The sequence below is a fragment of the Salvelinus sp. IW2-2015 genome, linkage group LG8, assembly GCF_002910315.2.
Source record: "Salvelinus sp. IW2-2015 linkage group LG8, ASM291031v2, whole genome shotgun sequence".
Lineage (NCBI taxonomy): Eukaryota > Metazoa > Chordata > Actinopteri > Salmoniformes > Salmonidae > Salvelinus > Salvelinus sp. IW2-2015.
In genome coordinates, this window is record NC_036848.1 from 33305982 (window position 1) to 33378070 (window position 72089).

The window sequence follows — 72089 nt, forward strand, 5'->3', positions numbered from 1 at the left end:
ACGGTTGGGATGGTGTTCTTCGGCTTGCAGCCTCCCCCTTTTTCCTCCAAACATAACGATGGGCATTATGGCCAAACAGTTATATTTTTCTATCATCAGACCATTTCTCCAAAAAGTGCGATCTTTGTCTCCATGTGCAGTTGCAAACCGTAGTCTGGCTTTTTTATGGTGGTTTTGGAGCAGTGGCTTCTTCCTTGCTGAGCGGCCTTTCAGGTTATGTCGATATAGGACTCGTTTTACTGTGGATATAGATACTTTTGTACCTGTTTCCTCCAGCATCTTCACAAGGTCCTTTGCTGTTGTTCTGGGATTGATTTGCACTTTTCGCATCAAAGTACATTCATCTCTAGGAGACAGAACATGTCTACTTCCTGAGCGGTATGACGGCTGCATGGTCCCATGTTGTTTATACTTACATACTATTGTTTGAACAGATGAACGTGGTACCTTCAGGCATTTGGAAATTGCTCCCAAGGATGAACCGAACTTGTGGAGGTCTACAATTTTTTTTCTGAGGTCTTGGCTGATTTCTTTTGATTTAACCATGATGTCAAGCAAAGAGGCACTGAGTTTGAAGGTAGGCCTTGAAATACATCCACAGGTACACCTCCAATTGACTCAAATGATGTCAATTAGCCCATCAGAAGCTTCTAAAGTCAGAAAATCGTTTTCTGGAATTGTCCAAGCTGTTTAAAGTCACAGTCAACTTAGTGTATGTAAACTTCTGACCCACTGGAATTGCTATACAGTGAATTATAAGTGAAATAATCTGTCTGTAAACAATTGTTGGAAAATTTACTTGTGTCATGCACAAAGTAAATGTCCTAACCGACTTGCCAAAACTATAGTTTGTTAACAAGAAATTTGTGGAGTGGTTGAAAAACAAGTTTTAATGACTCCAACCTAAGTGTATGTAAACTTCCGACTTCAACTGTAGGTAGAGTTATTAAAGTGACTATGCATAGATGATGACAACAGAGAGTAGCAGCGGTGTAAAACAGGGGGGGGGAGATGCAAATAGTCTGGGTAGTAATTTGATTAGGTGTTCAGGAGTCTCATGGCTTGGGGGTAGAAGCTGTTTAGAAGCCTCTTGAACCTAGACTTGGTGTTCCGGTACCACTTGCCGTGCGGTAGCAGAGAGAACAGTCTATGACTAGGGTGGCTGGAGTCTTTGACAATTTTTAGGGCCTTCCTCTGACACCGCCTGGTATAGAGGGCCTAGATGGCATGAAGCTTGGCCACAGTGATGTACTGGGCCGTTTGCACTACCCTCTGTAGTGCCTTGCGGTTGGAGGCCTTGCAGTTGCCATACCAGGCAGTGATGCAACCAGTCAGGATGCTCTCGATGGTGCAGCTGTAGAACCTTTTGAGGATCTGAGGACCCATGGGAAATCTCTTCAGTCTCCTGAGGGGGAATAGGTTTTGTCGTGCCCTCTTCACGACTGTCTTGGGGTGCTTGGACCATGTTAGTTTGTTTATGGACACCAAGGAACTTGAAGCTCTCAACCTGCTCCACCGTCGGTAGTCATTTAGGCAGGTTACCTTAGTGTTCTTGGGCACAGGCACTATGGTGGTCTGCTTGAAACATGTTGGTATTACAGACTCAGACAGGGAGAGGTTGAAAATGTCAGGGAAGACACTTGCCAGTTGGTCAGCGCATGCTAGCAGTACACGTCCTGGTAATCCGTTTGGGCCTGCAATCTTGTGAATGTTGACCTGTTTAAAGGTCTTACTCACATAGGCTGCGGAGAGTGTGATCACACGGTCTTCCAGAACAGCTGGTGCTCTCACGCATGCTTCAGTATTATTTGCCTCGAAGCGAGCATAGCGGGATTTCTTATAAGCTTCCGGGTTAGAGTCCTGCTGTCACAACTCCCACCGAAGGTGGCTCCCCTGCATGTTCGGGCGGTGCTCGGCGGTCGTCGTTGCCGGTCTACTAGCCGCCACCGATCTCTTTCTCCTTTTCTGTTAGTTTAGTCTTATTAGTTGCACCTGTTCCTTTTTGTGTTTCTTGATTTTGGTCTATTTAAGCCTGTTAGGCCCGCTTAGGTTTGTGCAGGATTATTTTGTGTTCTCTGTCGATTGTGGATGTGTTTTGTTCTCTGGATCGTTTGCCCTGTGTTCTGGGTTGGTCAGTGTGTATGCGCTCTGTGTTTGGCGTGACCGTTTTTTCCGGAGAATTAAATTATACAAATCATTGAACCCTCTGCTCTCTGCGCCTGACTCCTACCTTACACTCCTAGTAACCCGTGACACCTGCTCCTTGAAAGCGGCAGCTCTAGCCTTTAGCTCAGTGCGGATGTTGCCTGTAATCCATGGCTTCTGGTTGGGGTATGTACATACAATCATGGTGGGTACGACGTCATCAATGCACTTATTGATGAAGCCGGTGACTGATGTGGTGTAGTCTTCAATGCCATCGGAGGAATCCCGGAACATATTCCAGTCTGCAAAACAAAACAGTCCTGTAGCTTAGCATCTGACCACTTTTTTATTGATCTAGTCACTGATGCTTCCTGCTTTAATTTTCGCTTGTAAGCAGAAATCAGGAGGATAGAATTATGTTCAGATTTGCCAAATGGAGGGCGAGGGAGAGCTTTGTATGCGTTTCTGTGTGTGGAGTAAAGGTGGTCCAGAGTTTTTTTCCCTCTAGTTGCACATTTAACATGCTAATAGAAATTTGGTAAAACGGATTTAAGTTTCCCTGCATTAACGTCCCCGGCTTCGAGGAGCGCCGCCTCTGGGTGACAGTTTTCTTGTTTGCTTATTTTTTATTTATTTATTTTTATTTTACTTATGGCGGAATACAACTCATTCAACGCTGTCTTCRTGCCAGCCTCTGACTGTGGTGGTATGTAAACAGCTATGAAAAATACAGATGACAACTCTCTAGGTAGGTAGTGTCAGTTGGGTTGAATCTGAAATCAAAATATCTAAATAGGAACTCTTACCTAAAGCTGTTTTGCTGAAAAACAAAAGCTATTATTATGCCACAAGAGGGCGAGAGAGGAAAAGGCACATGGAGTACAGAGAGTGCCAGTGCTTCGCAGAAGCAGACAGTGAGGGCCGTAAAGGGAAAGGGGGATACCAGTAGGCCAGAGGTCAGGTGAGGCTAAATACAACAGTAAAAGAGGTGGAAGCCAACAGAGACAAGACAGATTACACCAGATAATATCCATAGGTTTACCCAACAGGGCATTCTGTCTTCTTTTTCTCATCTTCTTCACCTCATTACCACAGATTTGATTGGATTTGGTTGGTGAAAGCAATATGGTTGAGACCTTCAAATCCTTTGACCAATCAGAGGCCATTAAGGAAATGGAACAAGGAACTGAAGTCTGAAGAGTATTGAGGTACTGCATCTGTACTCGAGTTAGCTAACACAATGTTCTCGTTCTCTCTCTCTCTCTCTCTCTCTCTCTCTCTCTCTTCTCTCTCTCTCTCTCTCCTCACACACACATAAACAATCACACACACACATAGACAATCACACACACACACCCACACACCATAGAAATCACACACACACACACACCACACACACACACACACACACACACACACACACACACACACCACACACACACACACACACACACACACACACACACACACACACACACACACACACACACACACACACACACACACACACACACACACACACACACACAGAGAGAGAGAGAGAGACACACTCAAGAAAATGGTGGCGGCTCAGGCCTTGCTTGCGAGGAGTAACCATAAGACATTCCAGAGCTGGTTGTGAGCAGATGCCTGTTGATGCTAAGCGTCCAATGAGACGGCAGCAGGGAACGTCCTTAAAGACCACAGCTGCTTTGCCATTTTCGGTCAAAGCACATGCCAATATATCCCTGCAAGAGCCCAACGCCCTGCTGCACACACTGGCCTGCTGCACACACTGGCCTGCTCTGATCGGTTGATGTCTGATGTCAGATGAGGATTTAATGTGGAGAGGATTGATATCAATGCTGATAGTCGGAACAGTAGCAGCAGTAGCTGTGTTGAGGGAGATGAAACGGTCTACAGCCACTTTCCCCTATAAATGCTGCTAACTCGATTCATTGAAAGAGGCATAGGTGGAAGATACTGAGGGCAGAGATGTTTGTAAAGTTACGTGACACGAGGTTATGATGACTATCATGTTTCTCAGAACCTCTCAGATAGATAACAAGTCTTACATGATCTGTATACCATGGTCTTCCGAAAGGTGCAGTGTGTTATGCATCGTCTTTCAAAACAAGGCTCACTGAATTAGTTGCTGCCGTTACTATCATTTAGGCACGCAGATGTGCCTTCAATGAGGAAAAGAATGAGAGGAGGTCTCATAAGGAGAAGAGAGTCGCTGCAGAGAGGAGAGGAAGTAAAGAGTGCGGCTAGACATGGAAATAAGTGAGTGCACGCTGACTGATGGGGTGCAAAGGATATCTTCAGTTTAAACACGCGGAGTGCCTTTTTACCGCCAGTATTACGTAGATGCAGAGCACACACACGCACCGCACGGCACGCACGCACGCACGCAACCACACACACACACACACACACACACACACACACACACCACACACACACACAAGACCACAGCACACAAAATAGAGTGAGGGTATGTTTTTTCCCAGACCACACCTTCAGTGGGATTATTTCTTCCCTACATGCCTTGAGGAAGCGTGGTCTGCCAAGTCTCTCCTTATTTACTGAACAGCTCCTTTTTTGGTGCTGCATTCAAATCTGCTGCACACTGTTACTGTTGCCGAGTGGGAGGCAGATCAGTGGTTTTCCTTCGATGTGTAAAGCTGACCTCCAATTTGAGCGATTTCACGCTGACAGACAGTGATAAACACCAGCCATGCTAGTATTGCAAAGGTCATGTATTGGTAAAGGGCCACTTTGTAGAGATGTGCAAGTCTGACTAGTTAAACAATATTGGGAGAGCTGTGTACTGTTGAATCATTTTGCCTTTGTGTTACAATGAATGAAAAGTCTTATAATGTGGTACATTTGGCCATCTTGCTGTACAACATCTTGTTGCTAATTCCAAGTGTTAAAAGTATGAACCAAAGGAATACCAGCATCAGCTAGCGTCAGCCTATGATGGAGTGTGGGCTACAACCAACTGCATTTATTTTTGACAGCAGATCTAACATTCCAAGCATTTTTTCCATGAAACAGTTTAGCTTCTGTACTACTGAACATGACGAATCCTTTAATACAACAGCACTGAGAATTCCCTGGAACAAAATCAGTCAAATATCATCCTCGTGACTTTGCAGAACATGAGAATGAATTGAGAATGTTATTTCAAGATTTATGGCAGAGAAAGAAAAATATATACTTTTTAAACTTCAATGAAAAATATAGATTTTGCTGTAGCTTTAAAGCTGTTGATCACTGGGTGACAACTACATTATTTTGCACAGTCTGATGAGTCCTGACCATTTGAACTGTTTCAGAGGGATTGCTGTACCATTTGCATCTAATGACAATTCATATTCACTGACAATAGCCTTTCACAGTACATTTAGTTAGCTCAACCACAAACCCAATAGCCCTCCAGTCATGCTGATAATATTCTTACTCTCTCACTTCCTTATTCCCTCTCTCTCCCCTTCTCTCCACCCCCTTTCACCTCCCTCTCTCCCCTACTGTCTCTCATCCTGATATGGCTTTGTGCTGGCCATTGTCAGTACGTTGTTGTAGCGTAGCATACCTCATCAGACAAGCAGAGAGCCCAGAGAGCCTGGGACCTGAGACAACACCCGGCCAATCCGTCTGAAGATGAGCTCATGGGTTTACAGTATGGGATCCCACCAGCGCCAGGGTAGATGATGATTACCGTCCCATCCCCAACTTATGACCAGCGGCACCTCATATAGTTCAATAATAACGGCATCGATTTAGCTTCAACTTAAAGGGGCACTTAAGCTTTTGGCTATAGAATGAAATGGCCCTAAAGTGCTTTTTGACCAGGGGAGAACTGTTCATCTGACCCCCTGACTGTTAGAGCAGAGGGATGTAGCCTTTGTAATACTAAGAGCCAGCGACTCAACATGCCACTTTCTGTGGGTCTCAGCGCTGTGGCAATGGGCAGTTGGTGACAGGTTCTTTCAGCACCATTAGTAAAGCCTCAACTTCACTTTTCCTCGCTATGGTCTCAAGGTCTACCTACCCAAGCCGCCGCTCACAAACGGGAGCACATTTGGTAACACTCACTTTATCTGGATTGTTCCAAGTAGATGGTTTGTAGATGTTCCGTAGATGTTCAATAACTGTCAACAACATTTAAACTAACTATCTACTAACCCTAACCCTAACATTAACCCTTATCCTAACCCTAAACAGTAACCGTAGCAACCAGTTGCTTATCAACAAATAGTTTAGTGTTAGTATGACCATCTGAAGATCAACTATATGAGATTATCCAAATAAAGTGTGACCACTCTCCTTTCAGWGTGGGTTATTACGGACAGTTACAAGTTGGGTTGGAAGATCATTCCAGAGAAGCACTGAGAAAAAGTGTGTAGAATAACAATCTGACTGTCACGGCTGTTGAAGGAAGAGGACCAAGGTACAGCGTGGTCAGCGTACATTTTCTCTTTATTATTGGAAATGCCGACAAAAACAATAAACACTACAAAACATACCGTGAAGCTAAAGGCTATGTGCCATAAACAAAGTCAACTTCCCACAAAGACAGGTGGGAAAAAGGGCTACCTAAGTATGGTTCTCAATCAGACACAACGGTAGACAGCTGTCCCTGATTGAGAACCCTACCCGGTCAAAACATAGAAATACAAATAATAGAACATAGAATACCCACCCCAACTCACACCCTGACCAAACCAAAACAGAGACATAAAAAGGATCTCTAAGGTCAGGGCGTGACACTGACATTTTGAAAGGTCAGGATATTCCATAGTTATACAATTTAACAGACCTCTACCTCAACTGACAAGAAATAATATTTCTTCACACTGATCGAATATTTCATCATCTAACTGATGCCAATTCAAACAGCACCTATAGGCTGTATTTGTGACCTAACCCGTTTCACTCTTCCGTGTCACTCAGTCTGTGTGTGTATGAGGGCCCTGTGTGTCACAGGGGGCAGTCCTATGAGCTCTGTGCTGTGTGTTTATGTTCCAGGATGGTGAGATCTCCTGCCTTTCACAGAAAAAAGGCCCCTGGAATGCTCTGAATGATGGAACTGGGGCCCTCCACTAAAGCACTAGGATTGGACTGTTTTTCCCCGGCCATCCCTATAAGGCTCTGGCTGAGTGAGGCAGACAGGGAGAGTGCAGCCCCGGCTCCATGTTTGGGAAGTGGGAGGGGGAAGTGGAGGATAGGGTCTGGGAGCTACATAAACTCTCCCCAGGCCAGTGAGGGGGCACACCATCCTTGAGAGGCATACCCCGGCCAAGCACTGTCAGGGTAAGTAGGCCACCACCTCACCTCTCCTTTCCCCCTCTCTCTTCCCTGCTCTTCTCAGCCCCTCTCTGTCCTCTCTCCTCCCTGCTCCTCTCCTAATCATCTTCTTTCCTCTTCTCACCACTTCTTTCCTCCTCTTCTCTGCTCTCCTACCCTCTCCTCCTCTCCTGCCCGCCAGTCTGCCTGACTGCCTCAAGTCGACACCTGCAAAATTGTTAGCTGCTAATCTGCTAGTCTGAGTCAACTGCAGGGGTCAGCACCTTACAGCACAGACGGCTGCTCAATTTAAACCAAGCTCATTAGCCTTGAAGAGCTTTGGCTAATCTCACAGGTGTATGTTAATGCAAGACAGGGCTTTTGAAGTCTCACAACTAAGTCACTGTGGTCTGTTGTGGGTATTAAGTGTCACGGCTCTTGGAAGAGATCTTAAGTCTTATGCTGTTGTGGTTCATTTAGGATTTGTGGTTGAAGAACCAAGTGTTGCTGCTTGAAAGAGTGTGGTAGAATACCACAGTTGTATATGCTCAATTTGCAATGTCTTGTTGCAACTATGGTATAGGCTAAGATACCTGTTATCAATTATGACTTGTTTTTTCAGTTAGTTGATCATTAGACAGCTGGGTCAGTGCCATAACGCAAGAGAAACATTTCTCTCAAAGGCTGCCTCAAAGTCTTGTAACATCTCTTGGGGACAGTCGGGCTCATAGATTGTCTCATTGAGTGTTAAGTCTCTTGGGAACTCAGTCAGTTTGGAAAGTTTGAACGTTTTGGAAAACGCTGTCTACAGTTTTGAAATGTGAAAAGCTTTTGAAATTTGCAAATGAGATGGTGACTGGTTGCATATAGGGGCCTCTGTTATGTTCTGCAAATGATGGGAGTCTTGAAGAGTTCAACGCCGGCCAACTTTCAGCAGTGAACTCCACCATAGCTGCTCATGGTACCCTCTGCTGGAAAGCTTTGGAAATCCTTTATTCCAAAGGTTTATGACTAAATATGGTTCTCCTTGATTCTGCTGCCCTCTCTCTCTCCCTCCCATCCCTGTCGTGTTTCTCTCCTTTCTATTTTTTTGACGATTGTAGACAGGCAGGACCAGAGAGAAAGGGAGTGAAGGAGAAAGGTTTTCAAAGTCCAGTCCAAAGACAGACATGATGTCGCATCAATTCCTAATTAGGAAGTTTTCCCAGGGTGCTGAATTCATTCATTACAGACGGAAGTACAACCCTAATCCTAACTCAGGAGGGTTGTAGGGCAACTCCTATGGGGAGTTTTGGTCTTAATCATGAATGTTCTGCTATTAATGTTACATTTTTACAGTATTATAACATTGTATAACAATGTGCTTCATAGGCTTTTGGAAAAATGTATTTATATTGTACTCCAAGCACATGCCAACTTTCCAAATAGACTTTTTCACTTTTAATAGGAATAGCCTACATCCCTTTTTCACATTTTGGTACGCACTAGTGGATTTACCTGAGCCATGTATTCCTGCATGAATTGATGTCAATAATTGCCACACCAGACTTTTGTTATGGTTTACGGTTTTCATGAATTCACCTCAGAAGGGTGTGGTCACATTACTTTAGAGGGATAGACTTACTCACACATAAAACACACACACACACACACACACACACACACACACACACAACACACACACACACCACACACACACACACACACACACACACACACACACACACACACACACACACACACACACACACACACACACACACACACACACACACACACACATAATCTACCAATCTGTAGATGTTAACTTACTCTTCTGTTTGGTGCCCCTGCAGTGATTGTCTCCAGTCGGAGTAAGGAAGGTAAAGCAAAGAATTGACAATGTGTGACGACGAAGAGAGCACCGCCCTTGTGTGTGACAATGGGTCCGGTCTGTGCAAGGCAGGCTTCGCCGGGGACGACGCCCCCAGAGCAGTATTCCCCTCCATCGTAGGCCGTCCCAGACATCAGGTGAGCCGCCATTTGTCCATCAAAAGAGCGGCTGGATGTAACCGACTTCTGATTGGGCGATGGGAAATCATCCCCTTTTTGACCGTAGTCTTTCATGGTCCTTGTTATATTCTTAATTTCAAAGCATTTTTATTTAAATGTTTACCTTTTTTTTTTACCCATCATGGTTTAAGTCTCCACACAGCAAAGTCTATTTGTTGAATTTCAGTGCTAGCAATGGCATCCACTTTACAGTGTGGTGAGTGTGTTTCTGAGCAGCAGGTTTCTCTCCCCAGGGTGTGATGGTGGGCATGGGACAGAAAGACAGTTATGTGGGTGACGAGGCGCAGAGCAAAAGAGGTATCCTAACCCTGAAGTACCCCATCGAGCACGGCATCATCACAAACTGGGATGACATGGAAAAAGTAAGCCTACCACACCCTACTACACACAATACAACAATGACACACACTCATAAAACACACATGACTTAGACGACCGTAAAAAAAAATCACATTGGAAAACAGGAACATGGAACATGGAATTTGATGTACGTTCATTTTCCATCATGTCACCCAAAAATAGCCCCTCAGCCAACACAACTCCCCGRGTGGCACTTTGGGATCCATCCAGTGGCATTTAGATCCAGGATCTATTCTCAGAACTATGGCATGATCATTGGTTAGATAAAGATGAAGTTGGCAAAAGAGATGTTATGCTAATGGCGCCCCCCATCCTCCACCATGGCAGTCTTGTCATGTAATTTAGCTATGACTCATCCCCGGTGACTAAGAGACAAACATGTCAACCAATTATCTCAGGGCACATGCTGTCATCCCCTCAACAGATGGTGTTATTCACTTAGAATCGTAAATTTCTCTCAAAATCGACCTCAATGTTTTTGTGTGGGATTTCAACAAGGGCCTCAATCGAACCCCTTTTTTTTCACCAGGTTGTGGTGAGGCTGTTGTTTGATTGGTTTGTGTGTTTTGTGTTGATTGGCAGATTTGGCATCACTCTTTCTACAATGAGCTCCGTGTGGCCCCAGAGGAGCACCCCACCCTGCTGACAGAGGCCCCCCTTAACCCCAAAGCCAACAGGGAGAAGATGACCCAGGTGATGACCCTCATACACTACAGCTGGGACTTGGTCCAATGTATATCTCCTACCTAGCCTTTTAAGGCTCTGTAATGCTCTTGATATATACAGAAGAAATGTGTTACACGAGGCTATGACCTTTGATCAGTGGCATGAGACTGATATGCTCACTGTCAAAATGTTAGTGTGAAAAAATAACACTGTAACCTAAACAAATGGTCCTGTTCTAGATTATGTTTGAGACCTTCAACGTTCCAGCCATGTATGTAGCTATCCAGGCTGTTCTGTCCCTTTACGCCTCTGGTCGCACAACAGGTCAGTCTAACACACCAGTCAAAACCAGCCTCATTTTACACTGACCATTCAGTTCCACTGGGTCTTAACCTTGTGTCCTCCCAAAAACGGTGTCCTCCTAAACCTCCACAGGTATTGTCCTTGACTCTGGTGATGGTGTCACCCACAACGTCCCCATCTATGAGGGTTATGCCCTGCCCCACGCCATCATGCGTCTGGACCTGGCTGGCCGCGATCTCACTGACTACCTCATGAAGATCCTGACCGAGAGGGGCTACTCATTCGTCACCACCGGTCAGTAGGAACTCTAGGATGGGCAAATCTCTGATGACACTATATTCTCTCATACTGTACAGTATATGACTTTTAAGCAGAGGCCTACGCGGATACAGAAGTGCTGTTCTGCCAAACTACCAATCAATCCTTGACCTAATCTCCCCCTTATTCTCCTATCTCTAGCTGAGAGAGAAATTGTCCGCGATATCAAGGAAAAGTTGTGCTACGTGGCCCTGGACTTTGAGAATGAGATGGCCACTGCTGCCTCCTCCGCCTCTCTGGAGAAGAGCTATGAGCTGCCCGACGGTCAGGTCATCACCATCGGCAATGAGAGATTCCGCTGCCCCGAGACCCTCTTCCAGCCCTCCTTCATYGGTAATCCCACTCTGTTTTTTTGTATCCCTTTTTCACTCTCTCCATCTGCCGTTCTCTCTACAGTTTGATACAAGGATCTATCTCTGTCTCTTGTGACTCTGTGTGATTTCCTCTGGTTTCTCCCCAGGCATGGAGTCCGCTGGTATCCATGAAACCACTTACAACAGCATCATGAAGTGTGACATTGACATCCGTAAGGACCTGTACGCCAACAACGTCCTGTCAGGAGGTACTACCATGTACCCTGGCATCGCAGACAGAATGCAGAAGGAGATCACAGCTCTGGCCCCCAGCACCATGAAGATCAAGGTGTGTAGAAGATACTAACATCCAGAGTTAACTTACAAGTCACTGTGTGAGATGTTATACAGGGACTTTACCTTGTTCGGTATAGTATTCATCCTAATTTAAAGGTCTATTTTTGCCATTCACAGCCAGTAATGATATTGGTCCATTTCAACGCAATTATCCTTTTGACCTCTTTACTTTGAATATAAATCTTTGTCTTGATAAATGTTTCATGATTTCATGCAAGTTGTTCAGACTCAATCTGAAGCTAAATATCATTGATTTTGTCTTACTAAGCTTTATTGTACTGTACCTTATTCACTGCACATATGTGATTTGCTCATTCTGTGTATTACATGACATCTTCTGTGTTACCAGATCATCGCCCCACCTGAGAGGAAGTACTCCGTCTGGATCGGTGGCTCCATCCTGGCCTCCCTCTCCACCTTCCAGCAGATGTGGATCAGCAAGCAGGAGTACGACGAGGCCGGCCCTTCCATTGTGCATCGCAAGTGCTTCTAAACAAGGCCCAGACCCACCCACCCCAGCCCACTCCCTCCCTCCAGCCCCAATTTCTGCTCTCGTTCTTTTGCCTGTAAACTGTGAATGTGTCCCCTATTTACCCTCCCGTGTTTCTATCTTTGCACTGCCCACCCCTGAGTGAATGTTATGTTATTGGTTGGTTATGTTTTTTTGTTGTTGAATGAATAAAGCTTGAATGTGCAGCTGATATAAAACTTTGGGGCCGTTCCTGGGCGAGTGTATATAGATTCCAGCAGTGGCGATAGAATGAAGTAGAAGAGGCTGAATCTGTTCCACAGAGCTAGCATTCTCCCTCTTTTGTTCACTTTGTTCAGTATTTCATCCCTGGATGTGGTCTCTCGCATGGCTCAGATCACTGCTGAAAGCTTCAACCATCTGTTTGTAAAGATCCATGTGAACATGAATGAACACCCAAGGAAGGAATAAAGCTCTCATACAAGGGTCTCTGGCTCATACATTTCTATTACAAGTGTTTCTAATATAATTACTATAACTACTGCTGCATCTAGCCACATTTTCAGTTACTCTTCTTTTTATACAAAAGACACCAGAATCTATGCGTCACTGCTACCCTACATTCTACGAAAATRAACTACAACAGAATACCTGTTGGTAAAAAAACAATTTCCTGGTTCCTCCTTTCAGGAGATTGCCTTTGTTAATTCTCAAACAAAATAATTACACTGACATACTTCATGCCATGGATTGCAGAGGAACTGGATTTCTGGTCCTGTCTTGATAACCTGTTTTCACTCATTCCTTTCCCTTGATGACATGGTTCTGTTCATTTGGGAAAAAACGCAGAACAACTACATTTGACAACACATGAAGTGCAGTTAAAACAACAACTTGGACAAGGAGATAACGCAGTGTGTATTTTATTACCAAAATGGCAGTGGAAAAGTGTGGTAGAGTCACAGCATTGACTGGTTGTCTTTCACATTGCCAAACATAAAGCCACTACAACATAACATGTTTGTGCAGCACCACTGGGACAGTTAATCACACTGCAGCAATAGTTCAACACCACATTGTACAACTGATAATGCCATTATCAGCACTGCTGTGAGGGCGTGTACAGAGTAAAAAAATACATGCCCGCTTCTGCCAAAGGTGAAAAAAGGACAGCTCCATTTTCTACAGCGAGGGGTGGTTAAAGGATAGCCCTGTCCCAGATCTGTTTATGCTGTTTCGCTAACTTCCATGGCCATTGTCAAGCCAAACACTGATGAGTTGGCAAGACGGCACAAACAGGTCTGAGACCAGGCTAGTTAACTGCTTCATGGGGGTGGAAAGTGAACTTATACCTGAGCTCTGTGTAGTCAAGGACCTTGGGATGGCAAAAATATAATCCTCTTATAAGGCGTCTAATGCGTCTTTACTTATACAGTGCCTTCAGAAAGTATTCATACTCCTTGACTTATTCCACATTTTGGTGTTACAGCCTGAATTTAAAATGTATTAAATATATTTTTTTCTCTCACCCTTCTACACACAATACCCCATAATGACAAAGTGAAAACATGTTTTTAGAAATGTAGCAAATGTATTCAAAAACAAATACAGAAATATCAAATTTACATAATTATTCACACCCCTTTGCTATGACACTCCAAATTGAGCTCAGGTGCATCCAATTTCTTTTGATCATCCTTGAGATGTCACTACAACTAGATTGGAGTCCACCTGTGGCCAATTCAATTGTTTGGAGATTATGTATATATAGTATAGAAGGTCTCACAGTTGACAGTGCATGTCAGAGCAGAAACTATACCATGAAGTCCAAGGAACTGTCCATAGATCTCTGAGATAGAATTGTGATAAGGCATATATGGGGAAGGGTATAAAACAATTTCTAGAGTGTTGAAATCATTGGGAAAAATCATTGGGAAATCATCTCCATCATTGGGAAATTGCAAACATATGGAACTACCAAATTGAGCAACCGGGCAAGAAGGACCTTGGTTAGGGAGAGGATTATGAACCCAATGACCACTCTGACAGAAATATAAAGTTCTTGGCTGAGATGTCAGAACCTGCCAGAAGGACAACAGTCTCTACAGCACTTCACCAATCTGGGCTTTATAGGAGAGTGGCCCGATGGAAGCCACTCCTGAGAAAAAGGCACATGACAGCACACATGGGGCTTCATTTATAAACTTTATATGCACAAAAAAATCCCAAAAATGCCAGTTTTCACGCTAAGGTTGGCAATTCWAATTTTTTTTCTCCAAAAACTTGATGTGAGAATGTGCTTATCCTCTCGCAAACTTTAGACCATGCGTATGCACAATTTCTAGTGGTCGAGGTATTGTATGGCAAGAAGGCAAAAGTAGACTAGCCTTGTGCAGGAAAATATGACAGTCTTATTCATAAGAACAACAAAATCGGGTAGCTAAATATACAATTACCAGATGCTATCACTTGCCGTTAGAGAGAAAAGCAAAAATCGATTTGTTTTATTTTTTGTATTCTAAAACGTTGAATACGGTAATGTCAAATTCATCAAGTAGACAATATTTAAATTCATAAACAAAATATATATATATATCATAACCATTGCAGAGTAAATTCCTCAGATTTTTTGGCCATGATGAATTCATATTCCCGAAGTAGCCATACAACAAATTACCGTGCGCAGCTCTCATTTAATTAGGCTTACCACCAGTATTAGATATGCTATAATTTCCGAAAGTGAGCGCGCTTTATAACATACAATAGAATTCAACAGGTGAACAGACAATTKATATTTTTGCTTTRAGGTGTATAGGCTACCACTGTAAGTAGGCCTATAGTATGAAAATAGTAATAATAATTCCCCCCACAAACCTAGTGCACTGCGCGTTTACTAGTGCTGTATTAGCAGACCAATACAGCCTTCTGTAGGACGGGCATTCCAATACTTCCAAAGTATACAGAAAATAACTTAGTTATTGTCACCATAAAAGGTGAATGATTGGTGTTTTTCAGGCAGTTATAATGTTCCTTCATGTGCACCGTTTTACTTCAGGTCTGATTTATAACGGGAAACATGCGTATATATGGAATGTGGCAAGTTTKTAATTCTAAATATTTTTGTGTGTGTGCCCTTTTCAGAAATGGTGCATGCAGATATTCTGTGTAAAATTTACAAGCCAGTTATGAGGCCCTTGGAGTGTTCAAAAATGCACGTGAACGACTCAGAGCGTAAGGCAAAAGATTTTGTGGTCTGATGAGACAAACTTGGCCTGAATGCAAAGCGCTATGTCTGGAGAAAACCAGGCACAGCTCATCACCCGTCTAACACCATCACTACCGTGAAGCATGGTGGGGGCAGCATCATGCTATGGGGGTGCTTTGCAGCGGCATGGACTGGGAGACTGGTAAGGATAGAGGGAACAATGAATGGAGCCAAATACAGGAAAATCTTTGATGAAAACCTGCTTCAGAGTGCAAACAACCTTAGACTGGTGTGAAGATTTACGTTCCAACAGGACAATGACACCAAGCATACAGCCAAAGCAACGTTTGAATGGCTTCAGAACAAGAATGTGAAAGTCCTTGAGTGGCCCAGCCAAAGCCCAGACTTGAATCCCATTGAAAATGTGTGGAAAGACTTGTGGAAAGATTGCTTTTCAATGCCGCTCCAAAACAAATTTAACAGAGCTGGAGAAAATCTGCAAGGAAGAATGGGAGAAAATCCCCAAATCTAGATGTGCAAAGGTGATACAGACATACCCAAGACAACACAAAGCTGTAATCGCGATACAAATCGCGATACAAAGTATTGACTCAGCTCTGTGAATACTTATGTAAATTAGATTTTTTTTTTTTWATCAATACCGTCGCAATTTTTTTCCCGTTTTCACTTTGTCATTATGGGGTATTGTTTATAGATGGGTGACACAAAAATCTATTGAATCCATTTTGAATTCAGGCTGTAACAACAATATTTTGAAGAAGTCAAGGGGTATGAAAACTTTCTTAAGTCACTAATTCTTTGAGCACTTCGGTTTGTTCCTCCCCGCACAAGACATTCCACCTCGATGAGTTACCCTTTTCTTTTAGGTCAACACTTCAAGATAAATCAAGACTCACAAATAATGCAAAAATGTCAAGGCTAAAATCCAACTGGCCAAATGTAATCTATTATAACTAAGACTAAAAATACAACATGAAACTTCCTAAACCACATAGAGCCATCACAATTCAATCAGTCCATTTTATATTGCGTTTAAAAAAAAGGTTTGTTCATTTGTTGAATCTCTGCGTATGGTAACCAATTGTGTAAATACTGTATAATTGTGTCTCTCCAGTCTTGTCTGTTGTATCCTGTACCGAGAAAGTTAAGGGTAAGGATACCGTCACGGGAGACTATCATTCATGTATTCATTCATGTATTCATAACACACACACTTGCTCCCACACACACTTTATTCTCAGCCAGTTGTTCTCACACTGAAACACCTAAGGCCATTTACAGTAAGCCTGCGTGCTAAAATAGTTCTCTCTGGAGAATTTCACATCAAATCTGACAAGCAGAAAGACTCTGCCTCAAAAACTCCCCTCTGCCAAAATTGTCAAGCCAAGCTATCAAAAAGCCCCCACCCACAAAAAAAAAAAMCATACTTAAAGTGGATAAAGAGTTGATAAAACAACACCATAAGAACAATTCCATAGCTCACATCATTGTGTTGCAAAGCAGTTTCAATTCACAGTAGCTCATCTCAAAAAAATAAATAAATAAATACAAAAGCCTTCATTGTAAACAAAGGTAAAAATGGGGCGGCAGGTAGCCTAAGTGGTTAGAGCGTTGGGCCAGTAACCGAAAGGTTGCTAGATCRAATCCCCGAGATGACAAGGTAAAAAGCTGTCATTCTGCCCCTGAACAAGGCAGTTAACCCACTGTTCCCCGGTAGGCCGTCATTGTCAATAAGAATATTTTCTTAACTGACTTGCCTAGTTAAATAAAGGTTAAATAAAAAAATAAATAGGAGTTCCAGTTTGTGATGGTGAGGGTTGTTGGTGTCTTGTCTTCCCCTCGCTGTCACCGGAGGTCCAGCACTGTTGTTTTCGAGTCCTTTATAACAACATGCCTACAGATCTGAAAATAGAAAAGGCCTTGTTTAATTCTCAGGTTAACTGACAACAACAGTGGAGAAGCACAACCATGAATAGAGGGACATATTTTTTATTTGACCTTTATTTAACTAGGCAAGTCAGTTAAGAACAAATTCTTATTTACAATGACAGCCTACCGGGGAACAGTGGGTTAACTGCCTTGTTCAGGGGCAGAATGACAGATTTTTACCTTGTCAGCTCGGGGATTCGACATGAACACACACACACACACACACAATAATACACACAAGCTCTATTTGTGACTGTGCTGAATAAGAGGGAGGCTGCGGAGGCAGTGAGGCCTCTCTGTCTGCTGGGAGGATGTCTGTGTGTATTACTTACGCTAAAGAGCGGCGGGTCCTTGGAGTGTGGGTGAAAGCCCTTCAGTCTGCAGCCAGCGACCTCCCCCATCCCAGAGCTGGTGAGTCTGAACACTCCCGTACTGCAACACACAGACCACAGACACAGGACTTGTCTATATACAGTAGGGCTCATGGCCAAAGGAAGTCATGACATTCATCTGGTAAGGCCTACATTAGGTTAGTCATCTGAGTTCTGAACTTATGCCTGAGGCTTATTCAGTGAGGTAGAACATTTAGAGCTGTGTAGAATTAGACAGAGATGTTAAGTATAGAACTGACACAACCCATTCTTCCACATCACAGAGAATCCTCATGTCGGTTCTACATCACGCATTTCCGGTAACATTGCTCCCTACTGAATAAACTATTTGATACCACCCACATTGCATGGATTGGTTTTCTTTAGCGTTAGCATCAGCATCAGCAGGCTTACTCCTTCTAGCAGACAGGGACTCACTCGTTGTGTTTGGGCGAGCAGACGATGGCGATGGCTTCAGGCAGCATGAGCTGGTAGGAGCCGTGTGTATGCAGGTCAACACTGGACAGGAAGGCCGTCTGGGTGGGGTGGGTCTGAGGGCAGAGGAGAGCAACAGAAGAGTTGGTTGGAGATAATGGAACTGTGTCAGAAATATGTTAGGTGTTATATCTGATATTTGCAGATTATGTTTATTCCCCAAAATCAGTGGAACTAGATTTCAGTCTGACCCTCCGCTGTATAACTCCCATGTTAGAAGTTATTAGACCTGGGCTCCAGGGGCTGCAGCCCTGAACGTTTTTGGTCAAGTCCCAAACCTTTTGATGGTCAAAGAATTTCGAAATTGCAGGCTGTAAGTCTGATATAAGTTTCCATAAACGGCGCATCACTTACACGCTAGGCAAGTGCTCAGTTTTGTGACTGTCATGGTTTTATCATTAATTTAGTGAAAAACGTGTGTCTGTAGCCCAAACCATTCAAAAAGATACAATCCGTTTTACCGGAGGTACAGTATCTTGKTTTTTTTTTCTATTATGAATTCGCGGGAAGTATTGGATAAATAAAATGTCCCGGGCAGCTTTAAAACTAGGTTACTCGCAGGCCACTTACTAGCCTATTTGTTTTATAACAAACAAGCTGTTCAGTCATGTTACCTTTTAACTAACAACCTTGTAACTGAACACGCACACATTTGGATTAAGATGGCACATGGAAAATAAGAGATTGTGAACCCAAAAGTAAATGTTTTATTTGAGTGGGAAAAAATTCATAGACATAATTTGGGTAGAGTGTAGCCCTTGGTACATTTAGGCTATACTTTGTTGTCTTCAGGAGATTTTCTGTTTAATTTCTTTCTTCCACATCAGCTGATATAATTCAGTGGGACAATTTCTGTTCCTTATGATTGGCTATCTCTTACAGAAAAACCACATGATTTCACATGTGCTATCCCACGGCAAGCGGTACCAGAGCGCCAAGTCTAGGACCAAAAGGCTCTTTATCAGCTTCTAGCCCCAAGCCATAAGGCTGCTGAACAATTAACCAAATGGCCACTGGATTATTTACATTGACCCCCCCCATTTGTTTTTTACACTGCTGCTACTCGCTGTTTAWTATCTATGCATGGTCACTTCACCCCTACCTACATGTACAACTTACCTCGACTAACCTGTACCCCCGCACATTGACTCTGTACCAATACCCCCTGTATATAGCCTCGTTATTGTTRTTTTAGTGTTACTTTTATTATTTTTTACTTTAGTTTATTTGGTAAATATTTTCTTAACTCTTTCTTGAACTGCACTGCTGGTAAGTAAGCATTTCACTGTAAGGTCTACACATGTTGTATTCGGCACATGTGAGAAATAAAGTTTGATTTGATTTGGAAAAATCACATGATTTCACATGTGAAGATGTGTTTTTGGAACCCTTCACATGTGATTTAATTTAATCAAATTGCTTTACATGTTGTCACGTTATCACATTAACYTCACATGAAAACATGTTTTTTTCCATAAGGGATCATTTTATTTTCTACAATGTAGAAAATAGTAAAAATAAAGAAAAAACCTTGAATGAGTAGGTGTGTCCAAACTTTTGACTGGTACTCTATTATTCGTGTATTTTAGAAAATCTCTCAATGTTTATCTCAAAGTGTACCAGATTGATGCATTTAGGCTGTTGAAATAAAAAAATGTCTTCTTCCGGGGGAGGATGCCCCCTCTGGTTTTGGGCTAAGCTCCCAATGTCCTCAACTCCTAGAAACATCCCTGRCACAGACTCAGAAGGCAGGTCTATGATTAATTTTGACATCTGAACCAATGGACCTGGTTTCTATGGTGATATTTGATTATGCAAATTAAAGGGTGGGGGTGGGTAAGTGTGCGCGCACATGGTTCTGTGTGTGTGTGTGCGTGTGTGTATGTGAGTGCATAAGTGTGTATGTATGTGTATATGTGCATGTTTGAGTGCATCTGTGTGTGTACATGTGTGTGTGCGCTTGCGCATACAGTTGAAGTCGGAAGTTTACATACACTTGGAGTCATTAAAACTTGTTTTTCAACCACTCCACAAATTTCTTGTTAACAAATTATAGTTTTGGCAAGTCGGTTAGGACATCTACTTTGTGCATGACACAAGTAATTTTTCCAACAACGTTTGACCAAAGTTAAACAATTTAATGGCAATGCTACCAAATACTAATTGAGTGTATGTAAACTTCTGACCCACTGGGAATGTGATGAAAGAAATAAAASCTGAAATAAATCATTCTCTCTACTATTATTCTGACATTTCTCATTCTTAAAAGGAAGTGGTGATCCTAACTGACCTAAGACAGGGGATATTTACTAGGATTAAATGTCAGGGATTGTGAAAAACTGAGTTTAAATGTATTTGGCTAAGGTGTATGTAAACTTCCGACTTCAACTGTATGTGTGGAGGGGTGTGTGTAGTGTCGACTCACATGGATCCAGCCCAGAGTCAGTAGGTTGTGGTGGTCCTGGAAACTAAAGAGCTCCTCCACGTTCTCCATATCACAGTAGTCTGGGCCGGCTGACTGTTTGGGCACCACCACATGGGTCAGCATGAACTCGTTTTGAGTCTGGAAGAGACAAAGGTAACACTTCCTATGAGTTAATGCATTACAATGCACAACATAGTCGCTAATAACTGTGCATAAGTCTACTGGCACTGAGGTGCTGTTATTGCTATTTTGCAGGATTTAGCACACCCACCTACACACAGCAATCTGAAGCATGCACATGACATACAGTACATCATAAAATGAGAGCAAATACTGTAGCAACTACAATCAACTTTGAACACCTTACATTGGCAACGCTCTCCTCCTACTCGACATAACTATTGTTTGCAGATGGAACGGCACTGAGTAAAAATGGTGTCTCCGACAGTTTGCTTAGATAAGGTAAACAGCAGCCTGGCAAGTTTGACTTTCCCCAAAGAAACTGGCAGTTTGTCGACAAATAAAATCGATCAATGTTTGTGCGCAGAGCAGAGCATGTCTTACCAGTTTTCCACAGAGTACCCCGCATGTCTCTATTCCCCTGGCTGTGTTACTGTCGGCTAGCAGTAAAAACCTGTAGGTCAGGTCTCTAGGAATGCCCACCCGCCTCAGGCCCTCAACCCGTTGATCTGTATGGACACACACACACACACACACACACCACACTTAAGCACAGTATGTGTAACAACAATAACAGGATGTCCATCAGTGTGGCTCATGCAACACAAAAACATGCATCAACAGTGACTAACCAGCTCAAATATATACACCATCTATTAATATACCTCATTATTGACTTCCCCATTACCTTACTAATGGATAGTCTCTGAGTAACAATCACTCAATCGAAAATATAGAACCTAGATGTTATATACTAATGGGAGCAGGACACTCACTATGTACGCCAGCCAGTGTAGCTGCTGGCTTGCTGCTGGGGAGAAGCTGTTTATTGCGGTTTGGGTCGAGACGAACATGGTTCTTGGAGGAGTGGGACAGGCAGGAGCCGTCCGTTTGTTCAGGCACTTTAGCGGCCGCCTCGTCTCTGCGATTGGCCAGCTCCTGTCTGCGCAGTTGGTCCTCGAAGTAGCGGAACTGCTCCGACTCCATCTGCATCCTGCGCAGCTGCGCCACCCTCTGCCTCTCCTGCTCAACCAGAGACATCTTCTGCAGCTGCTGGCCGCAGCAATCCGCCACCACCGCCTGGCTCTGCACACGCATACGAACGAGTGCACACATGAACACGCACGTGCACGCACAAACCAAAGATGCGGACACACTTCAGATCTGTGCCATTTTAATATTAGTACAATTTGTTGATATACATGATCTTACTCCTAAACATTCCTCATCACTACTTATCGCAAAATACAAATGTAACTACAAACTGCTGCATTGAAGCATTCACATTCGCCGAACAAGTGATACAAATACCACACTGTAACTAATATGAACAGGCGTTGCACACTAGCACTGGGCTTAGAGCCACACATTGTGCTCCCAGCCAGTCTCCTAGCTAATCTCAAGGAATGTCACGAAAGGTTTGGGTGCTAAACCTTACCTGACTTTTGAGATACTCTGTATGTTCCTTGTTGTACTTCTCGTGGAGGAGCTTCTTCAATTGATCTTTCCGCGGAAATGCGACATCTTGCAACTTCTGAGAATAAAATCAACTGTGTGAGTGCAGGCAGGGACTTACTTTCTTCTTTGCAGCTCCAATGGTCAATAAGAGTGGGCCAAATCATTACATGAAGAACAGAAAAACGATGAGCCATTCATCTACCATTTCAAAGTTCTTAATAGATCGTAGTGGCTCTTCTATTGTTTGTCCACAAAAGGTTATCTACAGCCCTTTCTAAACTCGTGCTGTTCCTGAGCTGACCTTGGACTCGCTTACCTTTACATACATCACTTAAATCAAAGCAGACCTGAAACCCCCCCCCCACTAAGTATGAGGCACCCACTAAGTAGCCTACCACTCAGCCAGACAGACAGGGCCCTCGTACCACCCTGCCACTCCTCTCTCCATCCCTCGACACCTCTCTCCATCCCTCCAGCCAGGCTAATAAGCCCTGATGTTAATGAGCTTTCCGCAGGGCTGAGCACCACATGGGTCCACTTAAAACAGAAGCCCAAGGGCTTACCTTTATTATCACCTGTTTCTCAGGCACACTGCACTGCTGGTAGTCTCGATGGCTGGGGAGTTTCTCGACAAACAGACTAGAACACAACAGAGAGATAGTGGGTGGTTAGACAGATTACAGTAGTGCATTAATCATCAGATACTGTACTTGATCTGCCATTAGTACATTGGACATAGAGTGTAGTACTAGCATACCTTTGGGCTATCATTGGCCCTAGTCTAGACACAGGTATAAGATACTCTCTCTCTCTCCTTACGTGATGAACTTGTTGTAGAGGACGTAGGCATTCTCCAGGCTGCCCTCCTCCAGGTACACGGCGGCCATGCGCTCCATCTCCACCCCGGACCGGAAGTAGCGGCGTGGCGTGATCTCTTCGTTGATCTCGATGCTGCAGCCCATCTTGCTCAGGGCCCGCACGCGCTCTGCCGCCGTCAGGCTCACGTCCGTGTGGTCCGGCTCGGCCGCCAGCTTCTTCTGTTGGGGGTCAAAGGTCACCGGGATCAGAGATCAACGTTCAAACACCAGGGTCAGAGTCCGAGAGGACACGGGCAGAGCAGTCATAGAGGTCAACTTAGGAGTCAAAGTACAAGCATCGGAGTGTAGTAGACGTCCCTAGAAACTGATCAAAGGCTATTATTGCATTTTCCCATCTAATGGATAAGGTTAGGATAGGACTAAGTCAACCTGGTTATCAACACCAGCATTAGAACACCTCTTTCTACACCCCAGGGCCTGAAACAACACATTCATCACTAACATTGCATCAGTACCAGAAAAACCCTAAGGCCAACAGTCTGACACAGCAACACTATCACCCGTAGCAGCAGTACTACTGTTGCTTCTTCTGAAACAACAGCTAGCATCAGCATGGGCTGTCTCCCTCAGTAGTCTCCCAGCCCTCCCTCTCCAGGTGGTCACATGACCAGACAACATCATCACTGTTCATCCTTCACTGGGACAGGGCAGCCAGTGCAGGTTCAGTGGGCGGGGGTTGGGGGGATTGAGGGGGGAGCTGATCGGAAGCCTGCTTCCTCTGAGCCCGCTGCTATGCTAGCCCCCGCTTTGGCCTGAACGGCCTTGCTCTGCACCATACTAATGAGCACAGCACAGTACACACTGGACACTGCTGCTGCAGAGTTCCTATAAGGTTACTACTGAATGTGGGCGTCTTATCAAGATTCTACTGGACTCCACAGGGGGAAATTGACGAAGACTGCAGACAGAACCATTGCTCGCAGAACATAACGGGCAAAATAATGGGGGAAGTGTTTGGACACTCAAAGTATCAAATTTAGAAATCCTTTTGGCAGTGACAGTTGAAGCAGGCATGAGCGCTCTCTCTTTTGAGGGCTTGATAATAACATCTCCTTTGTCTAATCATCTATTCATGAGCAGCGGAAGTAAAGTCTGAAGAGGCTAACATCCGCTCTATCCCTCCTTCTCTCCTTCCATCCATCTCTCCCAACGCAGGATGGAGGGATGGCCCTGAATGGAGAGATGAGTCTGAATGACAGAGCAGCTGCAGTGGGAATACTAATGGGAGTGAGTCAGAGGAAAATGTTGGAGTGGACCACCCCAGACCCACTAACACATTCCCTCTCCCCCCCCCCCCACTCTACAGAAGAAGTCAATACAGCCCACACACACGCCTTCCCAGACCCTCATAAACACCCTCTACAGAGTAAACTCAATTCACCCCAGCCTTCCATCAGCCTTCCTATACTAACCTTGAATCCTTTGATTACCAAGACAAGAGCCCTCTAGCTCCTCCTTTCACACCGCCTCTTCCTCTACCTATCCCACTCCACACACAGCTCACCCCTCCCTGCCTAACCCCCCCCCCCCCCTATGTACCCTCAACCGTGACTGACAAGACTCACCAGTGTGCTGAAGCTGAAGCCTTGCTCCATGGTGTCTTTAGACTGCAGGGTCACAGGTTCCAATCTTCCCAATGTGTCCATCTGTCATCTCCCAAGATTATAGCCCACTGGAGACGAGAGGAGCGAAACCTTAGCTTGGCTAATGGCCATGACTCTGCTGTGTAATGATTACCATTGGATCGATAAGGTTTCCTCTCACTGAGAGAGACACATTCATGTTGTCCACAGAGACAGCTTACCCTCGGTAGTAGTCATATAAATGGTCAAGAGCTTGGCTTATAACCTGACTTGAATGACAAGTATGGCTATTGGATTTGTTTCGCTTTTTCAGCCGTATAGTTTCTCTGTTGTTTCATAGCACAAGAGCTTCCAAAAGCAGCCTCTCAATCAAATTCTAACAGGTTTTTCAAAATAGCTCAACATGCCTCCCAGAAAATGTGCTACTGTTGCTATGACAGCTTGTAACCAAGCAGCAAAATAGGGTGAGTCATGGACATATTTTGCTGAGATGAAATCCTTGATGGGGCTTTATCTAGCTTGGTCAATTAGCATATTTCAGCAGTGCATTTAATCATCTGGGTTCCCTCTATTCTTCAATCCAAATATTACTATGATACTGCAACAGATTGAAAAGCAAGATGTTGCCATACATTCAAACCCTTTCCATTCCTCAGTGATATGCAGTGATAGTCTGCTTGATGCTGCCTTGGAAACCCATCGTGTACAGTACAAAATGGGAACATGGTGTGAAATCTAGGTGTAATTAACACTGCTTGAGGCTGACTTTAATGTGAAGGGGGAAAAAAACTACTTCAAGTCAGTGACTGTAAAATTACCATATTTCTGCAGTTAATAATTGTATTTAATAATATATTTTTAAAAAGGTGGTTAGAATTCTGAAATATTTTCACCCCAAACCTTTGAACGGTAGTGTAGTCGTGGCCAAAAGTTTTGAGAATGACACAAATATTAATTTCCACAAAGTTTTCTGCTTCAGTGTCTTTAGATATTTTTGTCAGATGTTACTATGGAATACTGAAGTATAATTACAAGCATTTCATACGTGTCAAAGGCTTTTATTGAGAATTACATGAAATTGATGCAAAGAGTAAATTTTTGCAGTGTTGACCCTTCTTTTTCAAGACCTCTGCAATCCGCCCTGGCATGCTGTCAATTAACTTCTGGGCCACATCCTGACTGATGGCAGCCCATTCTTGCATAATCAATGCTTGGAGTTTGTCAGAATTTGTGAGTTTTTGTTTGTCCACCAGCCTCTTGAGGCTTGACCACAAGTTCTCAATGGGATTAAGGTCTGGGGAGTTAAGGTCTGGGAGCCATGGACCCAAAATATTTGTTCCCTGAGCCACTTAGTTATCACTTTTGCCTTATGGCAAGGTGCTCCATCAGGCTGGAAAAGGCATTGTTCGTCACCAAACTGTTCCTGGATGGTTGGGAGAAGTTGCTCTCGGAGGATGTGTAGGTACCATTCTTTATTCATGGCTGTGTTCTTAGGCAAAATTGTGAGTGAGCCCCCTCCCTTGGCTGAGAAGCAACCCCACACATGAATGGTCTCAGGATGCTTTAATGTTGGCATGACACAGGACTGATGGTAGCGCTCACCTTGTCTTCTCCGGACAAGCTTTTTTCCGGATGCCCCAAACAATCGGAAAGGGGATTTATCAGAGAAAATGACTTTACCCCAGTCCTCAGTAGTCCAATCCCTGTACCTTTTGCAGAATATCAGTCTGTCCCTGATGTTGTTCCTGGAGATAAGTGGCTTCTTTGCTGCCCTTCTTGACACCAGGCCATCCTCCAAAAGTCTTCGCTGCACTCACACCTGTCTGCTGCCATTCCTGAGCAAGCTCTGTACTGGTGGTGCCCCGAGCCCGCAGCTGAATCAACTTTAGGAGACGGTCCTGGCGCTTGCTGGACTTTCTTGGGTGCCCTGAAGCCTTCTTCACAACAATTGAACCGCTCTCCTTGAAGTTCTTGATGATCCGATAAATGGTTGATTTAGGTGCAATCTTACTGGCAGCAATATCCTTGCCTGTGAAGCCCTTTTTGTGCAAAGCAAATGATGACGGCACGTGTTTCCTTGCAGGTAACCATGATTGACAGGGAAGAACAATGATTCCAAGCACCACCCTCCTTTTGAAGCGTCCAGTCTGTTATTCGAACTCAATCAGCATGACAGACTGATCTCCAGCCTTGTCCTCGTCAACACTCACACCTGTGTTAACGAGAGAATCACTGACATGATGTCAGCTGGTCCTTTCGTGGCAGGGCTGAAATGCAGTGGAAATGTTTTTGGGGGATTCAGTTCATTTGCATGGCAAAGAGAGACTTTGCAATTAATTGCAATTCATCTGATCACTCTTCATAACATTCTGGAGTATATGCAAATTGCCATCACACAACTCAAGGAAGCAGACTTTGTGAAAATTAATATTTGTGTCATTATCAAAACTTTTGGCCACGTCTGTACATTGACATTGGGGTTTTGCTGGAGATGATGAACATGGAACATTTCACCATTCATGTGTTTGGATTCCTACTTTCTCTGCAAGAAGCAGTAATGCTCAAGCAGATGGGAACGACCTTCACTGATTCAAATACAATTACAGGAGACATGAAAGCCTTCAGTCACTCACAGATCATGAACACAGCATGACTAACTTAATGCATGAAAAATCAACTAGATTTCTAGTTTTTGGCAATGTGTCTTATTTTCAATAAATGTACAATATTTTAGCCTGCATTTTGTACATTCTCACCCAAAATTCTCATTACCAAAATGTGTCTGGATTAAATTCTCGGGTCAATTTTACTTTAGAAAGCCTAACATATTTTAATAAAACAAAATATGTTGCTGTAGTTTGTCCTTAACTCACAAATGTTTTATTTTAGTTGAATTTTACATTAAACTGTTAGATGTATTATGTAACAACACAGTGTCTGTAGACGTGCCTAATTACGTAACACTGTAAAAACTCCAATTCGTTTTTAAATAAAGTTGTATTCACCCATGCATGATGCATCATCTAAAGCAGATATTCCCAAACTGGGGTACGCGCAATGCCGTCGGGGGTACGCCAAATAAAAATGTGATTCACATAATGAAATAAAAAAGGATTCTTCACATTTTCAAACAATCCATTTATAGACACATACCAGCTCTACTGGTAGTACTGCTACTACCAGCAGTACTACACCTGCACCTGTCGATGACACAAGTTGTTCTGCTTCCTCAAGCACATCCAATGATAGCATCAGTAATTCTACATTTGTTGTTAACCTAGCTAGCATGGACACTGACAGTTGTGAATCGGATGCAGCCAAAGAGCTACTGCCCCCTTTCCTGGGAAAGCACCGAAAAAACAGACAGGGACATTGGTCCTTCAAAGAGGCGCAAATATGATGAGAACTTTGTTGATTTGTGGTTCCCTTATATTGGGAGTAGTGCCTTTCCTCAGCCACAGTGTGATATATGTGCAAAAGTACTATTTCACAACTCGATGAAACCTTCACTCTTGCGCAGACATTCAGAAACAAAACATGCCAATTTGAAAAATAAGCCACGGGAGTTTTTTGAGTGAGAATTAAGACGACTTCGAGTAGTAAGACATGTATAAAAGCAACAGATACCATTAATAAGAAGGGGCTAGAAGTGTCTTATATGGTGAGCTACCGAGTGGCTAGGACAGACAAGCCCCATACTAGTGTGGAGGACTTAATTATTCCTGCTGCCACGGATATGGCTGGGACAATGTTGGGGGAAAAGCCAAAAAAACAATACAATGTCTCCATTAAACAATACTGTTTCACGACGCATCAGTGACATAGCAGGAGATGTTTTGAAACAATTACTGCTTCGCATACAAGCCAGTGAATTCTATGCGCTACAGCTGGATGAGTCAACAGACGTGGCGGGCCTGGCACAGCTCCTGGTATATGTCCGTTACGTTTATGGGTGGTCAATTAAGGAAGACATCCTCTTCTGCAAACCACTGGAAACCAGGACAACAGGAGAGGATATTTTTAAGTACTGGACAGCTTTGTGACATCAAATGGACTTTGGTGGTCAAGATGTGCTGGTATCTGTACTGATGCTGCAAAAGCCATGACAGGGAGACATAGTGGAGTGGTGACGCGCGTGCAAGCAGTTGCTCCCGACGCCACTTGTGTAGACTGCAGCATCCACCGAGAGGCTCTTGCTGCCAAGGTAATGTCTGACAGCTTGAAATACGTTTTGGACACTACAGTGAAAATGGTTCCCTTTGTTAAAACAAGGCCCCTGAACTCTTGGGTATTTTCTGCACTAGGCAATGATATGGCCATGTAACGCTTTTACAACATACAGAAGTGCGCTTGTTATCAAGGGGCAATTGAGAGACAAACTTAAAGTCCTCTTTACTGACCATAATTTTCACTTGTCTGACCGCTTGCATGATGACGAGTTTCTCACATGACTGGCCTATCTGGGTGAAGTTTTTCTCTCCTGAATGATCTTTATCTAGGATTACAGGAACTCTCTGCAACTATATTCAATGTGCGGGACAAAATTGAGGCTATGATTAAGAGGTTGAAGCTCTTCTCTGTCTGCATTAACAAGAACAACACACAGGTGTGAGCAAATTAACTCAAGCTTACGGACAATGTCAAATGTGATATAGCGAAGCACCTGAGTGAGTTGGGTGCGCAATTACGCAGGTACTTTCCCGAAATGGATGACACAAACAACTGGATTCGTTATCCCTTTCATGCCCTGCCTCCAGTCCACTTACGATATCTGAACAAGAGAGCCTCATCGAAATTGCAACCTGCGGTACTGTGAAAATGTTATTTAATCAGACGCCACTGCCAGGTTTCTGGATTGGGCTGCGCTCAGAGTATCCTGCCTTGGCAAATCGGCTGTTAAGACACTGATGCACTTTGCAACCACTAGCATGAAAACTAAATACAGGCACAGACTGTGTGTGGAACATGATCAAAGACTGAGACTCCAATACAACCCAACATTGCAGAGTTATGTGCATCCTTTCAAGCACACCCTCCTCATTAACCTGTGGTGAGTTATTCACAATTTTTGATGAACAAATACTGTGTTATATTTGTATGGTGTTTAAATAAAGAGCAAAATTATTGATTATTATTATTTGTGCCCTGGTCCTATAAGAGCTCTTTATCACTTCCCACGAGCTGGGTTGTGACAAAAACTCACACTCATTCTTATGTTTAATAAAATGTATCGTATAGTGTGTGTGTGTGGCAGGATTACAATGATGGCAAAAAACAACATTTGAGAGTGCGCTGGCCCTGGTGCTAGAGGGGGTATGCAGCTGGAGGTTGAATGTTTGAACGGGTACGGGACTATAAAAAGTTTGGGAACCACTGATCTAGAGGAGTTGTCCTTAGATGAGCACAAGTTCATTACTTTATTTGCTTGTTTGCCTTCAGAATTAGGTTATTTTTCTCAAACAGCCCATTTACCCCACTTGGCCTTCTCATTACCGAAACGGCTAAAAAGCAAAAATTGGTAAAATGTCAGAGAACCATTACCTTACCAGAATGTTGGCATGAATGGGCTTTAGTGATGTGGTCAATTGTTTGCTGACTCATAATTGCTGTCTCCTATAATATGAAAATTGAGCTATGTGCCTCTCATAACCGATACACACATTTCTCATTACCACATCATATTTAGGTCCGTTTTGGTAATGATAACAGTAATTTCGGTAATGATAATAAGCTAATTCTAATGTATAGTCAATGGGGGGGCCGTGTTGGTAACTTTATTTATTTACTAGGACCACTCCTTAATAAACTGATTGTACAGATTTTTTGTAAAAGAACAGTTATTTGATTAAGTAAGGTTTGTCAAGAAATACGGGGTGTATAAAAAACATTTAACTTACTTTAAACCACAATCGGCAGTTAATGTTTCAGCAAAGAGCAACCCCACCAGTATATCCCCCATTTTGACACGTGTACCTGTTTTCACACTTACCTATACTGTTGTTTGATATCCCAAGACAGTTTTTGATCAGTATCTCACATATTTAGGTACTTTATAGGCATAATGTGTTGTGCTGTTTGCATTCACACTCAATTCGGAAATACATCTAAAATACCTTACAACCACAAATATCCAAATCCTATTACACAAAGCTAATATTACCTGTACAGCTGTCATCAAGGCAAAGGGTGGCTATTTTGAAGAATCTCAAATATAAAATATATTTCGATTTGTTTAACACTTTTTTGGTTACTACATGATGTGTTATTTCATAGTTTTGATGTCTTCACTATTATTCTACAATGTAGGAAATAGTAAAAATAAAGAAAAACCCTGGAATGAGTAGGTGTGTCCAAACGTTTGACTGGTACTGTATAATATATATATATATTTTTTTTACAGTCACTGTGTTACGTTCAAATCCACTTTTGACTTTTGAAAAAACATGCATGTAATTACAGTACTTATACTTACACTGAAATAAGGGGTATTTTAGTCAATTGCATTAAAGGGCGACTGCATTCCTGATTTGGCCTCGTTTTAGATTTGGTTCATTAAGAAATGCTAGTGCCCATTACTGATTTCAAATGTGAGTTGGTTTCGGGGTGTGGTTCGATGTTGGTGTCTTGTGTTCGCAGGTGGAAAGAGTTAGGCAAATAATTTTTTCCAGCTGATGTGAGAGGTTGGCAAAATTGGTTTCACTTTGGATAGCCTATCTCCGGCTAGTTAGGGACATCAATAAACTACACAATGCAAATGAGACAATATTTTTATGTTGCACAACTTCTCATGAAACACTTTCAATTTGTAAATACATTTCTACAATGTATAGTAGGTTTGAGGTCTTTAAGTCATTGAAATTTGGAGCTGTTGGAATTTTAACATATTGTCCCATGTACGTTGTGTAATTTACAGATGGTCCCAAACTAGCCTTATATGGCTATCCAAAGTCAACCCAAATTTACCACAGGCATTTTGATCTGGTCAGGAGCAGCTGCACTCCGAATGTATGATTACTTGCTGCTGCCAGCTGTGGGCATGTGGGTACACAACCTTCATTTACGTTGTGATGCAGTAATGACCACAAGTCTCACAAAACTCTGTTTTGGACAAGACTGATTTTATGAACAAAATTATCCTATTTACACTTTGTAGTACATTTTGACAGTAGAATAAATGTTACTGACTCATATTAACCCCACATAGGCTGTTTTCTAAATGACAAGTTCGTTTTTAACAGGGCCTAAAACGAACACCCACCACCAGTCAAATTAAGGTAGATTTTGGCATTGGCAGGTAAGAGACAATTTATGCTTGATCTGAAAACGTGGTCGGAGGCGCCAGTATGGCACGCAGAGGCCAAATTGAGCTCCGTACCACATCGCCGTGCGCCTCTAAAAAAATGTAGAGCGTGGAGGGCTCAGTACAGCTCCGCGTTGACATGATTGGTTGGAAGGTGAGGGCGAGAGGTCCTGTATAAACACAAACTCACTTCCTAAACAACAGCTCTGCGTTGCTCGGTGGAGCGCAAGAAGTATGAATGCCCTGACTCGTGCAGAGGCCATATCATCGTAAATGCTGCAAGGCCCATACAGATGTCAGATTGATCATGCAGCGTCTTTAACCCACACAGCGCTGCAACACTGCCTGGCTGGGGGCTGTGGCACACCTGATGAACTGAGTGAATATTTTATTTTTAGTAGCGCTGGCACAGGTATAAAAGTTGGTCTAATTTACTTGAAACAAAAGTCTACTTAAGTGAGACTTTGTCCTTGTGTTTTTTGGCTATTTACATTGTTTTGTTCACAAACTAGGTTGTTTTTCAAAGTTATGAGTTTCAAATGTTAGGGATGTGAAGACAATGCAGCTACTAGTCAGACTCTCAATCTCACAGGCACAAACATGACTCGAGTCGCGTTACCACGGTAACATCCCGCCCTTAAAGGGACAGGTGAACATTTTTGTCTCATCTGTGATATTTTGTTTAAAAGACTCAGTTCACAAAAAATATACTTAAACAACATACCACATTGCTTCTCACTAGTAATACATGTATTGTTTTAGAAACTTTAAAAAGCTTGATCATCCATTTCTTGTGTTTTTTTTGGGGTAATTTTTGTGAAAAATTTGTTTTGCCTGGCCGGGGAGGCTTTACTTGGCTCATCACGCTCTAGCTACTCCTTATGGCAGGCCGAGTGCCTGCAGGCTGACCTCGGTCGTCAGTTGAACGGTGTTTCCTCTGACACATTGGTGCGTCTGGCTTCCGGGCGGGTGTTAAGAAGCGCGGTTTGGCAAGTTATATTTTGGAGGACGCATGACTCGACCTTTGCCTCCCGAGCCCGTTGGGGAGTTGCAGCGAGAAGACAAAATCGAAATAGCGGAGAAAAAGGGGGTACAAAAACAAATGTTTTTATTACTTTTTGGGACTTTTAAACTATTGCAATAATGAGAATTTTTGCATTGATTGTGGTAAAATGCATAATATTTGATAAAAAATGTATAATAATTATGAAATAGATAAGTACAGATCCTAATCTCAGTGATTTAAGGAGGACATTTCGTGAAAAATGATATTTCCTGAAAAACTATGCTTTTTTTGGTCAAATGTGAGTTGTGAGAAAGACCCAATCAGGAGTGTTCTACTCTGTTAGTACTATTTTCTATGATGCAGTACAGTAAGGACAACGAACCAACATAATTCAAATGTTGCTTGAGAATGGAAAGGCATAGAAAGCTAAAAGTTGTTTTACAACATACCTAAGATGTCAAGTCAACAGAACACATTTTATTGACATGTCCCATTTTCTGAATGAACCTGTATTTCCATCAAAATGATTTGAGTCTTTCCTTCAATTGAATTTGCACAATAAATGCACCATTCAAAAATGGTAGGCTATTTTAAGATATGACTTACAGATTCAGGAAACAAAAAAATGGTTTATGGCATGTGCTTGCATTGTAGGGCAGCCTACTATATTTGAGTCACCGTATTAGTTAGACTACTGATATAATGGACCATTATCTTAACTAATACCCATTATAACAGTAGCATAGCATTATTTTAATAACAAAAGTCACAGTGAATTTATATACATAGAAAGTAGGTAACTATTCATATGAAACTAAATGAAACATTGAATGAACATTGTAACTTACCTCTCTCAAACTGAGACTTGTCTGTGTGCTTCCTGTATGCTTTGGTAAGCTGATGCACCTGGCACTAGCTAGTAGTACAACTTCTTTTGATAGCCATGTGTCAACAAAATGAGAAAATCACTGCCTATATGTCAACATTGGGAATGTGGCCCATCAGCAACATTGTATCTGTACAATAACATCGATCATCACTTTATCTACACTGAATTTGTAGTTCCAGATTCCATGTAGCAATATAGGACCTTCTATTCGACCTCTTGTTTGTGATTTAAAACCGATTTCTGGTCATTTCACCAGCTTTGCCCACATCAGGAAATTTAAGGGGGGGGGGGGGCTTATGAATGATACTCACTCCCTAATAAAAACACAATCACTGGCTACTGCGTGTAGGTTCTGGAAAATTAAAGAAACTATTTGATGTAACAGTTTAGCGTGCAGTAGACTGATAAATCGTGTAAATAGTTCAAAATGCGAACCAGTTTATTTGCTTTCCCCAAACTCCGCATCCCTGTCGTCACACGCTAGAATTGAGTGCGAAAGCAGGAAACTGGCGTCAATAAAAGCCACTGTTATCTTATCCAAACCTGGCGTATTTAGCTTTTGTAAACCTACTTCATGAAGGCATTGTTCAAAATGAAAAGGGATAGAAAGAGCGTAAGTTTACCGACGATAAAATGGCTGATAGCTGTCTTTCAAATCCAATGTCCTAATAGGCGAAAGAGATTGTCATCCAGTCCTCCTATGATAGCATCGGCGCTGTGGTGTTGGTGACAGCAGCCGTGGTCGCTATGAAGGGATGTGTCCTACTACACATAAACGGGGTGGAGGAAAATCCACTACTGGACAAAAGAGAAAATGCCCTACAGCTTCGACACCGGCAACAGCATTTGCATCCTGTAAATTCATAAGATTATTCATGGAGCACACACCACAGCGGCGCTTGACACACTGCCATCATAAAAACGTGGGGTTGAAAAAAGAAATACAAACATCTACAGAATGACCAACAAGAAGCTATTTCATTACAATTTGTCCAATAATTAAGCTTATAGAAAAACATATGATTTTGGACATACAATTACTCAACAGTGCATTCTGAATTGTCACCAGATATGATTCTGATTAAAAGAGGGTGCATTGGAAATAAGTGTGGTGTAATAATCAAACTCCTTCGCCAGAGGGCGTAGGCTACATTGCGGTATCTGCTGGGCGTTTTGGAACGTTCAGATAGAAATAGGCTCTTTAGAACAAATATGCCTCTCTGACATGTACAATAAGGAATCACATCGGCTCTATTCAGTTCATTTCTAGCTGCAACATTCGGCAACTACACGTGCGCTTTCTCCAAAAAATGTATGTGCTGTGTGTAAACAACATGAGCCTATTTAAAAGACGATCCAGCTAAATTGAATTATGATTTGAATAATTCAAGTGTGGTTCACTCTGGATGAATTAAGGACCTGTAACTGTAACATCATCATCATGCCCACGTTCATGATTCCTGCATGGCTTTCCAGATGTATCATTTATCTCTATTCTAATGAACATATGATGTGGCACAATGATAAACCCCACCCTTTGCATGGTGATGTTGTGCCATGTCTTACCTTAATGCAAAATGCTTACTCACACTTGTTGCCTATTCTAACTTCTTAAAATTAGCATCGCAATAGACCAACTTTAGCCTAATACAGTTTGTGTAGGCAAATGTATCTTCGTGAAAACCGTCATTAAACACAGCTGAAAAAAATAATAATCCGAATCATTAAATAATCCAACAAACCACACCCTAAATGTGTTAGCCTACTTTGGGTGTATGACTAGATGTTGAAAATGAGCAGTGGCCCGTGAGGTGCATAGGCCTAAATTAAAAATGAAGAAGTTGGCTGTGGAAATATTAGCCTAGGAAACACGTCAGTGATTTTCAGGTCGGAAAGTCGGAGCTCTCGAAAGATGCCTGAGCTTCCGAAATGGAATTCCAAGTTGGATGATAGTTCAAAATGATTTTTTACCAGTCGGAGTTCGTTTTTTTCGAGTCCAGTTGTCTTGAACACACTGAAGTCGGACATTTCTGAGTTTCTAGTTCTCAGTCCCTTGTTGTATTGAACGCAGCATCTTTCTAGAGCTCTGACTTTCTGACCTGAAGATCACTGATGTTATTTGACCGCCCCCCCCCCCTGTCCTCCCCATTTTAAGTGCCATCAAAATAAAGTGTGACCCAAATTTGAATTCATAAACACATCATGTCAGCTAGTTAGTGCCTTTGGAATGTATTCAGACCCCTTGACTTTTTCCACATTTTGTTAGGTTACATTCTTATTCTAAAATTGATCAAATCGTTTTTTTCCCCTCATCAATCTACAGACAATACACCATAATGACAAAGCACATGTTTTTTTGGGGGGGCTAATTTATTTAAAATAAAAAACTGAAATATTACATTTACATAAGTATTCAGACCCTTTACTCAGTACTTTGTTGAAGCACCTTGGCAGAGATTACAGCCTTGAGTCTTCTTGGGTATGACGCTACAAGCTTGGCACACCTGTATTAGGGGAGTTTCTCCCATTCTTCTCTGTAGATCTTCTCAAGCTATGTAAGGTTTGATGGGGAGCATTAATGCACAGCTATTTTCAGGTCTCTCCAGAGATGTTCGATCAGGTTTAAGTCCGGGCTCTGGCTGGCCACTCAAGGACATTCAGAGACTTGTCCCAAAGCCACTCCTGCGTTGTCTTGGCTGTGTGTTTAGGGTTGTTGTCCTGTTGGAAGGTGAACCTTTGACCCAGTCTGAGGTCCTGAGTGCTCTGGAGCAGGTTTTCATCGAGGATCTCTGTACTTTGCTCTGTTGATCTTTGCCTCGATCCTGAGTAGTCTCCCAGTCCCTGCCGCCCGAAACATCCCCACAGCATGATTCTGCCACCACCATGCTTCACCGTAGGGATGGGGCCAGGTTTCCTCCAGACGTGACGCTTGGCATTCAGCCCAAAGAGTTCAATCTTGGTTTCGTCAGACCAGTGCCCACTGAGAAGTGGTTTCCATCTGGTCATTCTACCACAAAGGCCTGATTGGTGGAGTGCTTCAGAGATGGTTGTCCTGGAAAGTTCTCCCATTTCCATAGAGGAATTCTAGAGCTCTGTCAGTGACCATCGGGTTCTTGGTCATCTCCCTGACCAAGGCCCTTCTCTCCTGATTGCTCAGTTTGTGGTACAAAGGAAGAGTCTTGGTGGTTCCAAACTTCTTCCATTTAAGAATGATGGAGGCCACTGTGTTCTTGGGGACCTTCAATGCTGCAAAAAAAATTTGGGTACCCTTCCCCAGATTTGTTCCTCAACACACTCCTGTCTCGGAGCTCTACGGACAATTCCTTCGACCTCATGGCTTGGTTTTTGCTCTGACATGCACTGTCAAGTGTGGGACCTTATATAAACTGGTGTGTGCCTTTCCAAATCATGTCCAATCAATTGAATTTACCACAGGTGGACCAAACAAGGTGTAGAAATCTCAAGGATGATCAATGGAAACAGGACGCACCTGAGCTCAATTTCCAGTCTCATAGCAAAGTGTCTGAATACTTATGTAAATAAGGTATTTCTGTTTTTTATTTTTAATACATTTGCAAAAAAAAAATCATTATGCGGTATTATGTGTAGATTGCTGATTTAGTAATTTAAAAAAATCTATTTTGGAATAAGGCTGTAACGTAACAAAATGTGGAAAAAGTCAAGATGTTTGAATACTTTCTGAAAGCACTGTATGTAATTATTTGCATGTTTAATAGGATAAATAGTAGCCTACACTTACAGAAAAAACAAGGAAATAACACTGTTCATAATAATAGGCCTACCAGACAGACTTTCATCACAGCTTTTTTAATTGTTCTATTCATCACATAATCCAATAGCGTACTAGGAGTAGTGGGTTGGTATAGTTGTTTTCTTGGACCAGGTGAGGGAAATCATATATTTATGTTTCTTCTCTGTGGTTTGGTGGTCCATTGATAGTGACAGTGGGTGCAGAATGCTCTTCATGACTTGGGGTCTCCCACAGATGTATTGTCTTGTTAATTAGGAAGTGTTGGCTGTACACATACATATATATAGGATATTCATTTGAGACAGTTTGCTACAGCAGGAAAATAATCCTGCAGCAACAGTAAATTATTATGTAGATTATACTTAATGGACATTTTTTGTAGGGGTTGATACATTTTTTATTAGATTTTAAAGTGTAAATTGCTAACTTTAGAAGCCTTTTTAAACCTCAAATACACTACAAGTGTGCAACAACACGATTATCAAATTAAGATATGGCATCTGTATAGGCTATGGAATTTCCCTAGCCATCTGACAGAAACCAGAGATGGTCTGTATTTGACTGCACTCAGGTGTAATTTATGTTTTTAAAGGGTGTGACCTAAAGTGGGGCTGGCTGTCTCACGGCTATAACTGAACTGAGACAGAAATGACCTTTTAAGATGCTCATATGGCATACATATGTTCTTGGCCACAAAAGGGCTTGGTCTGATTACAGCAGTAGGCCCACTTAGAGTATTTGTTGTTGGCATCGTTTCATTGTTTATCTGTTTATCCTTCAATAAACCCTTGACCCAGGTGTGAAATCAAGACAAATCAACATGCATTGATTTACAATACATACAAATGCATTCAACTCACTCTATACTCAACCATTTGCTCATCTCCGCAGCCCATTTGCCAAGCTGCCTACGATGACGACCTTCATAAGGTGTACCACATTCTAAAAGGTGGATGCGTAGACTTTAAATATTCAAGAGGGGGAATCTGGCGATACACCAATCATAATAACAGTAGTTATTAGTTACTATTTCATGTAAATGCTAGGTAACAAGGAGGCTGTCAGACCAAGTGTATCATTTACTTTGCTGCCATTATTCCTCACCTAGGTGATGCAGTTTAGTAAAAGATACAGAATCGTGCAGGAACATGTTAGTGTTACCAATGATGACCCTGACAAAACTGGGTGTCTTGTGAAAAGTGTCCATGCTCTCTCTTCCTCTGTCTGCCTGTAGAAACAGAGGACATGTCAGCACTACGCTGCACAGAGGACCTTCTCCTTCCTGGATGGCCTGATGATTGCTATCCTCATGCCAAGCAACGGACAAATGTGAAAATAATGAATATGGTTTTGAGCACTAAAGGGGAGATTGACGCTGTGGACTATGTGAGTAGTGAGATTATGCGGTTGAATATTAGAATGATTCGCTACTGATCATTCTCTGTGACATTTAACTTCGTGTTCACTGTGCATGCAAGTGAAATCAATAGTTTATTTTGTTCAAACAGACACACTTACATTCCCTTGCCCTGATCACAGTCAACATACATATATTTTTATTAGGTACACCACCCCGTTGACGAAAATGGATCGCCCCTACAGACAGTGAGTCATGTGGCTGTGGCTTGCTATATAAAGGCGGCAGACAGGCATCGAGGCATTCAGTTACTGTTCAATTGAATGTTAGATTGGGAAAACGAGTGACCTAGGTGCACCTGATCCAGTATCTCACAAACGTCTGCCCTCCTGGGCTTTTCACGCATGACAGTGTCTAGAGTTTACCTAGAATGGTGCTACAAATGAAAAACATCCAGTCAGCGGCAGGCCTGTGGGTGAAAACAGCTCGTTGATGAGACAGGTTGAAGGAGAATGGAAAGAATCGTGCGAGCTAACAGGCGGGCCACAAACAGACAAATAACAGCGCAGTACAACAGTGGTGTGCAGAACAGCATCTTGGGACACACAACTCGTCGATCTTTGTCATAGATGGGCTATTGCAGCAGATGACCACACCGGGTTCCACTCCTATCAGCTAAAAATAAGAAGAAGCTCTAGTGGGCACACAATCACCAACACTGGACAAATGAGGAGTGGAAAAACATTGCGTGGAACATGACAGCGAGCTCAGTTTACTTGAGTGGCCTGCGCAGGATGAGATGGAACGGGCTGTTCGCAGCATGAATGTACCGCTGTCCAATCTGCAGCTGGGTGATGCTATCGCGTGGACCAACATCCCTGTGGAATGTTTCCGACACCTTGTAGAATGTCCCAAATAATTCAGGCTGTTCTGGAGGCAAAGGGGGGTACGACCCGGTACTAGATGGGTGTACTTAATATGAGTGTATTTTATATTAAGAATATAATGGAATATAACAGAATAAAATACGGGAACTTGTGGAATGGCTGTCATATAACAACAAAGCTGTACCCTATGCCTTCATTTTTGAGTTTGTAGGTGCTTGTATGCTTTAGAAACCGTAGAATCTGCTTTTTCTGATCTTTAAAGAAATACATCTAATCTGGATGAACCTCTGTAGGATGATTTGAGCTAGTCACTTTTTTGATCCACATTTCATGTTGTTTTTTGCAGTGGCTCATCTGGAAAAGAGAGGCTATGTGTAGCTGAAGAAGCTCATTCATATTAACCCATCATTTGTTGGCTAAATATTACGCCTAATACGGAAGTAAATGTTTCATCATTACTGGGCGGCAGGTAGCCTAGCGGTTAGAGTGTTGGGACAGTAACCGAAATGTCACTAATTTGAATCCCCGAGCTGACTAGGTGAAAAATCTGCCAATGTGCCCTTGAGCAAGGCACTTAACTCTAATTTCTCCAGCGTCGCTGTTGATAATGGAAGACCCTGGCCATGACCCCACTCTCCGAGGGTGTCTCAGGGGGAGTTGGGATATACCCCCAAAAAAACATTATTACACATTTGTACATGTGTGAAATAGGACAAATATAAGCACCCACCTAAATATTATTATCACCAGCCAATGTGATCATACTATTGTGCACTTTCTCTCCTTTCAAACTGATAGCCTACTAGCGATTTGTAGTTTAAGTTCTACATTTATGCATATTAACATAATTTGTTAGCTAAATATAGGGCCTTTAATTATCCTACTGGAATATAGGACCTTTAAATATCCTTCTGGAAGGTTCTCCCATCTCCACAGAGGAACTCTGGAGCTCTGTCAGAGTGACCATCGGGTTCTTGGTCACCTCCCTGACCAAGGACCTTCTCCCCCAATTGCTCAGCTTGGCCGGGTGGCCAGCTCTAGGAAGAGTCTTGGTGGTTCCAAACTTCCTCCATTTAAGAATGATGGAGGCCACTGTGTTCTTGGGGACCTTCAATGCTGCGGACATTTTTTGGTACCCTTTCCCAGATCTGTGCCTTAACACAATCCTGTCTCTGCGCTCTACGGACAATTCCTTCGACCTCATGGCTTGGTTTTTGCTCTGACATGCACTGTCAACTGTGGGACCTTATATAGATAGGTGTGTGCCTTTCCAAATCATGTCCAATCAATTGAATTTACCACAGCTGGACTCCAATCAACTTGTAGAAACATCTCAAGGATGATCAATGGGAACAGGATGCACCTGAGCTCAATTTCGAGTCTCATAGTAAAGTGTCTGAATACTTACAGTTGAAGTCGGAAGTTTACGTACACTTAAGTTGGAGTCATTAAAACTCGTTGTTCAACCACTCCACAAATTTCTTGTTAACAAACTATACTTTTGGCAAGTCGGTTAGGACATCTACTTTGTGCATGACACAAGTAATTTTTCCAACAATTGTTTACAGACAGATTATTTCACTTATAATTCACTGTATCACAATTCCAGTGGGTCAGAAGTTTACAAACACTAAGTTGACTGTGCCTTTAAACAGCTTGGAAAATTCCAGAAAATAATGTCATGGCTTTAGAAGCTTCTGATAGGCTAATTGACATCATTTGAGTCAATTGGAAGTGGACCTGTGGATGTATTTCAAGGCCTCCCTTCAAACTCAGTGCCTCTTTGCTTGACATCATGGGAAAATAAAAATAAATCAGCCAAGACCTCAGAAAAACAATTGTAGACCTCAACAAGTCTGGTTCATCCTTGGGMKSWMTYTYMWAMMSMYYKARRKKWSYAYMAKRGRMMSWCGCAGCCGTCATGCCGCTCAGTAAGGAGACGCGTTATGTCTTCTAGAGATGAGCGTACTTTGGTGCAAAAAGTGCAAATCAAAAGACCTTGTGAAGATGCTGGAGGAAACAGGTACAAAAGTATCTATATCCACAGTAAAACAAGTCCTATATCGACATAATGTCCTCTGGTCTGATGAAACAAAAATAGAACTGTTTGGCCATAATGACCATCGTTATGTTTGGAGGAAAAAGGGGGAGGTTGGCAAGCCGACGAACACCATCCCAACCGTGAAGCACGGGGTTGGCAAAATCATGTTGTGGGGGTGTTTTGCTGCAGGAGGGACTGGTGCACTTCACAAAATAGATGGCATCATGAGGGAGGAAAATTATGTAGATATATTGAAGCAACATCTCAAGACATCAGTCAGGAAGTTAAAGCTTGGTCGCAAATCGGTCTTCCAAATGGACAATGACCCCAAGCATACTTCCAAAGTTGTGGCAAAATGGCTTAAGGACAACAAAGTCAAGGTATTGGAGTGGCCATCACAAAGCCCTGACCTCAATCCTATAGAACATTTTTGGGCAGAACTAAAAAAGTGTGCGAGCAAGGAGGCCGACAAACCTGACTCAGTTACACCAGCTCTGTCAGGAGGAATGGGCCAAAATTCACCCAACTTATTGTGGGAAGCTTGTGGAAGGCTACCCAAAACGTTTGACCCAAGTTAAACAATTTAATGGCAATGCTACCAGATACTAATTGAATGTATGTAAACTTCTGACCCACTGGGAATGTGATGAAAGAAATAAAAGCTGAAATAAATAATTCTCTCTACTATTTTTCTGACATTTCACATTCTTAAAATAAAGTGGTGATCCTAACTGAGCTAAGACAGGGAATTTTTACTCTGATTAAATGTCAGGAATTGTGAAATACTGAGTTTAAATGTATTTGGCTAAGGTGTATGTAAACCTCCGACTTCAACTGTATATAAATAAGGTATATCTCTTTTTATTTTGAATAAATTTGCAAAAATTGTCTTTTTTTTAAGGATTTCGCATTGTCATTATGGGGGATTGCGTGTAGATTGATGAGGATTTGTATTTATTTAATCCATTTTAGAATAAGGCTGTAACGTAACAAAAAGTGGAAAAAGCCAAGGGGTCTGAATACTTTCCGAATGCACTCTGCATACAGTAAATTTAGATGGAGAGCATAAATGCATTAAAAGCATTTCCGTGAAGCTTTGTGATTAACGCGGACAAGTTTGATGTCAGACAACAATAGCATGTTCATGATTTAAAACGTTCCCAAGCCGTTAAGATGAAAGGGGACATTTTATATTGAGGCTTTGACGGGACTTTTAAACAATAAAAGTACAGGCTTTGGTAATGGTAAAGTTGGCGGCTTTTCGTCTTGGTTTGAAAGGGATATATTTATCAAAGTTTTGGATGGTAATATGATGTATTCTTCTGTCCTTTAGGATGATAAAACCCCACTGGATATAGCAAGGAGACTGCAGTTCAAGATTGTAACAATGCTGAAAAAGACAGACTGAAAGCTTTAAGGGGGTTTTGAGGACGAGGGGGAACTTTTCACCATCGCAACATCACCATGTTTTCAGTAGTCTTTTGTCTGACAAAGTCATTTTTATACAGTCTGTAGTTCGTAATGGACACCTTCGCCTCAGCTGTCTATCAACCATTCGTTAAAGTTAATACCAGTACAAGTGGCCATGTAATTGTTTTCAATCGTCTCATGGTTGATCCTATTTGAATTATTCATTTAAATTTACACTGAGTACAAAACATTACACCAATATTGAGTTTCACCTCCTTTTGCCCTCAGAATTAGTTGGGACATGGACTACAACAGGGTTCCCCAACTTCTATTTATGTTCCGGCCCCCTGACCATCCGCTCAAGAAATAAATCGTCCCGCAGCTGACTAGATGATCCCTGGACTACAAGGTATCGAAAGGGTTCCACAGGGATGCTGGCCCATGTTGACTCCAATGCTTCCCACAGTTGTGTCAAGTTGGCTGGATGTCCTTTGGGTGGTGGACTATTCTTGATACACAAGGGAAACGGTTGTGATTGAAAAACCCAGAAGCGTTTCAGTTCTTGACACACTCAAACCGTGGGTCTGGCTGCTACTACCATACCCCATTCAAAGGGTATTGCTTTATCTTGGCCAGGTCGCAGTTGTAAATGAGAACTTGTTCTCAACTTGCCTACCTGGTTAAATAAAGGTGAAATAAATAAAAAAGGCACTTCGATATTTTGTCTTGCCCATTCACCCTCTRAATGGCACACATGCACAAATGGATTTAACCGGTGACATCAATAAGAGATCATAACTTTCACCTGGATTCACCTGGTCAGTCTGTCACGGAAAGAGAAGGTGTTCTTAATGTTTTGTTCACTCAGTGTATACTATTATTTTTCTTAATAGTATGCTTCTCTAAATATTTGTCACGTTCTGACCATAGTTCTTGTGTGTTTTGCTTGTTTTAGTGTTGGTCAGGACGTGAGCTGGGTGGGCATTCTATGTTGTGTGTCTAGTTTGTCTGTTTCTATGTTTGGCCTAATATGGTTCTCAATCAGAGGCAGATGTTTTGTGTTGTCTCTGATTGGGAATCATATATAGGTGGCTTGTTTTGTGTTGGGGTTTGTGGGTGGTTGTTTCCTGTCTGTGTTTTCTCTGCACCAGCTACGACTGTATCGGTTTGCCACATTTGTTATTTTGGTTATTTGTAAGTGTTCACAGTATTCGTCTTGTTTATTAAATATGTTGAACACGAGCTACGCTGCGTCTTGGTCCGATCCCTGCTACACCTCCTCTTCGGACGAAGAGGAGGAAGGCTGCCGTTACAATATTTGTGAGTTGAGTGTTTGTATTGTTTCTGGTTTTGATATTGTCCTTTTGTACAGTACATACGAGTAAGTGAATTAAAACATTGTTACAGATTAAAGCCTTTGACAATGTTTAAATAAATAAAATATGAGTAGATACTCAGACAAGCACTTTTCAATAAATGTTGTCAAGTAATTGAATCGTACAACTGATTTTCTAATGGAGATTTAATGAGCAGTTTTCTCAATTAGTTACAAGGAGGCATAAATAAGTGTTACAACATAAGTATGAAATTAATGAACAAACAAGTCAGTCATTCTTTGGTCAGCACCCTTCCTAATTAATTCTCAAGATCACCTAAAATCCAATAAAAATACATTGAGGAAGTAGCTAATAAAAAGACAGTCAATAGCACAGGAAAGAGAAATTAGTGGTAAAAACAAAACAATTATTTTGTTTGACTAAAAAGGCACAGCAAAATAAACCAACACAAGTACAAGTCCTGAAGAGAGAGGTACTGGGTGTTGAACTGGGCCCTGGACGGTAACCATGATAATGCACCAATGACTGAGATATAGTCATCCAAACCTACAAGCAGGATTTCAACAGGATCTAAATGTCTGATAGTGTACTTGTGTTTTTACAAACCCGGGAAATTCTCAAAACACAGATTAAAATCCATTCAAGTGTTGTGGAAGAGAGGACGGTAGTAAAGCAAGACAAAAATAATACAAGATGATTCCTCACACATAACCCTAAACTCACAGCTTGTGTACCGCACTACCCCAATTTAGAGGTGAATGATTATTGCTCATGGTTTAGTCAAACGAACACAAGCATGCTAATACTCTCTCTTACACACGCTTATAGTCACAAACACACATACAGTGCACAAACCCTCGCACCCAGGCACTCCGATATGACTCCCAATATATGTCAGATACAGTATTAAAATCTCTTCAGCAATTGTGATGAGAGTTGAGGCTAAAATTATCCATATATCTCCCTGCCTATCCACTGTTTACACCAAGTCCTGCTGGCTCATCAGTTTGATTATCTCACTGTACATCTCCTGAGGGGCGTCCAGGCCCCAGATGAAGTCCAGGTGTTCCCAGTCCTTGATGTGGCGGTGGTACACCAGGTTGGAGACCTGGGTGAGCAGCACGGCAACGTCCTTAGGGTCAGCAAGGGTGTCGTTACCTCCGGACCACAGGGCCGTAGGCACCTTCATGTCCTGGATGTTGTACAATGGAGGGGTCGACTGGAGGAGGGACAAGAATGGACTAGATGTCAGCTAAAGGACTGGTCATAACTTCAATATTTTGTCTTGCCCATTCACCCACTGAATGACACACATACACAATCCATGTCTCAATTGTCTCAAGGCTTAAATCCTTGTTTAACCTGTCTCCTCCCCTTCATCTACACTGGTTGAAGTGGATTTAACAGGTGACATCAAAAAAGGGATCATCGCTTTCACCTGGATTTACCTGTCTGTCATGGAAAGAGCAGGTGTTCTTAATATTTTGTATACTCATTGTATGTTGGTAGACTAATGAGCTCTGAGCTGGCCTTACCTGGTTATAGTGAGCCATGTTCCCTTCTCTCCCATAGTCATACGCCATCAGCTTTCCAACATGCACCGCCTGTAAAAAGAAAACACATAAAAAAGACTTGTCTCAAGATAGCTGAACAGATGGTGGTACTGTATGTATAGGTAATATGTCCAACAATATGTCAACTTCAGTAAAGTTAAAGTTGTCTTTGGTAAATCTGGTATTGGCCTTTACTCAAGGATAGGGCAACAAATAGGTGTGTTTGAGTCCGTGTGGAATGTCTGTGCCTCTCCTATTCACACAGTGGAATGTCGATGATAGTTGACTTGGGTGTGAGACTGAGGTATAAACAGGGTGAAATAATTATTCATGACACAGAATAAGCTGAAAAATAATTGATCAACGTCTTTGAGATCAACTATTTCTGTCCTGAGTAACTCTACTTGCTCTGTTGCGTAAAACCAAAATGTCAGTATCGGTTTGACAACTGTGGTTTGACAAGTGCAAACTCATTCTCGATTCAGACTGTGTTGACCACACCCCAGCCTCACAGGATATAGGTAACATTGTAGGCCTGATATCTACACTATAGGCCTACATGACAGTTTTAACAAACATGGGGTTGGGATGGGATGTATACTGTAGGTTTGAAGAAGTGGAATCATATTGGAGGATGTTTTGAGAAGCTCCTCTCAGGTATGTTCTTACCTGAGACCAATGAATCATGTTCTGCACTGAGGTGCCTGCTGGGCAGTGGGAGATGTACACAGGTGTGCGAGTCTGGACAAAAAGAGAAATGAACATCTTCACCAAACTCATACAGTACCTATATAATTGGCTTGAGGTTGAAGTCCACAATAGTAATCATGTAAAATCATTTTCCAAAAGCAATCAAATGTGAGCGCTGTGGAACGCACCATGTTGAGGTTCAGCTCATCAAAGCCACAGAGGACGAAAAAGATGTTTCCACACAGCTCACTCTGAGGCTCCTCAGTGCAGAATTCGGTGGCAAACCACTTGATGAGAGAAGTCTGAGGCATGAAGTCCTTCTTCCCAAATAGATCCTAGGATATGGAAACCAAACAATGGATTAGCATTAGTATTGAAATATTTTCAAAGAATTTTGACAGATCGATCAAGAAAAAAAAAACTGATGCCAAAGTTGGGTAGAAAAAGGAAACCACAGGTTAGACTTATTGTATGAATGAATTGTGGCATAATGCAGTTAAAGTTAGAAAAATAACCTTTGCTACTAACCCACATGAGGAATTCGGGTAAGAGGGAGAGCTTGGTTATGGGGCTGGTAGTAAAAGACACGGTGGCCACTGGTGCCAGGCCGAAGAACATCTTGATTTTGCTTGCCAGCTCAGGCATTGAAGAGAATGCAATAAAAGCTACAGGGACAGAAACATACAGTCAGATATGTCATGGTTTAAAAACAGGGGCGCAACTTTGGTTTAAGAAGTGGGGGGGACATTATTATTTTTATTTTTAATCCAGTCGGATAAACACTCCAAACAGCCTACCCGACCGCTCGGAGGCGTCCGCATAGTCCTAAAGGACACCGGTGCCTCGTTCTGTATCACATTCCAATGATAAAACCGTCCCCAGTGAAAGTTACGCCCCTGTTTATAACTGTAAACCATAGTGTACTTAACAGTGTGAAACTACAGATAAAAAAATATATACTGCTTCATACTGTAATATGACACATTTAACTAAATCAAGCCGTCTCACCAATAGTGGTTCCCTGAGAGTGGCCTACATAGTAGATAGTCTCCTGGCCTGTGGTCTTCAGGATGTGGTTGACCACTGCTGGCAGGTCCTTCTTTGCCATCTCATCATAACTGAAGAATAAGAACAGAAGAAACTCAGTGAATGCCATAATAAGACTATTTAAATAAACATTTCAAATAATATATATATATTTTTTTACTACAACCTCGTGATTCTATTGGTAAGCACAGGGGATATACACTGAGTGTACAAAACATTAGGAATGGATGGGGTATTTGTGCCATTCAGTGGGTGAATGGGCAAGACAAAATATGTCAGTGTCTTTGAACGTTTGGTTTCGTAGTAGGTGCCAGGCGCACCGGTAAGAGTGTGTCAAGAACTGCAATGATGCTGGGTTTTTCACACGCAACAGTTTCCCGTATGTATCAAGAATGGTCCACCACCTAAAGGACATCCAGCCAACTTGACACAACTGTGGGAAGCAATGAAGTCAACATGTGCCAGCATCCATGTGGAACGCTTTCGACACCTTATATAGTTCATGCCCCGACAAATTGAGGCTGTTCTGAGGGAAAAAGGGCATGTAACTCAAGGTGTTCCTAATGTTTTGTACACTCAGTGCAGATCCAGGTTAGGCGCATAGCCATGGGGTGAATAGCTGAGCGAGCAAGGATCAGTATAAGTGGAATAAATCTCTAGCTACCTGAACTGCCAGAACTCGTTGTGGTCAGGGCTGAGTGTGACGTGTCTCCTGGACCAGGTGCTTCCCCTGCTGTTGCCGATCCAGACGTCGTAGCCAGCGTCGGCTAACAGGTAAGCCAGGCTGGTGTTGGGCAGGTTGGTCACCCAGTTACTCCCTGCAGCTAGGAGACCGTGCTGGAGGAACACTACAGGCTTGGGATCTAAGAAGATGAGAAAAAGACGACATTACACATAATGCTATAGGATGAATACTGTAACAAGGTATGGAAGAAATACTAAGTGAGGAGCACCTTATTCCAAGCAAGGATCACAAAGCCCATGTGGTAATGCAGTATTTCTCCAATCTTCTCAAACATGGTTGAAGTATCCATTCACATTCCAACATGACCGAAACGACATAAACTGAAAGTGTATGGTTACAAGTTACAAAAATGGTTAGTTACAAAAAAGTATGTTCTATTCATAATTCAAGTGTTGTGTTGACTGTAACCACCAGAGGGGGTGTCTGTCTAAGCTATATCCCAGCTGCAGAGCAGCCGTTCTTGTGGCTCTGCACCGTTTCTTTTTTGGGAGCTTTATCGCTGCGATCTGTCAGAAACAGGATGTGAGCGGGTCCTTTCGGTAGCACAAACAGACCTTTAGATGATAGGATTGTTTGACTTCATACCAGCTATTCCTCCCTCCCTGCCCCTAGGTTGTCTCAAATGGCACCCTATATATAGTGCAATACTTTGGGTTCTGGTCCAGGTCAAAAGTAGTACACTATATAGAGAATAGGGTGGCATTTGAGATGGACCTCTAGTCTACCCTGCTGCCTAGACTGCCTTGTACCTGTACTAGGCATTTCAACCACAATGCAGCTGTGTGCAAGAAATCTACACTATCTCTCCTAGATTGAACATCAAAGATTTCCAGCAATAGATATGCTAGCGAGCACGATTTCATATCAAAATCCCATTTGGGGGCTGAAATAATTCCAGCTCTGCTGTGTTCCTTTGAGATCCAGACGCTCTCCCGTGTGACCAGGGGAAGTGGGACAACAGGAAATGAGATGCATCTCCAGCCTATCACAGAGCCCTGCTGCCTCCCTGACTGGATGTGCTGCTGCTGCCACATACTACAGAGCAGGGAGCGCGAAGCATCAAGAGATACAAACAACATGATGGCTCCTTACTTATTTAGAGGATATCAGAATGTATTATTGAGATTGTTAACTCCCCAGACTACCTCAGCCCTGGCATATCACATCGTATTGGGCGTATCTTTAAAGTGGAACCCCTACCTAGTTGATGAAGCATTTCTAATGACAAATCACTGTCAATATTAATACTAAACTGAATGTACATTTTAAATTGTTGGAGAGGGTCAAATTAAGTACACAGCATTCATTTACTAATTCATGTTTTGGGAAGTAATGCAATGGAGAAAGCAATGGCGAAAAAACAAGAACGGGGCCAAAGCCAGTGTTTAATACTCGAAGGCACTTACATTCACCTACAGCGAGATCTGTATCGAGAACATGAGTTATTGTTCAGAATAATATGAGACCCTGTGTTCAGGAAAAAGCGTTGTCTATTGCCTCTGAATTTGTTTTACACAAGTGGGTTCCCACGATGAGATTAGTGTGAGGTTTAGCACTCACTTTGCTCATTAATGAAATATAGGTGCCACAAAGGAAAGAGAAACTGAATACTGATTTGTAGGAACTGGAGAGGGACAGTGGCTGTGTCTGACAGAAGCTGTGCATCTCAGTATTTAGACTAAACTTGTAAGAAAACAACTTCCTCTTTACAAGAAATCTAAAACTTTGAACACCATAATGCATTCCTAAACATACTCAAATCAAATCATGTAACAAACAGTTTGCTCCTTATTACTGCCACTATTACTGTTCCCATCACATATTGAAAATAAGCTGTAATTACAATACATTGTAACAAGAGCTTAATAAATGAGACGCTGGTTGAACATTAGCCAAGCCACATTTGAAACAGCTCAAACTAGGGACGGATTACGAGAAATGCCAAACAAATAAACTCTACAGAAATTAAATTCAATCATAGACTGGGTTCAAAATGATTAAAGCATAGAGGTGACCTATTAGCAGATGGACAGCCTCACTGGATGCATGTGATATTATAGCTCGTGATAACACGAAAAGCCAGGAGTAGGCTGGGCGGTGCAATCGCAAAATATAGAAATGGATTCCTCCTCCCCCGCTCTCCTCAAGGTGACTAATGCTAAAAACCACTTCCCTTTTGGATTCTGATTCAGTACTAATGTTTGACAATGTGATAAATATCAGCACTTCAGATGTTAGACAAGGTCTGTCTGTGTGTGTTGGTCTTAGATATGTGGATCTGATTACAGGGCAGAGAAGTAAGGGATAAACAAACACAACAAAAAAAATGAAATATATATATAGTACCAGTCAAAAGTTTGGACACACCTACTCATCCCAGGGTTTTTCTTTATTTTTTACTATTTTTTACATTGTAGAGCAGTAATGAAGACATCAAAACTATGAAATAACACATATGGAATCAAAAAAGTATTAAACAAATCAAAATCTATTTATATTTGGAATTCTTCATTCTTGGCATTCTCTCAACCAGCTTCATGAGGTAGTCACCTGGGATCCATTTCAATTAACAGACAGGTGTGCCTTGTTAAAAGTTAATTTGTGGAATGTCTTTCCTTCTTAATGCGTTTGAGCCAATCAGTTGTGTTGTGACAAGGTAGGGGTGGTATACAGAAGATGTGGTAAAAGACCAAGTCCATATTATGGCAAGAAGAGCTCAAATAAGCAAAGACAAACAACAGTCCATCATTACTTTAAGACATGAAGGTCAGTCAATCCGGAAAATGTTAAGAACTTTGAAAGTTTCTTCAAGTGCAGTTGCAAAAACCATCAAGCGCTCTAACGAAACTGGCTCTCATGAGGACCGCCACAGGAAAGGAAGACCCAGAGTTACCTCTGCTGCAGAGGATAAGTTCATTAGAGTTACAAGCCTCAGAAATTGCAGCCCAAATAAATGCTTCACAGAGTACAAGTAACAGACATATCTCAACATCAACTGTTCAGAGGAGACTGTGTGAATCAGGCCTTCATGTCGAATTGCTGTAAAGAAACCACTACTAAAGGACACCAATAAGAAGAAGAGACTTGCTTGGGCCAAGAAACACGAGCAATGGACATTAAACCAGTGAAAAACTGTCCTTTGGTCTGATGAGTCCAAATTTGAGATCTTTGGTTCCAACCGCTGAGTCTTTGTGAGACGCAGAGTAGGTGAACGGATGATCTCTCCATGTGTGGTTCCTACCGTGAAGCATGGAGGAGGAGGTATGATAGTGTGGGGGTCCTTTGCTGGTGACACTGTCAGTGATTTATTTAGAATTAAAGGCACACTTAACCAGCATGGCTACCACATAATTCGACAGCGATACGCCATCCCATCTGGTTTGCGCTTAGTGAGACTATCATTTGTTTTTCAACAGGACAATGACCCAACACACCTCCAGGCTGTGTAAGTGCTATTTGACCAAGAAGGAGAGTGATGGAGTGCTGCATCAGATGACCTGGCCTCCACAATCACCCGACCTCAACCCAATTGAGATGGTTTGGGATGAGTTGGACCGCAGAGTGAAGGAAAAGCAGCCAACAAGTGCTCAGCATACGTGGAAACTCCTTCAAGACTGTTGGAAAATAATTCCAGGTGAAGCTGGTTGGGAGAATTCCAAGAGTGTGCAAAGCTGTCATCAAGGCAAAGGGTTGATACTTTGAAGAATCTAAAATCTAAAATATATTTTGATTTGTTTAACACTTTTTTGGTTCCTACATGATTCCATATGTGTTATTTCACCGTTTTGATGTCTTCACTATTATTCTACAATGTATAAAATAGTAAAAATAAAGAAAAACGCTTGAATGAGTAGGTGTGTATAAACTTTCTACTGTATGTATATCTATATTTTAAATCAATTATTAGATTATCTTTAAGAGAAAATTAAGCTGGATTTTCGGTCACAATTAAAGTTGGTCATTACATTTTTATTTCAATTAAAAGCATAATGTTGCAGCCCTCAATTGCTGCTCAACAACATAATTGTCGGCTCCCAATAATAATCTGCTATGAGTTCTAACTGGTGATTGTGGACGTGCGCCGCATACAGCAAGCTGCTCCGCTTGCCCTATTCCCATTCTTCCTCCTTAACAAACCTTCAAATCTATCAGCTAACTTGAAAAAATAATAATAATCGAAGGCCAAAATTGTGGAGGGAAAGCACTAATCATGTTTTGCAACCTAATAATCACCCTTAGAATACTTCCAGAAACACTATTATTTCTTTTTTCAAATGGAGAAATTCTACAATAGAAACTGGCCCACCCTATTCATCATAGGAATGTGACATGCACAGCAGTAAGCTCATTTATTTCTCCTTTCAATATGGAAGGGAAACCAGGTACTGGTATTTGTATGTGCTGTTTCTTGCTGAGTAAAAGGCTAATTTATGAACTAAATGTTAATAATTTTGTTAACACATTTTTGTGTAACAATAGTAGCCGTTCATTCAATTGGATGAGGGAAGGGGCGTGGGGGGCACGAGATGTTCCCCCATGATGAAAGGGGGGCATGAGTGAAAAGTTTGGGAAGCACTGCATTAAAACCCTTTGATGCACACCTTTACTGTTCTTCAGGCCATGTGGGATCCTGTTGACACTGAGGATGTAGAGGTCTTCTGTGACGACGTCATGCTCCTCTGCTGGGTAGCCCCAACGCCTGATGATCTCACTCTGTGGAAGAGAAAGAAGAAACAAACTGTCAAATATATTTTGAATTCTGACATAATGGGGATCTCTGGTAACACTTTATTTTACAGCCCCATTATCACTGGTATTCACATTACAGTAAAATTAAAGCAGACAATTCTTCCCCTGTTGCATTCCCTCTCACCGCCCCCTCCCAGATATTATCTAAATATACGCTAATCTGGAACTTCAAAGAAAGTGTTTGAGCCTGTTGGTTCCAGCCGGGCCTGCCATGCGATCTAGCCATGCATAATTAAAACACACCACCATTCCCCTCCCTCCCTCTAGGCTGCCAGTCTGCACATTCTACTGACTCTGGGCCACTTAAGGATAAACCTGCTGGTTCGACACACCGAGGTCGTCTCAGGGGTGGAGGGGAGGATTGGTGTTCTGCTCTGACTCATTTGGGTTTCTGGTTTTACACAGGGAAATGGCTGAGTATGAAAAATAATGTAATGTCACGTGACGTCAGTATGGAGAGAGATATTGAGAGGGCCTGTGCTTGCAGGCCAACAATGGGAAATATGTTTTCTCATGTGAGAACTATTCGTACTGGGAATTGTATTAGGCTTATATCATTGATAGTGTGTAGTTTCCAATGACAAATACTGTATACTAACTATAGACACACTAGAATTAGGATTAATGTAATTTTGTTACTATGCGGTGCCTATAAAAGATACGAGGTTAACCACTGACATGTACCAGGCCCAAATCCACAAATGTTGATTTTATCATTGGCATACTTCAGAATAAACATACATTATATATTTTCTGACAAAGTGTGGTGAAAGAATTTGATTGACTGCCATGTCAAATATTTCAACTACTGCATGCCTGTGTGTGGGCTCCTGGAACACAAATTATACTGATATCACTAAGCACACAAAATAACCGTTTAATTGAACACTCACTTATCCCAACTTACAGGGACTCTATGTTTAGTTAGGTCAGATCTCAGACTTAATGTTTAAGTCCTATAATATGGGTGTGATATTGTCCTATCCAGTGATAAATATATGCTGAAGTTTAATACATGACAGAGGGATTTCCTTTCGAGTGACCTTGCCCAAGCCTCAGTATCACATGTTATGACTATCCTTGAAATGACTCATGGGATATATGGGGGACAAAGTGAAGAATGTGGGCAAAGCAGAACTCCCCCCATGTGAGGTAACCACCATGACTATTATTTGCTCATGTTGGCCCAGAAGATTGCCTAGTTCTATGAATAGTTAATGAGCTCTGTGACCTATGAAGTCCAGTAGTGTGTTCAGTTATCTATGGTTGGTATTAAAACAGTTTGAAGTCTGTCTGGAAAAACTGTGTGGATAAATACAATTTCTCAGTATTTGTCCACTTTGTTTCTGAGAATACAGTTTGTCTGTTATTGATTTTAGCCAACTCACAATATTCATGTTGACCTCTGGGTCCAGTCCTTTTATGTCTTTCAGCAAGGATCTCTGACACTGGACCGCCCCAGTGGTCAGGAAGGCCATTAAAAGTATTAACCACACCATCTTCAGTCTGAAAAACATAATACATGTGTTATAAACCTTTAGAAGTCTCTCCGACCACATTATGGCAGAACCTATTCAGCATCGCACAGAGGCGTCATGCCCATTTTTTACATTTTTGAAAATGTTTAATTTACAATTACTACTAGCAATTTTATGAAGTTGGCTTTAGCTAGCCCAGATAGGTTCCCGATGTCCCAACATAACTAGCTCCCAGGAAGCCATTTCAGGCTATCAATTAAGTTAGAGCAGCTAGCTTGTCTATCTATCTTACCTGGTATGCCTTCTGGCAAAGTTGGTAGACTTTAGGAAAGCAAGCAATAACTAAATGTACTGAATAAGACATTCCTTTCAGTCTTTTACCCAGATTTTAGCAGAGATGCAAAAAAGAAACACCAGTCAGGAGGATACTGACAGCTCAAGATGTATGCTTAGATATGCAGAAAAGTAGACACATTTTAACATAGAATTAAGCATAATGATTATGGCTCTAGATTGCAGGTGTTTGACAAATGCTAAATTCTCCAACTTCCGGATAGGGGGCCTAGCCCCCCTCCGGACCACCTCCAGCCATCCTCACTTTCTTTATGCCCCTTCAGATTTTTGGGGTACAAGACAACCCTGGCAGCAGACACCTACTTAAATATGAGCATCAATCAGAGACTTTATACATTAAATGTATGTTTCATTGCAATCTTAATCTCTCATTGACAGACTAATTACACAAGATATATAGTTATTGGTTAACCAAAATGATTGCAATCCAAATGTTGCTGTCTCCACTACTAATGTTCGAATAAAATAAAAAACTAGTCGGCTGCTATATCTTCTCTTTACCATGAGATCTGGCCTGATACTGTGTTCACTGAACAGTTCAAAGTTAGTCATTTGTTTTTGTAATATATCAAAAGATGTTTGCATTGTCTCAAGAATAAGCACTAGATGATAAATTCTACAAATATTGCTTGAGTGGCTCCAGACTTAGAATAGACATTGAACTATTGATGGAGTCTCATAACCGATTAGTTAGAGAAAAATAAACTGAGTATGAAGCCTTCGCAGTCAAAAGAGCAAAACATTAATTTTAATTAATTAATTAATTCAGATAACTGTGGGAGTAAACTAGATATAACACCAAGATTTCCATGAGGAAGTGAAAGTAACAACAACCTCTAGCCTTTACAAAAGCTCTGACCCAATTAATACATTATTAATTCATCATTTATTTTACCCCTGATCTTTTGTTTTCCTGCACATTATTCATAAACTATGCTTGCCTTGAAACTCTATTAGTTGCGGAGATTCAATACAAAACTATGCCATATGTGGACTGACTATCTAATTAGACCAGTATGCGTTAAAATAGGAGTAGGTTATGCTTCAGTAGGCTGTTGTTGACATTTACATTAAACAAGGTGGTCTGTACTCACTGACACTTAACCTGTACATGTCTAAACTATTGCATCACAGGGCAGGCCTATATGTGATATATGGAAAATGTAGACTATACATTTGTATCAGTGGCGAATATATCCCCATAAATGTATTTTACGATAGCTACAATGTGTCCATGTGCAAACACTTACCCGGACAACTTCTGCTGTGTAGAATAACAATACTCTGTTCTTGGTTGGCCAAATGAAGAAGTAGTCACAGGAGCTGCAGCGTGATAAAACGTCAGAGGCTCCCTACTGCTTTTTTAGCTGATTGGGCTTGTAACAAACATTGGGAAAGATTAATTGCCGATTTAACCTTTCCACCCTGCTCTAGCCTAATCAATCAGTCCTGTAGATGTGGCAATGACAATACTGTCGACAGTGCGATTTTGTAATAGAAACTAAGTCGTATGTTATTTGACTGGAATAAACTGTTTTTTCCATGCATCCAAGGGAACATTTTGGTCGGCCAACAGCCATTAATGTTTAGCCTACTATGTGAAATCTGGCGTTACCAAACACGCTCAACGAAATTTAAAAAGTAAATTATTTGTGTATTGCCAGCAACAGTTGTTTATAGTTCAAGTTTAACTCAATGTCACGAGTTCTTATAGTTGGTGCAGGGTTGACAGGCAATTTATGCGCTTGTCTTCTGCGAAGAGAAATGCCAAACAAAGTTATTGTTTTCTGGGACAAATCGCGAGGAGCAGGTAAATTTGTCAGTTGCCGCCAAAGTTGTTACATTGTATCTAAGACAAATGTATACGAAGCGTAGCCTACTTGCTACTTGAGACGAGACTTTCACATAATTATAATTGACCAAATTAATTTATATCGTTACAATGTCGGCTGCGTGCTTATTATTCCACAGATAACAGTAAAAAAGTGAGGGTCAAATTGTGACGTGGGATTTTTTTTTACCATACATTTCAACCCTTCCTGCTCCGATCAGTGACATCTCAGTACTTCTTAAGAAGGATAAATCACAAAATATTAATGATGACATTTCACCCTAATTCATAGGCTATGTCTGCTGCTGTTGACCTCCCTGTGACTTCCATAAACCCACATGCAGATGTTTTGTTTGAATGTTTATAAGAACACATTCTTATTTTCAATGACGGCCTAGGAACGGTGGGTTAACTGCCTCGTTCAGGGGCAGAACGACAGATTTGTACCTTGTCAGCTCGGGGGATTCAATCTTGCAACCTTACAGATAACAAGTCCAACGTTCTATCCACCTGATTACATTGTACTCCTGTCTGTTACGCGAATGCAGTAAGCCAAGGTAAATTGCTAGCTAGCATTAAATTTATCTTATAAAAAAACAATCAATCAATCAATCATAATCACTAGTTAACTACACATGGTTGATTATATTACTTGTTTATCTAGCGTGTCCCGTGTCCTGCGTTGCATGTAATCGATGCGGTGCGTATCGTTGCTCCAATGTGTGTACCTATGCCTTTCTTAAAATCAATACACAGAAATATATATTTTTAAACCTGCATATTTAGCTAAAATAAATCCAGGTTAGCAGGCAATATTAACCAGGTGAAATTGTGTAACTTCTCTTGCGTTCATGGCACGCAGAGTCAGTGTATATGCAACAGTTTGGGCCGCCTAATTTGCCAGAATTTTACGTAATTATGACATAAAATTGAAGGTTATACAATGTAACAGGAATATTTAGACTTATGGATTTAGATAAAATACGGAACGGTTCCGTATTTCACTGAAAGAATAAACGTCTTGTTTTCGAGATGATAAGTTTCCGGATTCGACCATATTAATGACCTAAGGCTCGTATTTCTGTGTGTTATGTTATAACTAAGTCTATGATTTGATAGAGCAGTCTGACTGAGCGATGGTAGGCGGCAGCAGGCTCGTAAGCATTAATTCAAACAGCACTTTCGTGCGTTTGCCAGCAGCTGTTTATGACTTCAAGCCTGTCAACTCCCGAGATTAGGCTGGTGTAACCAATGTGAAGGTCAACAGGTCGTAAACCCTGTTCCTAGAGTACTGCAGGATTTTGTTCCAACTAGGCACCACACCTGACCAACTGAGTTAATTGATCAGTTCAGTGATTGCCTAAATTCAACACACCTGGTCTTCCAGGTTCAGTTGGTTAAATAATAAACTTAAAGTGCCTGTGGCACTCCATGATCAGGGTTGCCTACCCCTGTCGTCGTAGAAGAAGACAGGTAGGTTTATACAAGCCCCACTGCAAACCAAGTACTAGCATGGAAAAATCAGGGGTAGATGCTTTTTTCCCCCAGGGAGATACTTCGTTCAAACTTTAAAACGTGCAGACCAGTCTGGATTAAGTTGCTTGTATACAACTTTTTTATACTTTTTAAACTATACATTTTTTTCTTTCTTTTTGTCCTTCATCCACTTTTATGGGATTTCTTCTACATTCTGAATGTCCCATTGACATCATCACTTCCAACATTCCATTCACTTCCATTCACTCGATAAAAGACATTACTGTGCAGCCGTCTTCATCGACCTGGCCAAGGCTTTCGACTCTGTCAATCACCATATTCTTATCGGCAGACTTCGAGACTCAGTAGCCTCGGTTTTCTAATGACTGCCTTGCCTGGTTCACCAACTACTTTGCAGACAGAGTTCAGTGTGTCAAATCGGAGGGCATGTTGTCCGGTCCTCTGGCAGTCTCTATGGGGGTACCACAGGGTTCAATTCTCGGGCCGACTTTTTCTTGTAACATCAATGATGTTGCTCTTGCTGCGGGCGATTCCCTGATCCACCTCTACGCAGACGACACCATTCTATATACTTCGGCCCTTCTTGGCACATGTACTATCTAACCTCCAAACGAGCTTCAATGCCATACAACACTCCTTCCGTGGCCTCCAACTGCTCTTAAACGCTAGTAAACCAAATGCATGCTTTTCAACCGTTCGTGCCTGCACCCGCACGCCGACTAGATCACACACCCCTGGACGGTTCCGACCTAGATATGTGGACATCTATAAGTACCTAGGTGTCTGGCTAGACTGCAAACTCTCCTTCCAGACTCATATCAAACATCTCAATCCAAAATCAAAGCAAGAATCGGCTTTCTATTCCGCAACAAAGCTCCTTCACTCACGCCCGCCAAACTTACCCTAGTAAAACTGACTATCCTACGATCCTCGACTTCGGCGATGTCATCTACAAAATAGCTTCCAATACTCACTCAGCAAACTGGATGCCGTTTATCACAGTGCCATTCGTTTTGTTACTAAAGCACCTTATACGACCACCACTGCGACCTGTATGCCCTAGTCGGCTGGCCCTCGCTACATGTTCGTCGTCAGACCCACTGGCTCCAGGTCATCTACAAGGCTATGCTAGGTAAAGTGCCGCCTTATCTCAGTTCACTGGTCACGATGGCTACACCCACCTGCAACACGCGCTCCAGCAGGTGATCTCACTGATCATCCTAAGCCAAAACTTCATTTGGACGCCTTTCCTTCCAGTTCTCGTGCTGCCTGCGACTGGAACGAATTGCAAAATCTTGAAGTTGGAGACTTTTATCTCCCTCAACAACTTTAAAAATCTGCTATCAGCGAGAAGCTAACGATCGCTGCACTGTACATAGTCCTCTGTAAACTACCCACCCAATTTACTCCCTCACCCCATACTGCTTTTATTTATTTACTTTTCTGCTCTTTTGCACACCGGTATCTCTTCTTGCACATGATCATCTGATGATTTATCACTCCAGTGTTAACTCTAAATTGTATTATTCGATTTATTGCCTACCTCATGCCTTTTGCACACATTGTATATAGATTCTTTTTTTTTTCTACCATGTTATTGACTTGTTTATTGTTTACTCCATGTGTAACTCTGTGTTGTCTGTTCACACTGCTATGCTTTTATCTTGGCAGGTCGCAGTTGCAAATGAGAACTTGTTCTCACCTGGTTAAATAAAGGTGAAAAAAAATAAATGCAACAATGCAATTTATGACACAAATCAGCTACTTTGACCACTTTCCCAACAAGTTAGAAAATGTTGGAGCATATGACATCTTCTACTTATCTGCTATTTAAATCTGAAATTGAAACAAAGATATCTGCTACTAACCTAATGATACAGCTGTTTTAGTAACCGCATAAAACAACTATAAGGATTATTTGCATCAATCCACTGGCCATTTGTTTTGCAAGCTCTGTAATCACATGAGCGCTACAGAAACATTGCTAACCAAACAACAATGGTCTCTTGCTGGTGTTCACCTGCATTAAAGGGTAACTATTCCCAAAAATAAAACTCAAACGTGATCTCCTGATGTGGTTTAAGCATTGTTGTGGACTTAGAATGTCCAATTGTGTATTACATTTTTTTTTTTTTTCTATTTTGAGAGAGGAAAAAAATATGGAAACCTAAATGAAATCAGGGAACAAATTAAATGTTCAATTTGATTTGGGGGCTGAGGTGCTCAGAGGGAAGGGGTTCCCCCTTTCTGGCCAGTGGGTACCTCTTCCCACTGATCCTCCCACTGATCCCCACTGATCCTCCAGCCCAGAGAGGACTTCATGAACATCCTACTGGTCCAAATACGTTGTGAAAAAAGGTGTTTATTTAAAACTTCAACAATGTCTCATTGTCTTCTGTGCTCTGTTATTATAGTTGTCGTGAATGGTACGACAATGGGCATCAGGATCTCGTCACGGTATCTCTGTGCATTTAACTTGCCATCGTTAAAATGCAATTGTTTTCGTTCTCCGTAGCTCATGCCTGCCCATACCATAACCCCACCGCGACTATGGGGCACTTTGTTCACAACTTTAACGTCAGCAAACTGCTCGCCCATACGACGCCATTCACACACTGTCTGCCATATGCCTGCTACAGTTGAAACCAGGATTCATCCGTGAAAAGCACACTTCTCCAGCGTGCCAGTGGCCATCGATTGGTGAGCATTTGCCGACTAAAGTCATTATGACGCTGAATTTCAGTCAGGTCAAGACCCCGGTGAGGATGACGTGCACGCAGATGAGCTTCCCTGAGACGGTTTCTGACAGTTTGTGCAGAAATTTGTCAGTTGTGCAAACCCACAGTTTCATCAGCTGTCCAGGTGGCTGATCTCAGACAATCCCGCAGGTCCTGGGCTAGCATGGTTCAAATCAAATTTTACTGGTCACATACACATGGTTAGCAGATGTTAATGCAAGTGTAGAGAAAAGCTTGTGGTGTAGCGAAATGGTTACACGTGGTCTGCTGTTGTGAGGCCAGTTGGATGTACTGCCAAATTCTCTAAACAACGTTGAAGGCGGCTTATGGTAGAGACGTTCAATTCTCTGGCAACATTCTCTGGTGGACATTCCTGCAGTCAGCATGCTAATTGGCCACTCCCTCAACTTGAGACATCTGTGGCATTGTGTGTTTGACAACTACCACACTGTTTAATCAGCTTCTTGACATGCCACACCTGTCCGGTGGTTGGATTATCTTGGCGAAGGAGACATTCTCACTAACAGGGATGTAAACAAATTTGTGCACAATTTGAGAGAAATAAGCTTTTTGTTCATATGGGGGAAAAAAATTGATATTTTATTTCAGCTCATGAAACATGGGACCAACACTTTACGTGTTGTGTTTATATTTTTGTTCAATGTAACTAATTTGCTTTAAATAGTACAGTTAAACTTTTTACACTTCTTGTCACAGCCGTTGCTGGAAGAAGACCAAGGTGCAGCATGGTGAGCGTACCTTTTCCTTTTTATTTCAAAATGTTGCCAACAAACGAAAAACAACCGTGAAGCTTACAGGGCATTAGTGCCGCAAACAAAGTTAACTACCTACCCTGAAAGGAGGGAAAAGGGCTACCTAAGTATGGTTCCCAATCAGAGACAACGATAGACAGCTGTCCCTGATTGAGAACCATACCTGGCCAAAACAAAGAAATACAAAAACATAGAAAATAGAACATAGAATGTCCACCCAAATCACACACTGACCAAACCAAAATAGAGACATAAAAAGCGCTCTAAGGTCAGGGCGTGACTCTTCTTCCACTACCACAAAAATACTTTTGAAGAGCTAAAGCAAGCCCCACAACTTTACTTAATGTACAGTTACCATCTAGTTTGAGTTATCATTTCAATGTTTATGCATACACTGATTGTTCAAAACATTATGAACACCTGCTACTTCCATGACAGACTGACCAGGTGAATCCAGGTGAAAGGTATGATCCCTTATTGATGTCACTTGTTAAATTCACTTCAATCAATGTAAGAGGGAGGAGACAGGAATAGAATATAGAATAATTTTAAAGCCTTGAGACAATTGAGGCAAGGATTGAGTATGTGTGCCATTCAGAGGGTGAATGGGCAAGACACAATATATACAGTTGAAGTCTTCCTTGCTGAGCTGCCTTTCAGGTTATGTCAATATAGGACTTGTTTTACTGTGGATATAGATACTTTTGTACCTGTTTCCTCCAGCATCTTCACAAGGTCCTTTGCTGTTGTTCTGGGATTGATTTGCACTTTTAGCACCAAAGTACGTTAATCTCTAGGAGACAGAACGCGTCTGCTTCCTGAGCGGTATGACGGCTGCGTGGTCCCATGGTGTTTATACTTGCGTACTATTGTTTGTACAGATGAACGTGGTACCTTCAGGCGTTTGGAAATTGCTCCGAAGGATGAACCAGACTTGTGGAGGTCTACAATTTGTTTTCTGAGGTCTTGGCTGATTTCTTTTGATTTTCCCATGATGTCAAGCAAAGAAGCACTGAGTTTGAAGGTAGTCCTTGAAATACATCCACAGGTACACCTCCAATTGACTCAAATTATGTCAATTAGCCTATCAGAAGCTTCTAAAGCCATGTCATAATTTTCTGGAATTTTCCAAGCTGTTTAAAGGCACAGTCAACTTAGTGTATGTAAACTTCTGACCCACCGGTATTGTGATACAGTGAATTATACGTGAAATAATCTGTCTGTAAATAATTGTTGGGAAAATTACTTGTGTCATGCACAAAGTAGATGTCCTAACCGACTTGCCAAAAGTATAGTTTGTTAACAAGAAATTTGTGGAGTGGTTGAAAAACGAGTTTTAATGACTCCAACCTAAGTGTATGTAAACTTCCGACTTCAACTGTATTTGTCTATGGTGTACATAAACTTCCAACTTCAACTGTACATGATTCCATATGTTTTATTTCGTACTATTGATGCCTTCACTATTATTCTTTAATGTAGAAAATGGTAGAAATATAGAAAAACCCTGGAATGAGTAGGTGTTTCCCAACTTTTGACTGGTACTGTATATGGGAGACATTAAGAGATGTGAAAAAACATGGTTGTGTTTTGTTGTGCCTCGGGTAAGGGTATCTCAAACGAAATACCTTTTTTGAAGGTTGGCCACCAGACTAATTATGTCAATATGTTACTAGCATAATCAAATGTGGACATATTTTACAACATTTTACCAATGATATTTGTAAGTGGACTCAACAAATGTCAATCCATTGGTGTCTGTTTGTTCTGTCAACTTTGAGCAAGTTATTCTTTGGGTTCCAAGATGGCTCTCATCTTCATCATCACATTGTGTTTCAGTTTCTATGAAGAGCTGCTGGCCCATGGTGTTCTGAAGCCCCTGTTGTCCTCAGTGGAAGGCGAGGTGATGGATGGAGGCCATAAAAACTATGTCACTCCAACAGGAGTGTCCTCCATCGTCAAACATTTCCTCAAGCAGTTAGGTAGCCCTGTCTCCTACCCTTTTTACCTTGTATTTGAAGAGCACACGTTTCATGTCTATCTCAAATATCTTTGACAAGGACCTTGTTGGAGATATGATTTGCTTGTATCGTTGTCTATTGAGTATAAGATAGCAGAATGTCATACTAGGTTAAAGTCATGGAATGTCATACGAGGTCAAAGTTTGCAAGTCGTTAGTAGCCCGACAGAAGAGGGCTATCAACTAGAGGTCGACCGATTAATAGGAATGGCCGATTTAATTAGGGACGATTTCAAGTTTTCATAACAGTCGGTAATCTGTATTTTTGGACACCGATTGTGGCCGCTTTTTTAATKTATTTTTTACATTTTTTTTTATACAACTTCATTTAACCAGGCAAGTCAGTTAAGAACACATTCTTATTTTGAATGATGGCCTAGGAACAGTGGGTTAACTGCCTTGTTCAGGGGCAGAACGACAGATTTTTACCTTGTCAGCTCGGGGATTCGTTTTTTGCAACCTTCCGGTTACTAGTCCAACGCTCTAACCACCTGCCTTACATTGCACTCCACGAGGAGCCTGCGTGGCAGGCTGACTACCTTTTACGCGAGGGCAGCAAGAAGCCAAGGTAAGTTGCTAGCTAGCATTAAACTTATCTTATAAAAAACAATCAATCTTAACATAATCATTAGGTAACTACACATGGTTGATGATATTACTAGTTTATCTAGCGTGTCCTGCGTTGCATATAATCGATGCGGTGCCTGTTAATTTCTCATCAAATCACAGCCTACTTCGCAAAACGGGTGATTTAACAAGAGCATTCGCAAAAAAAGCACTGTCGTTGCACCAAGGTGTACTTAACCATAAACATCAATGCCTTTCTTTAAAATCAATACACAAGTATATATTTTTAACCTGCATATTTAGTTAATATTGCCTGCTAACATGAATTTCTTATAACTAGAGAAATTGTGTCACTTCTCTTGCGTTCCGTGCAAGCAGTCAGGGTATATGCAGCAGTTTGGGCCACCTGGCTCGTTGCGAACTGTGTGAAGTCCATTTATTCCTAACAAAGACCGTAATTAATTTGCCAGAATTGTACATAATTATGACATAACATTTAAGGTTGTACAATGTAACAGCAATATTTAGACTTAGGGTTGCCATCCGTTAGATAAAATACGGAACGGTTCCGTATTTCACTGAAAGAATAAACATTTTGTTTTCGAAATTATAGTTTCTGGATTCGACCATATTAATGACCAAAGGCTCATATTTCTGTGTGTTATTATGTTATAATTAAGTCTATGATTTGATATTTGATAGAGCAGTCTGACTGAGTGATGGTAGGCAGCAGCAGGCTCGTAAGCATTCATTCAAACAGCACTTTCGTGCTTCAAGCATTGAGCTGTTTATGACTTCAAGCCTGTCAACTCCCGAGATTAGGCTGGTGTAACCAATGTGAAATGGCTAGCTAGTTAGCGGGGTGCGCGCTAATAGCGTTTCAAACGTCACTCGCTCTGAGACTTGGAGTAGTTGTTCCCCTTGCTCTGCAAGGGCCGCAGCTTTTGTGGTGTGATGGGTAACGATGCTTCGAGGGTGGCTGTTGTCAATGTGTTCCTGGTTCGAGCCCAGGAGGGGCGAGGAGAGGGACGGAAGCTATACTGTTACACTGGCAGTACTAAAGTGCCTATAAGAACATCCAATAGTCAAAGGTATATGAAATACAAATGGTATAGAGAGAAATAGTCCTATAATTCCTATAATAACCTCAACCTAAAACTTCTTACCTGGGAATATTGAAGACTCGTGTTAAAAGGAACCACCAGCTTTCATATGTTCATGTTCTGAGCAAGGAACTTAAACGTTAGCTTTTTTACATGGCACATATTGCACTTTTACTTTCATCTCCAACACTTTGTTTTTGCATTATTTAAACCAAATTGAACATGTTTCATTATTTATTTGAGGCTAAATTGATTTGATTGATGTATTATATTACGTTAAAATAAAAGTGTTCATTCAGTATTGTTGTAATTGTCATTATTACCAGTAAATAAATAAATACATTTTTTTAAATCGGCCGATTTAATTGGTATCGGATGTTTTTGGTCCTCCAATAATCGGTATCAGTATCGGCGTTGAAAAATGGTAATCAGTCGACCTCTACTATCAACCGATAAAGGAGGGGGATATCTACAGTATTACCCAGTACAGGCCTTTTAGAAAACATTCACAGGAATTGACGCCTACAAAACCTAATAGTACAGTGTTAGCAGATCAAATCACAACCCTCATGCAACACCAGCTATTTTATTTCTAGTCTCCACTAAAAAGAGGTTAAGGGCTCCATTTATATTTTTTTCTGGACCTCTATGGTGTGCCTAACCTGGTTCTTCATCTCTAAAGAGATTCTGTAGTCTAATTCTGGAATGTACAACTCCGGGTCCTCGGAGAGAAGAGCTGTGCATCCTTGCTCTAATTTACTGTCTCATTCTGTGTTTTCTCCTCATTGTGCATCATTTGATTACTGTTTGTGGTGAGGTAACATACTGTTCTACTCGTCGCTTGCCACCGCCATGTGCGGCAGAGCGTGCGTGTGTGTGTAACCATCTCCAGGCTGTGTGTATCATTAACCACAAAGTTTGAATCATTTCCCCAGTGATGCACAATCAAACAGGTTCTCTGTATTTGACATCGTCTCTGGATTTTTCCTCACCGCCTCTCTTTCTCTCCTCTTCCTCCGTCCGTCCCTCTATTTCACTGCAACAATGCCGACTCTGCATCTCTGCACCCAGGCAGAGGCAGAGGTGTTCTTTAACCACCAAGTCACCCACATCTACCAGAATGGAGCGAGCTGAGAGGTGTGTCGGAAGGGTACGGCCACGGAGCAGTTTGACGCTGTGGTCCTCACCGTGGCCATACCGCAGATCCTACAGCTGCAAGGAGACGTGGGCTCCTGTGAGTATTGATCTACCCACCATCCGCTGATGCACAGACATATGCATGGTTAGTCATAATACTACACAGCTCCAGTCTTTGAGGGCCGATGTGCTGTATGCTGCTCCTTTTTCATCCTGGCCTTATATCAATTAGGATCCAACGAGGTTAAAAACAGCTGGACTGAGGATCTTGAGGGCCTGAGTTGTTTACCCCTGATATACTGTACACTGAGTGTACAAACATTAGGAACACCTACTCTTTCCATGACAGACTTACCAGGTGAAAGCTATGATCCCTTATTGATGTCACCTGTTAAATCCACTTCATTCAGTGTAGATAAAGGGGAGGAGACAGGGTTAAAGAAAGATTTTTAAGCTTTGAGACAATTGAGACATGGATTGTGTATGTGCCGTTCAGAGGGTGAATGGGCAAGACAAGATTTAAGTTCCTTTGAATGGGGTATGGTAGTAGGAGCCAACTTGACACAACTGTGGGAAGCATTGGAGTCGACATGGGCCAGCATCACTGTGAAACGCTTTCGACTGTGAAACGCTGTAGACTCCATGCCCCGACAAATTGAGGCTGTTCTGAGGGCAAAGGGGGGGTACAACTCAATATTAGGAAGGTGTTCAAAATGTTTGGTATACTCAGTGTATATACAGCCTATGTTTTTGTTTCTAATCAGCCAAATATTTGCATTGAACAATATGTGAGATATTCAGATCTTGTCTAGTTCACCTCTGCTTCTAGTTAAATGTGAGTTTTGGCATAGCTGGAGACAGCCAGGTCTTACGGTAACCTCAGGATTATAGCGTTGTGCCAGTAACTGAAAGGTAACTGGTTCAAGTCCCGGAGCCGACAAGGTAGAAAAATCTGCCATTGTGCCCTTGAGCAAGGCACTTAACCCCAATTGCTCCAGGTATGCTGGACATTGTTGGACCTTGGCTCTGACAACAAGCTGCTACTTAATTTTATGTTCATGATGAAGCTCCCCATCATTCCTCTGACTTAAGAAATTGGGTGTTATGAGAAATCTTACTTGGTATTCGCTCCTCACTCCTACACATATGTATGAATGCATCACTCTGGCCTCTCCAGACAGACAGAAAGACAGCTGACTGGCTGGTCAGTGGGTGATTAGGCCCCACCAGTAGACCAACAAACACAGAGCCTGTCCTTGGCTGCCACACCGCTGACCGGGTCCCTCCAGTCGCATGTTAAATCAGTCTCCAGCTGTCTCTCTGGCTGCGAGGGGCTCGCATCCACAGCCAAATTTGTATTCTCCAAGTGAGATTTCGAAACCCTAACACAGTGTAGTGTAGATTCCTGAAGGACGAATATGGAAATGGGAGAGGAAGGCATAGTCCTCCAGGGTGCGTAGAGTTTCTTGGAAACGGTGAATAATGCAGAGTGTGAGCAGAAGTCGCTGCATTCCAAATGAGCCACTGGACTGAAAAAGGGAATAAAACGGTGGAGGAAACAGTGCCTATTGCTATTAGGGTGAAGAGATGGTCTGAGATGCTGAATTCCGAATGACTAGTTTGGTATCACGCACAGAAGGTTGAGGATGGTCGAAGTAGGGCAGTACAGTCGTGGCCAAAAGTTTTGAGAATGACACGAATATAAATTTTCACAAAGTATGCTGCCTCAGTTTGTATGATGGCAATTTGCATATACTCCAGAATGTTATGAAGAGTGATCAGATGAATTGCAATTAATTGCAAAGTCCCTCTTTGCCATGCAAATGAACTGAATCCCCCAAAAACATTTCCACTGCAATTCAGCCCAGGCAGGTGTGAGGGCATCTGCATGCACAGTGAGGCGAAGACTTTTGGAGGATGGCCTGGTGTCAAGAAGGGCAGCAAAGAAGCCACTTTTCTCCAGGAAAGACATCAGGGACAGACTGATATTCTGCAAAAGGTACAGGGATTGGACTGCTGAGGACTGGGGTAAAGTCATTTTCTCTGATGAATCCCCTTTCCGATTGTTTGGGGCATCCGGAAAAAAGCTTGTCCTGAGAAGACAAGGTGAGCGCTACCATCACTCCTGTGTCATGCTAACAGTAAAGCATCCTGAGACCATTCATGTGTGGGGTTGCTTCTCAGCCAAGGGAGTGGGTTCACTCACAATTTTGCCTAAGAACACAGCCATGAATAAAGAATGGTACCAACACATCCTCCGAGAGCAACTTCTCCCAAACATCCAGGAACAGTTTGGTGATGAACAATGCCTTTTCCAGCCTGATGGAGCACCTTGCCATAAGGCAAAAGTGATAACTAAGTGGCTCGGGGAACAAACCATCGATATTTTGGGTCCATGGCATTCTCAAAACTTTTGGCCACGACTGTAGAGGATGAGTTGGTGAAGCAGGCAGTGGCGGTTCTAGACCATTTCAACTGGGGGGGGCTTAGCTGGGGCCAGTTGTACTGTTAGAGGGGCCAGTTACATTAGACGTTATTGTTGTCATCGTTTTCTTCACTGCATTGCAGGCATTAGCAGGCAAAAGACCATGTTCATAATCATCATCGTTGCCACTGTCTAATAACGGATGTAAAAAAAGAACGATAGCAAAAATTTGTTATGTAAAAACTGTTTCATACTCCACATTTAGGGGGGCCACAAGGGGGTCCAAAATTGTTGTCACAGGGGCACTGCCCCCCCCCCCCCACCACAGAACTGCCACTGGAAGCAGGGATATCGTCTTGAACTGTGCTGCACTGTGGGTGACGGTTAAAGCTGAGAGGTACACCTGAAAGGAACTATAGTCTGAAGTGATGGTGTCAGCTATGTTACCATTTACTGAATGACTGTGACATGTAACTGTACAAACAGTAAATGTCAGTCCAATTCAAGATTCGCTGAATCTTAAGGAGCAGTGGGGAATGGGTTATTTAAATTAAGACAGAGCCTCTGTAAGTATTACATATCGAATAACCTGTCTCTACAATATTCACTGAGTTGTCTCGAGAAAATGTACATTTTTTCTCTACTGGGGATCAAATCAAATTTTATTGGTCACATGCTGGTCACATGCACCAGCTTTACAGTAAAATGCTTACTGTAGACATTCCCAACAACGCAGAGTTAAAAAGTAAGATAAATATTTGCTAAATAAAAAAGGAAATAGTAACACAATTTAAACAATAACGAGGCTATATGCAAGGAATACCAGTACCGAGTCAACGCTCAGTGGTACGAAGTAGTTGAGGTAATTGAGATAATACAGTATGTACATGTGGGTAGGGGTAAAAGTGCATAATGAGCTGCTAGTGAGTTCACTTAATAGACAAATTCCAAAGCTAGTTAGTCGGCCCAGTTTGACTGCTTTCATTCAAAGCCATAGAAATGACTTCAAAGCCCCCATGACTTAGAAATGGATTTATGGATTCATTTGAGAAATGTGCTCTGTGCCTTTTGGGCTTAGGTTTACTGTGAGAAACTCTATCCATACAAATGGTTCTGCTTTACAGAGACAGGCTGGAGTCATTTGGGAGCATTCTTCAGAGCCCCGGCTCCTTTGTTGTTTGTAATTTATACACAGATCTTTTGACACTTGCATGCATATTTTCTTCTCGCTATAGTCTTTCGGTCAAATTAAATCTGACCCAACCAAACCATCTGTCTGCATGCAGTGTGTTGAACTCATCATGGATTGATTGTAAGTGTGTATTCATCGGGTGTGTTGTAAGTAACAGCAAATGCCCCTAGAATGTGTAGGACAACTGGTTCATTCTAGAACACTCAACATCAATGGAAAAACAATTGTTACTGTATGAATATACACTGCTCATCGAACATCTCATTCCAAAATCATGGACATTAATATGGAGTTAGTCCACCCTTTGCTGCTATAACAGCTTCCACTCTTCTGGGAAGGCTTTAAACTAGATGTTGGAACATTGCAGCGGGGATTTGCTTCTATTCAGCCACGAGCATTAGTGAGGGCGGGCACTGATTTTGGGCGATTAGGCCTGGCTCACAGTCGGCGTTCCAATTCTTCCCAAAAGTGTTCGATGGGGTTGAGGTCAGGGCTCTGTGTAGGCCAGTCAAGTTCTTCCACACCGATCTCGACGAACCATTTCTGTATGGACCTCGCTTTGTGCACAGGGGCAAAAACAGGAAAAAGTTGGAAGCACAGAATTGCCTAGAATGTCACTGTATGCTGTAGCGTTAATATTTCCTTTTACTGGAACTAAGGGGCCTGAACCATTATTCCTCCTCCACCAAACTGTACAGTTGGTGCTAGGCATTGGGGAAGGTAGCGTTCTCCTGGCATCCGCAAAACCCATAATCTTCCGTCAGACTGCCAGATGGTGAAGTGCGATTTAATCACTCCAGAGAACATGTTTCCACTTCTCCAGAGTCCAAAGGCGGCAAGCTTTACACCACTCCAGCCAACACTTGGCGTTGTGAACTTAGGCTTGTGTGCGGCTGCTCCGCTATGGAAACCAATTCCATGACGCTCACGACGAACAGTTATTGTCCTGACGTTGCTTATAGAGGCAGTTTGGAACTCGGTAGTGAGTGTTGCAACTGAGGACAGACAATTATTTTAGTGCGCTTCAGTACTCGGCGGTCCCGTTCTGTGAGCTTGTGTGGCCTACCACTTTGCGGCTGAGCCGTTGTTGCTCCTAGACATTTCCACTTCACAATAACAGCACTTAGAGTTGACCGGGGCAGCTCTAGTAGGGAAGAAATTGGATGAACTGACTTGTTGGAAAGGTGGCATCCTATGACGGTGCCACATTGAAAGTCACTGATCACTTCAGTAAGGCCATTTTACTGCAAATGTATCTATCGAGATTGCATGTCTGTGTGCTCGATTTTATACACCTGTCAGCAACGGGTGTGGCTGAGCTAGCCGAATCCACTAATTTGAAGGGGTGTCCACATTCTTCTGTATATATAGTGTATATACTGTAGTCACACTGAATAGGCCCGGCAAAA

At 42.1% G+C, this 72089-nt stretch overlaps 3 protein-coding genes across 4 annotated transcripts; 1 reads left to right on the forward strand and 2 right to left on the reverse strand.

The window, feature by feature from the left end:
- The first annotated feature begins 7363 nt into the window (after positions 1-7363).
- On the forward strand, positions 7364-12360 carry LOC111967769 (actin, aortic smooth muscle). The gene is made up of 9 exons (XM_023993110.3): positions 7364-7446; positions 9255-9429; positions 9705-9833; positions 10414-10524; positions 10737-10821; positions 10933-11094; positions 11260-11451; positions 11579-11760; positions 12118-12360. The coding sequence occupies exons 2-9, from the start codon at positions 9301-9303 to the stop codon at positions 12259-12261; spliced, it is 1134 nt and encodes a 377-aa protein (XP_023848878.1). The 5' UTR covers positions 7364-7446; positions 9255-9300; the 3' UTR covers positions 12262-12360.
- A 784-nt stretch (positions 12361-13144) lies between these two features.
- On the reverse strand, positions 13145-34852 carry LOC111967766 (AMSH-like protease). Of its 2 annotated transcripts, none has more exons than XM_023993106.2 (11): positions 34601-34852; positions 24765-24871; positions 23141-23358; positions 22885-22960; positions 22302-22397; positions 21640-21949; positions 21248-21372; positions 20684-20821; positions 18202-18314; positions 17725-17824; positions 13145-17365 (listed from the first exon to the last, which is right to left on the reverse strand). In XM_023993106.2, the coding sequence occupies exons 2-11, from the start codon at positions 24843-24845 to the stop codon at positions 17309-17311; spliced, it is 1314 nt and encodes a 437-aa protein (XP_023848874.1). In that variant the 5' UTR covers positions 24846-24871; positions 34601-34852; the 3' UTR covers positions 13145-17308. The 2 variants fall into 2 exon arrangements, with proteins under 2 accessions (XP_023848874.1, XP_023848873.1); XM_023993105.2 differs by having other exon boundaries at positions 33937-34852.
- A 10099-nt stretch (positions 34853-44951) lies between these two features.
- LOC111967767 (lysosomal acid lipase/cholesteryl ester hydrolase-like) lies at positions 44952-56755 on the reverse strand. The gene is made up of 10 exons (XM_023993108.2): positions 56648-56755; positions 54954-55071; positions 53418-53529; positions 48736-48934; positions 48033-48142; positions 47553-47689; positions 47213-47359; positions 47004-47075; positions 46317-46385; positions 44952-46000 (listed from the first exon to the last, which is right to left on the reverse strand). Exons 2-10 carry the CDS (start codon positions 55062-55064, stop codon positions 45761-45763), a joined length of 1197 nt encoding a protein of 398 aa, XP_023848876.1. The 5' UTR covers positions 55065-55071; positions 56648-56755; the 3' UTR covers positions 44952-45760.
- Positions 56756-72089: the final 15334 nt, after the last annotated feature.

Coding starts and splice junctions, on each gene's coding strand:
- LOC111967766 (XM_023993106.2), bottom strand. CDS start 24,845: ATGGACACATTGGGAAGATTGGAACCTGTGACCCTGCAGTCTAAAGAC. Junction 22,398..22,884: donor AGAAACAGGTGATAATAAAG/GTAAGCCCTTGG, acceptor TTTTATTCTCAG/AAGTTGCAAGATGTCGCATT. Junction 17,825..18,201: donor TGCTCGCCCAAACACAACGA/GTGAGTCCCTGT, acceptor TGTGTGTTGCAG/TACGGGAGTGTTCAGACTCA.
- LOC111967767 (XM_023993108.2), bottom strand. CDS start 55,064: ATGGTGTGGTTAATACTTTTAATGGCCTTCCTGACCACTGGGGCGGTC. Junction 47,690..48,032: donor CTCTCAGGGAACCACTATTG/GTGAGACGGCTT, acceptor CTGTCCCTGTAG/CTTTTATTGCATTCTCTTCA. Junction 47,076..47,212: donor ATGAGCTGAACCTCAACATG/GTGCGTTCCACA, acceptor CTTTTTGTCCAG/ACTCGCACACCTGTGTACAT.